The sequence below is a fragment of the Camellia sinensis genome, chromosome 3 (genome assembly GCF_055761805.1).
Source record: "Camellia sinensis isolate YWXY chromosome 3, ASM5576180v1, whole genome shotgun sequence".
Lineage (NCBI taxonomy): Eukaryota > Viridiplantae > Streptophyta > Magnoliopsida > Ericales > Theaceae > Camellia > Camellia sinensis.
In genome coordinates, this window is record NC_138963.1 from 14,905,752 (window position 1) to 14,977,840 (window position 72,089).

Sequence of the window (72,089 nt, forward strand, 5' to 3'; positions counted from 1 at the left end):
AGAAAAAGGGTGTAAATTTTTTTTTTTTTTTTTTTTTTTTTTACAAAAGATGTAAGTTCCAACAAAAGATCTAAATTTTATCGACAAATAATAGTTTAGTCGCTACAGGTTAAAAATTTTATTACCATCGGCCCCGCTCTTCTCTGTTTCCCGCCAATACTTTCTTTGTTCTCTCTCACATGCACACAGAATAGTCACCACCAATCCTGACCCCCACTGACCACCCAAGCGTTGCTGGCCTCCGTTGCTCACCGCCATTTGACATCGCCACCGCCACAGCGACCACTACGGCTACGGCCACCGCCGCTGCTGCATATCAAAGGTTTTTTTTTCTCTCTCTCTATCGATCTTGGTCTCTCTTTGTCGATCTCGACCTCTTCTCTGTCGATGTCGGTCTCTCTCTTTGCCGATCTCTGTCGATCCCTGTCTATCACGGTCTGTCTCCATCAATCTTGGTCTCTCTCTATCGATCTTGGTTTATCTGTGTCGATCTCGGTCTCTTCTCTGTCGATCTCTGTTGACGTCGGTCTTTCTCTCTCTGTGATCACTATCTATCTCGGTCTCTCTGTCTGTCGATCTCGGTCTCTCTCTCTCTCTCTCTCTCTCTCTCTCTCTCTCTCCCTTCCTCTATATTAAAAACTGGTTCTCTTTTACCATGAGATACTTGGTTGGATTCGGGCTTGGACTCGTTATTCCAAGCCCTCCCAAACGCCTTTTCTTTGTCCGGACTTCTAGTGAGAGAAAGACCAAGCCCTCTCAAACGCCTCTTCTCTCACACATTGCCATTATTTGAACAACACAAATACAGTTTGATTGGATTTTAGGAACTTACATATTTTGTGAAAAAACGAACTTACATGTTTTGTGAAGTTAATTACATCTCTTGTGAAAACATTTACACTATTTCTGGAAGGTTACACATTTTGTGAAATAATTTATTTTGTAAAATTTATACCTTTTCGTTGAAATACTTACACTTGTTGTGAAAAGTTACTCCTTTTGTAAACAATTTTATTAAAAAAATTTACACCTTTTATTGGAACTTACACCTTTTCTGAGAACAGAAGTTACACTTTTTGTCAAATAACTCGCATCTTTTGTGAAAAAATTTACACCTTCTATGGAAAATATGTTTTCATAAAGTTTACACATTTTGTTAAAAACGTACACCTTTTCTGAAAGTTTACACCTTTTAGTGGAAATATTTACACATTTTTTGAAAAGTTACTCCGTTTGTGAAACAATTTTTTTCATAAAATTTACACCTTTTGTTAGAACTTACACATTTTGTGACATAACTTGCATCTTTTCTAAAAACATTTACACTTTTTATGGAAAATATGTTTGAATAAAGTTTACACCTCTTGTTAAAAAGTTACACCTTTTGGGGGAAATACTTACACATTTTCTGAAAAGTTACTCATTTTGTGAAATAATTTTTTCCATAAAATTTACACCTTTTATTGAAACTTATACATTTTGTGACATAACTTACATATTTAGTGAAAACATTTACGCGTTTTTTGAAAAGTTACAGCTTCTATGGAAAATATGTTTTTATAAAGTTTACACCATTTGTTAAAAACTTACATCTTTTCAGAAAGCTTACACCTTTTGGTGGACATACTTAAATATTTTTTTGAAAAGTTACTCCATTTGTGAAATAATTTTTTTCACAAAATTTACACATTTTATTGAAACTTACACATTTTCTGAAAACAAAACTTACACCATTTGTGATATAACTTACATCTTTTGTGAAAGCATTTACAACTTTTTTGAAAATTTACACCATTCATGGAAAATATGTTTCCATAAAATTTACACCTTTGTTAAAAACTTATACCTTTTCTGAAAGTTTACACTTTTTTTGTGGAAATACTTACACCTTTTCTGAAAGGTTACTTCTTTTGTGAAATAATTTTTTCCATAAAATGTACACCTTTTATTGGAACTTACATATTTTCTGAAAACAAAACTTACACAATTTTTAAAAATTTACACATTCTATGCAAAATATTTTTTCATCAAGTTTATACATTTTGTTAAAAACTTTCACCTTTTCTGAAAAGTTACTCTTTTTGTGAAACAAAAATTTTCAAAAAATTAAACCTTTTAATGGAACTTACACATTTTCGAAAATTTTTTTTTTACAGTTTTTGTGACATAAGTTACATCTTTTGTGAAGACAATTACACATTTTTTGAAAATTTTCACGTTTAATGAAAAATATGTTTTCATAAAGTTTACACATTTTGTTAAAAACTTATACCTTTTCTGAAAGTTTACACTTTTTGGTGGAAATACTTAAACCTTTTTTGAAAAGTTACTCCTTCTGTGAATTTTTTTTTCCATTAAATATACACCTTTTATTGGAACTTACACCTTTTCTGAAAACAAAACTTACACCTTTTGTAACATAACTTACATATTGAGTGAAAACATTTACACATTTTTTGAAAATTTATACCTTTTATGGAAAATATGTTTTCATAAAGTTTACATCTTTTGTAAAAACTTACACATTTTTTGAAAGTTTACACCTTTTGGTGGAAAAACTTACACATTTTCTAAAAAGTTACTCAATTTGTGAAATATATTTTTCATAAAATTTACACATTTTATTGGAACTTACACCTTTTCTGAAAACAAAACTTATACCTTTTGTGACATAACTTACATATTTTGTGAAAACACTTACACGTTTTTTTTTGAAAATTTACACCTTTTGTTAAAAACTTAAACATTTTCTGAAAGTTTACACATTTTGGTGGAAATACTTACACCTTTTCTGAAAAGTTACTCCATTTGTAAATTAATTTTTTCCATAAAATTTACACCTTTTATTGGAACTTACACATATTCTAAAAACAAATTTTACACCTTTTGTGACATAACTTACATCTTTTATGAAAACATTTACACCTTTTATGAAAAAATTTCTTGCATAAATTTTACACCTTTTGTAAAAAACTTGCACATTTTCTGAAAAGTTATTTTTTTTGTGAAATAATTTTTTTTTCATAAAATTTACATCTTTTATTAGAATTTACACCTTTTCTAAAAACAAAACTTACACGTTTTGTGACATATTTTACATCGTTTATGAAAACATTTACAACTTTTTTGAAAATTTACACCTCTTATGGAAAATATGTTTTCATAAAGTTTACACCTTTTGTTAAAAACTTACACCTTTTTTGAAAGTTTACACCTTTTGGTGGAAATGCTTACATCCTTTCTGAAAAGTTACTATTTTTGTGAAATAATTTTTTTCATAAAATTTAGACCTTTTATTGGAAGTTACACATTTTCTTAAAACGGAACATACACCTTTTCTCAAATAACTTACATCTTTTGTAAAAAAATTTACACCTTTTTTGAAAATTTACAACTTTTTTGGAAAATTTCCATTATTAAAATTTACACCTTTTGTGAAAAACTTACACCTTTGATGAAAGTTTACACCTTATGATGAAAATACTTACACCTTTGGTCAAAAGTTACAGCTTTCTCGAATTTTTTTTCCATCATATTTACACCTTTTCATGGAACTTACACCTTTTGTTCTAATTTTTCAGAAAATGTGTAAATTTTATAAAAGAAATTATTTCACAAAAGGTGTGACTTTTCAGAAATGGTGTGTGTTTTTCCTGAAAATGTGTAAATAACTTCCGAAAAGATGTAAGTTCCAATAATATGTGTAAATGTTATGAAAAAAATTATTTCACAAAAGGAGTAATTTTTCAAAAAAGTTGTAAATATTTCCACGAAAAGATATAAATTTTAGGAAAGGTGTAAATTTCATGAAAGAAAATATTTCACAAACGGTGTAAGTTTTGTTTTTACAAAAGATATAAGTTCCCAAAAAAGGTCTAAATTTTATCGACGAATTATAGTTTAGTCGCTAAAGGTTGAAAATTTTATTACTACCGGTCCTCCTCTTCTCTGTTCCATACCAACACTTTCTTTGTCGTCTTTCACACGCACACAGAATAGTCACCACCAATCCTCACCCTCGCTGACCACCCAACCGTCGCGAGCTACCGTTGCTCATTGCCGTCTGACATTGCCACCGCCAAGGCTGCTGCCGCTGCTGTAAATCAAAGGTTTTTTTCTCTCTTTCTATCGATCTTGGTCTCTCTCTGTCGATCTCGAGCTCTTTTCTGTTGATGGCGGTCTCTCTCTCTCTGCCGATCTCTGTCTCTATCGATCTTGGTTTCTCTCTATCGATCTTGGTATGTCTATATCGATCTCGGTCTGTGTCTCCCTGTCGAACCTTGTCTATCTCGGTCTCTGTGTCTGTCGATCTCGGTCTGTCTCTCCCTGTCGAACCCTGTCTATCTCGGTCTCTCTGTGGGTGTTTAGGAAGTGGGTTTTTTTGTAGGTTTTTTTAGTTGTAGGATATTATTGGACAAATTTTTTTTGTGTTTGGGAAGTTAGTTGGGTTTTTTTGTGGTTGGATGTGATGTTTGTGAGAGAAAAATTAAAATGATTATGGGGTTTGATGTGATATTTTGTTTGGATTTGTTTTTTTTTTTTTTTGGTTTTGTAACCAATTTGTCTTTTAGTGAAAAAAAAAAACAAAAACTTTCCTTCCCAAACAGCGCCTCTGTCTGTCGACCTTGGTCTGTCTCTCTCCCTCTCTTTCTGTATATTAAAAACAGGTTCTCTTTTACATTGAGATACTTGGTTGGATTTGGACTAGCTATTCCAAGCCCTCCAAAACGCCTCTTCACCATTATTTGAACAACACAAATACAGTTTGATTGGATTTTAGGAACTTACACGTTTTGTGAAAAATGAAACTTACACCTTTTGTGAAGTTACTTACATCTTTTGTGAAAACACTTACACTATTTCTGGAATGTTAAACTCTTTGTGAAATAATTTATTTTGTAAGATTTACACATTTTCGTTGAAATACTTACACCTTTTCTGAAAAGTTACTCATTTTGTAAAATAATTTTATTAAAAAAATTTACACATTTTATTAGAACTTACCTTTTGTCAAATAACTTACATCTTCTGTGAAAAAAATTTCATATTTTTTAAAAATTTAAACTTTCTATGGAAAATATGTTTTCATAAAGTTTATATCTTTTCATAAAGACTTACACCTTTTAGTGGAATAATTACACATTTCTAAAAAGTTACCCCTTTTGTGAAATAATTTTTTCCATAAAATTTACACCTTTTATTAGAATTACACATTTTCTGAAAACAAAAGCTACACCTTTTGTGACATGACTTATATCTTTTGTGAAAACAGTTACATCTTTTTTGAAAATTTACACATTTTACGAAAAATATGTTTTCATAAAGTCTACACCTTTTGTTAAAAACTTACACATTTTCTAAAAGTTTACACCTTTTGGTGGAATACTTACACATTTTCTGAAAAATTACTCATTTTGTGAAATAATTTTTTCCATAAAATTAACACATTTTATTAGAACTTACATATTTTCTGAAAACAAAAGTTATACCTTTTGTGACATAACTTACATCTTTTGTGAAAAAAGTTACACGTTTTTTGAAAATTTACACCTTTTATGAAAAATATGTTTTCATAAAGTTTACACATTTTTGTTAAAAACTTACACATTTTCTGAAAATGTACACCTTTTTGGGGAAAATATTTACACATTTTCGGAAAAATTACTCCATTTGTGAAATAATTTTCTCCATAAAATTTACACATTTTATTTAAACTTACACCTTCTCTGAAAACAAAACTTATACCTTTTGTGACATAACTTACATCTTTCATGAAAACATTTATACATTTTTTGAAAATTTACACCTTTTAGGAAAATATGTTTTCATAAAATTTACACATTTTGTAAAAAACTTAAACATTTTTTGAAAGTTTACACCTTTAGGTGGAAATACATATACCTTTTCCGAAAAGTTACTCCATTTGTGAAATATTTTTTTTTTCCGTAAAATTTACACATTTTATCGGAACTTACACCTTTTCTCAAAACAGAAGTTATACCTTTTGTGACATAACTTACATCTTTTGTGAAAACAGTTACACATTTTTTGAAAATTTACCCCTTTTATGGAAAATATGTTTTTCTAAAGTTTACACTTTTTGTTAAGACTTGCACTTTTTTTGAAAGTTTACACCTTTTGGTGGAAATACGTACACCTTTTCTGAAAAGTTACTCAATTTGTGAAAAAAAAATTTCATAAAATTTATACATGTTATTGAAACTTACACCTTTTGTGCCATAACTTACATCTTTTGTGAAACCATTTACAAGTTTTTTTAAGGAAGGCATAACTTTTTCCATAAAAGGTGTTAATGTTTTCACAAAAGATGTAAATTATTTGACAAAAGTTGTAACTTTTGCTTTCAGAGAATGTGTAAGTTTCAAGAAAAAGTGTAAATTTTAAGAAAAAAATTATTTCTGAAAAGGTGTAAATATTTCCACCAAAAGGCGTAAACTTTCTGAAAAGGTTTAACTTTTTAACAATATGTGTAAATTTTCAAAAAATGTGTAAAATTTTTCACAAAAGATGTAAGTTATGGCACAAAAGGTATAACTTTTCTTTTCAAAAAAAGTGTAAGTTCCAATAGAAGGTGTAAATTTTATGAAAAAAATAATTTCACAAAAGGAGTAACTTTTCGGAAATGGTGTAGGTATTTCCACTAAAAGGTGTAAATTTTCAGAAAAGGTGTAAGTTTTTCACAAAAGGTATAAATTTTATGAATGCAAATTTTTCATAAAAGGTGTAAATTTTCAAAAGAGGTGTAAATGTTCTCACAAAATATGTAAGTAATGTCACAAAAGGTGTAACTTTTGATTTCAGAAAATGTGTGAGCTCCAATAAAAGGTATAAATTTTATGAAAAAAAAAATAATTCACAAATAGAGTAACTTTTCATAAAAAGGTGTAAGTATTTCCACCAAAATGTGTAAACTTTTAGAAAATGTGTATGTTTTTAGCAAAAGGTATAAATTTTATGAAAAAAATTATTTCACAAAAGGTGTAAATGAATCAATAATAATTTTGAAAAAATGAATTATTTTTTTGTGCAAAACTGAAAATTTTGTCTATAAAGGAGTAGATGATGGAACATTGATGTGCAAAATTAAAAAAAAAAAAAAAAAAACTGATAATGTTCTCAGTTTTAAAATTAGAAAAAACTGTTAATATTCTTGGTTTTATTAGATAGCTGAATCAAGCCAATAAGTAGAAGGGAAAAAACGTTTAATCTCATGCTCTCTCTTTTTTTTCAGCAGTTACTGAAATAATTATCTAGAACATTACTATGCAAAATTGATAATGTTCTTAGTTTTAAAAATTAAAAAAAAAACGAATAATATTACCAGTTTTACTAAATAGGACTTATTGGTTCAAAAAAATTTAAGTAAGACCTGAGCTACCATAACATTTGTAAATATGACTTTTAGGTAATTAACTATTTAATATATATGAAAATAACAATTAAATGGTATTAAGTGTAAAGGGTATTATTATGGTCATTTGCACAACCAAGTTAACACCGTTTGGCTTAAATTAACAGGATGGAAGAATTTTGACAATGCCAAAAAAAGTAAGAGAAATTTCTGTAATTATTCAAATTACAGGGGAGATCCCTGTAATTGTCAGAAACCTCTGGGGAGGTGAGTGTAATTTATCCTATTATTTTTCATTTTGTGGTTTCAAGGAGTGCAAAGTAGATACTAAAGCTGAAATCTTTGACCCTAATTTGATCAATTTGCCAGTACCCAATGAATTTGTTGATCTGATGACCCAATTTATCAAGGGCATTAGACTACAAGGGAAGTATGAAGGGGCGACAAAGATCCAACATGTTAGTCATGGCCACCCTTTAATTTTTTTCGACGAACAACTTGACAGTGAGTCGTGCTCTACTAGGAGGAAATTGTCCCTCTTGAATGAGGTGATGAAGAATGATGAAAAATGCAATGGGTGTGCACAAACCATTTCTACTCCATTTTTTTATTGTGCTGAATGTAACTTCTTTCTCCATGAGTGGTGTGCAGAGTCACCCATTGAACTGCGACACCCATGTCACCCAGAGCATCCACTTCTCTTGACCCCAAATTTCTATCTGGATGAATGTATATGCGGCAGATCAGATAGCAATACGTTTATTTTCGGCTGCACTACCTGCGACTACTTCATCGATTGTAAGTCTGCATCCCTACCACGCATTATCAGGCACAAAGCTCACAAGCACACCCTCGCTCTAAGGCAAACATGGTCTGCTAGATGCGGTGCCTGCAATGATGTTTATCATCGATTTGCATTTGTATGTGACCCTTGCAATCTGAATATTTGTGTTGGGTGTGCTCTTTTGTCGGGTGCGGTTAGTCACAGATACGATAAACACCCATTCACGCTACCTATTCCCCTCCTCTCAAAGACCCGAACGTGGATGAGGAGTACTATTGTGAGATTTGTGAGGGGGAAAAAAATCCAAAATTATGGTTCTATCATTGTGTCATTTGTGATCAATCTCTTCATACACTCTGCAGCCATCCTATTGATTGGAATCCAAATGTCAAGTATGGGGTGACCATTAAATTCCATCACCATCATCATCCACACCTTCTCAGATGTGCCGAAATCCCCGAGAAGAATAGTGCTATCCAATCACCATGCAGCCAATGTGGCAAATGTTTCTGAAACGATTCGCATATGTACTATGAATGTCCACTTTGTTCTTTTTTCCTCTACCGTTGTTCCTTCTCGAAAAAATAAAATTTGTAGAAACTGAAATTTGATGAAAATCTATTTGGAGATTTTCAAATCCCAATTGTAATAGTTTTGTGGTTCATTGACTGGGTTATTTTCTTAATTTTAATTTTAATTTTAATTTTTGGTTGTTGATGATCCAATTATCAACAGAGGAATGAAATAATGTCCGGTTACAAAATGAAGTGAACTTAGTTCAAATTCAATAATGTAATTTGTAGAGTTGATTGAGATTGCAAAATCAGACACTCAAGTCATCATAATAAGTATAAATTTAGTCCTAGTAAACTATTAAAAATTAATCACTAAAAATAATTTTTTTTTGTGATTGTTTTTTACATATGTCGTTAAAAATTAATGATTAGTGACTTTTTTGTCATAATGTTTATAAATTGTCACTAAAATTTAAAATTACTAACATTTTTTGTAACAAATTTTTTAAACTGTCATTGAAATTTGAAAATTAGTGACATTTTTTGTGACGATTTTTTTAAATTGTCACTAAAACTTGTAATTAAGTGAGGTTTTTGTGACAAATCTCTCAAACTATCGTTGAAAATTAATAATTATTGACATTTTTAATAATGATTAATGAAAAATATCGTTAATAATTATAGGACCAATTAGACAATAAGTAACAAAGGAGAACCACCATCGAAGACATTCAATTGACTGATGAAACATTGGTCACTTTCAATGAAATGAGACTATTGACATCAATACTAGGACAATTGTCATTTGAATCGCCGTACTTTGTGATCCATCAATGTATCAAATTCAAAACCCAGACTTCTAATTCTGTTCTCACTCAACAACCCAAATGAACCACCATGGAACACATTATGCAACTGGAACCATAACGAAAGCTAAACCATCCCCACTCTTCGGAGACATCGAAAACCTCAAACAAGTCCCAAAAGCCACTTTTTTTCTGGGATTTCCTTCGACTAGCTTAAACTCAAAAATCCAGTTAATTTGTTCGGAAGAGTTGGCATCGTCGTAGAGAGCGAGTGTAGACTCAAAGTTAGAGTCTTTATCGAAGTTTTAAGCGAAGTTTGAATTTGGGTCTGACGGTATGAGTTTCAAGATGGAAAAATTATGACAAATTGTAAATTAGTGGGACAGTATAAAAAAATACTATAAATCGTTGTTTCAATTCATTTTTATGTAACATAGACATATAGGAAACACTTGCACCAATGTCATGAAAATAAAAATATCATTTATGAAAAAAAAAAATCATTATAACAGTGATACCAAGTTATCATGCATACGTGGTATTACTAACCAATAATATGTTATCACTATCTATTCATTATGTATAGATTTCAACCCGCTATAATGACATGAAAATTACATAGAAGTCACATTAATGACATGGATGAGTGATTACAATTAATCGGCGGAGTTCACTTAATCATGTGTTATAATTGGTTAGTAACACCACACGTGCATGATGATATGTTACATTCAAATTTTAAATTTTCTATTATGATTATTTTATAATGATGGGCCAGAGTTGATATGGTCTTGGTTAGGTAATATGGTAGCTTCGCTAAAAGTTTAATAAAATTAGATAGCAGACAATTTTTTTATATAATATAGATTTTTATAATTTTTCGACAGATAAATTTGTATGCCATTAAAGTCTAAAGAAATCTGTAATTTATCAACATAGCCATAATTTAATTGTAGGAAAATATTTGGGACCCTCTTTGGGGATGACCCCATACTATTAAAGTGATTCTGACTATCCATGTATGTGCGAGACCCACTCATATATGTGTAGGGTTCACATCTTGAGTGGTTCAAATTTGTGGGGTCTTGTGAGAGGTTGGGGTCTCAATCATTGCTCTTAAGTCATGTTTGTTTGGCTCCATAGGTGGGGGGATTGGACTATCAATCTTGTGTGTTTTACATAGCCCATGTTTGGTTGACAAAAATAGAATGGGACTAATAGTCTCATGAGACTATGAATAACCTCACATAAAGGGGATTAGCTTGGTTGGATTTTGGATAGTATTAGGAAAATAGTGAAGGGATTGAGTCTATTTTATATAATAAAAAAAAATTATTCTTTTTTTTTTATACCAAATGCACCTGTTTGTTTTAATATTTGTTCTAATTTTTTTAATATAGAAATAAATTATTTATTTATTTTATATAAAAATAATTTAACAATCTCATCACTAATCATCTCTTATACTATCATCAAAACAAATATATTTTTACTTAATCTCCTCACTAAAAATTCCTACATTAACAATCTCTTCATTAACAATCATTTCACTAACAATCTCATCTAACCTAATCTGCCAAACAAACGTCGCCTTAATTGTAATCACAAAGATAGAGAGGCAGAGATAGAAAAAAAAAAGGAGACAGTGAAAGAAAGAGATGGAGCTTGAGCACTTCAGCCACGACCATCCACTAATCCTCTATACAGAGTACATGGGTGATGATGATGATGGTGGTGGTGTGAAGATTTCTTGCTACGCGTGTGAGCAACTAATAATCTCAGGTCAATCCTACTACGGTTGCAATTGGTATTGGTTTTTCCTGCACATATCATGTACAGAACTACCCAAGGAAATTACACATCCTTCTCATCTTGAACACCCCCTTTACTCTCCTTTCAAACCAACCACCTAATTACATAGAATTCATTTGTGATGTCTGTAGAGAATTCTGCAACAGATTCGTTTATCATTGTTCCACATGCAAATTCGATGTTGACCTCAAGTGTTCTTTGATAGTGCATAGTATTCAACAGAGGATTGAGCACGAAGTTCATACACAACACCAGTTGATCTGCCTGTTGAAGATTGGCTAAAGATTCACCTTGCCAACTAGCCATGCAAGGCTGGCCATGTGAAGCCAACACATTGCCAACTAGCAATACAGCTTGCCAACCCTTGCCAACCGACAAGTCACAAAGGTGGACGGCCACTTTTGTGAAGGAACAGGCTAGCCATGTGCAAGGCCAGCCAACCTCTTTACCTACTGTTGAGTGTATAAATAGAGAGGCCAAGGGAAGAGTTGTATAGAGAAAAATATAGTGGGTGAGTGAACAACTATCAAAGTGTTGTAATCTTTGTAATTCTTCCATTTCTCTCCATATAGTGAAATCCGTTGCCCGTGGACGTAGGCGACTTGCCGAACCACGTTAAAACTCTTGTGTTATTGCTTGGTTGTGTTTCCTGGTGTGCCCCCGATCCCTAACAATTGGTATCAGAGCCCGGGTGGTGAAAAATCGAATTTTTTTCGAAAGTGCCTAGATTTCGACGTGACTGAAATCCACTTTTGAGCATACCAGGAGGAAGCCCTTGAGAAGAGGAGTCTAGAACAGCAAAGCCCAGCCCCAGAAGAGAGGGCACGCGCTCTCACGCGTCCTCTGAAGAAGGAGAGTGAATCCTACTCTCACCACGCGCTTCACACGCCGTTTCAGCAACCAGTGCGTCACTATACGCACAGCCACGCGCCCTCACACTCAGCGAAAGGAAGAAGGCGAGTTACGCGCACGTGGGAGTGACGTCATCTCCACGTCACGCGCCAACTCAGCGCCAGTTCACTGCGTATGTGGCAGACACGTCAGCCGCTACGTTAGCCGACACGTCATCTGCCACGTCAGCCCGATTGCTATGTGTTTGACCTGTCATTTGCCCCGTCATCTCCACGTCAGCACATGTAGGATTGATCCAGTGCGTCGCGGCTAAGGTGTAGCCTTGCATCTGAACCATCCAAACTGTTTTGGCTTGAACTGAGTCATTCGGAGTCCGTTTCTGACGATCCAATAGTACTTTCCAACTATTTGGAGTATTCCGGACACATCCATATGGTCGGTTTTTTGAATCAGAATTTCAAAAAAAAAAAAAAGTCTAAATGGCAGCATCTACAGAGAGGAGATAAGCCGAGTCTACAAGCAGCCCCGTGACTACAAACAACTCTAGGTATTGGACCCCGGCGTCCTATGCTAAGTTCAAGATAGAAAAGTTTGATGGAAGCTGCAACTTCGGCATGTGGAGATGCGAAATTAAAGATATGCTTGTCCAGATGAACTTGCACTTCACTCTGGGAGACAAACCAGATGACCTGGACGAGATAGAATGGGAGAAAATGAATCTCCTGGCCTGCAGTTCCATTCAACTTTGCCTTACAAAAGATGAGAAGTACGCCTTCATAGAATATGATATTGCAAAGGAGCTTTGGAAGGCGTTGGAAGATAAGTTCATGACAAAGAGCATTGAGAACCGGCTCTACTTAAAGAAGAGGTTGTTTCGTTTCGACTACAAGAAAGGTATTTCGATGAACGAACACCTAAACAATTTCAACAAAATTCTCACCGATTTGAAGAACTTGGATGATCATATTGGTGATGAAGATAAAGCACTGTTATTGTTGAATTCCTTACCTGACTCATATCATCATCTCACTACCACTTTACTGTACGGTAAAGAAAAGATCAAGTATGTTGATGTTGCAAATGCCTTGGTAAATAATGAGTTCAGAAAGAAAGATAAATCTGCAAACAGGGACTCAGCATCCGAGGCATTGACAGTCAGAGGCAGAACAAATAACAGGAGATATACAGGGCGAGGAAAGTCTCGCTCAAAATCCAGAGGGAAATCATCGGATAGAAGACGTCTTGCAAAAGACGAGTGTGCTGCTTGTCGCCAGAAGGGGCATTGGGCAAAAGATTGTCCCAATAAAGACAAGAAAGAAGAAAAGGCGAACGTTGCACGAGATGGAGATAATGGTGAAGGATCAGCCTTCACAGTTTCATCATATGGCCAGTCTGATGAATGGATTATAGATTCCGGATGTTCTTACCACATGTGTCCGAACAAGCAGTGGTTCTCGAGCTTACGAGAGTTCAATGGAAGAGTTGTGCTGATGGGCAACGACCAAGCTTGCCAGACAAAGGGGATTGGAACAATTCGACTGAAGATACATGATGGAACAATTAGAATTCTTGAAGATGTTCGGTATGTACCAGCTTTGACAAAGAATCTCATCTCAGTGGGAGTTTTAGACTCCAAAGGTTATAGAGCAACTATGGAAGGTGGAGTCCTCAAAGTTGTTCGAGAAGCATTTGTTGCAATGAAGGGTACTCGACAGGGAAATTTATATTTCCTAGACAGCTCTACAGTCACAGGGAGAGTAGCTGTCTCCACCAGCTCAGAAGATGATGTATTAGACACTTCCAGACTTTGGCGCATGCGCCTAGGGCATGTCGGTGAGAAGGCTTTACAAGGGTTGGTAAAGCAAGGCTTGTTGAAAGGCGCCAAAACAGGGAAGCTTGAGTTCTGCGAGCATTGTGTACTGAGCAAGCAAACAAGAATCAAGTTTGGTACTGCTATTCATCGTACCAAAAGGATTCTAGACTATGTTCACATCGATGTATGGGGTCCTTCCAAGAATGCTTCATTGGGAGATAAACACTACTTTGTGTCGTTCATTGATGATTTCTCGAGAAGAGTTTGGGTTTACACAATGAAGCATAAAGATGAAGTATTAGAAATCTTTCTTATTTGGAAGAAAATGATTGAGACCCAGATAGGCAGAAAGATCAAGAAGCTCAGATCTGACAATGGCGGGGAATACACATCAGATCCCTTCTTTGAGGTTTGCTAGAATGAAGGGATAGTGAGACATTTCACAGTTCCTGGAACACCGTAGCAAAATGGAGTTGTAGAACGCATGAACCGCACTTTGGTAGAGAAAGTCCGGTGTACGCTGTTACATTTTGGATTGAGCAAGGCATTTTGGAGTAAGGCATTGAACTATGTTCGTCATCTTGTTAACCGACTACCTACTACAGCACTAGACGGCAAGACTCCTATGGAGGTATGGTCAGGAGTGCCAGCTACTGATTATGATCAGCTACGTATCTTCGGATGTCCAGCCTATTTCCATGTTACAGAATCTAAGTTGGATCCTAGAGCCAAGAAAGCTGTCTTCTTAGGCTTTAGTGATGGTGTCAAGGGATACAGACTCTGGTGCCCTGAATCAAAGAAAGTTGTCACAAGAAGAGACGTTACCTTTGATGAGTCTACAATGTTGAAGCAACCAAATCCTCAAGAAAATGATGAAGCATTGAAGAAGTCAGTACAGGTGGAGGTTGAAACTCCAGCAAAGACTAGTCAACCAATCAACCATCCTAAAGAAGTCTCAGTGGATAGCTCTGAAGAGAGTTCAGATGAAAATGAAGATCCAGAGGCCCCACAACAATCAGAACCCATTACAATCAAGAAAGGAAAAAAGGTTACTAAGCAACCCGGTTGGATGACCGATATGGTAGTCTATGCACTTCCAATCATTGAAGACAATGTTCCTTGCACTTTCAAAGAAGCCGTACAGAATGCAGAAAGTGTTAATTGGAAAGAGGCTATGGATGAAGAGATCAGGTCACTTCACAAGAACCAGACTTGGGAGTTAGTGCAACTTCCAAAAGGCAAGAAAGCAATTGGGTGTAAGTGGGTTTACACCAAGAAAGAAGGCATCCCAGGCAAAGACAACATCAGATTCAAAGCTAGATTGGTAGCTAAAGGCTATGCTCAGAAGGAAGGAATAGACTACAATGAGGTATTCTCACCTGTTGTGAAGCACACGTCTATTCGTATCTTGTTAGCTTTGGTTGCACAGTTTGATCTCGAGCTCGCCCAACTCGATGTCAAAACTGCCTTTTTTACATGGAGATCTTGAAGAGGACATATACGTGTCCCAACTAGATGGTTTCAAAGTTGCTGGAAAAGAGAATTGGGCCTGTAAGCTGAACAAATCATTGTATGGATTGAAGCAATCCCCGAGACAGTGGTACAAAAGATTTGATCGGTTCATGATAGAGAAAGAATACACAATAAGTCAATTTGATCATTGTGTATATTTCTGTAAGCTTCCAGATGGGTCCTTCATCTATTTGCTCTTATATGTAGATGATATGTTAATTGCATCAAAGAGCAATGAGGAGATTGACAAACTCAAGGCACAGTTAGCAAGAGAGTTTGAAATGAAGGATTTGGGAGAAGCAAAGAAAATTCTTGGCATGGAGATCAAGAGAGACAGGAAGAAGGGCACGGTTCATCTGACACAAACTCAATACTTGAAAAAGGTGTTAGACAGATTTGGCATAAATGGAAAAACAAAAGCTGTGAGTATACCATTGGCCCCTCATTTCAAGCTTAGTGCTTCGATGTCTCCATGCACAGAAGAAGAACGGAAGCATATGGCACATGTTCCATATGCAAATGTAGTTGGTGCATTAATGTATGCTATGGTTTGTACAAGGCCTGACATCTCACATGCTATGAGTATGGTAAGCAGGTATATGCATGATCCAAGAAAAGATCACTGGCAGGCAGTGAAATGGATCCTAAGGTACATACATGGCATGGTTAATCTGGGATTGAAGTTTGAGAGAGATAACTGACTCAGTCAGAATTTGGTTGGATATGTGGACTCAGATTATTCTGGTGACTTGGACAAACGCTGATCAACAACAGGGTATTTATTTACGCTTGCTAAAGGACCGGTGAGTTGGAGGTCAACACTTCAGTCAACGGTGGCTTTGTCTACTACAGAGGCAGAGTACATGGCAGTGACGGAAGCCTTTGAGGAAGCTATTTGGCTACATGGGTTGATTGAGGACTTGGGTATTGTTCAGAAGCACGTTGAGGTGTACTATGACAGTCAGAGTGCCATTTGTTTGGCAAAGAACCAGGTTCACCATTCCCGCACCAAGCACATTGATGTCCGTTTCCATTTCATCCGGGAAATTGTGAATGAAGGGGATATTCTACTTCAAAAGATTAGTACTGCAGATAATCCGACCGATATGCTCACAAAAGTGGTTTCTGGGATCAAGTTCCAAGATTGTTTGGACTTGGTCAACATCTCTCGGAACTGAGCACCTTCAGGTGCAAGGCAGTGTTGATCGATCACTATGTTGGATAAGAGAATCCTCGCCAAGGTGGAGATTTTTTGAAGATTGGCTAAAGATTCGCCTTGCCAACTAGCCATGCAAGGCTGGCCATGTGAAGCCAACACATTGCCAACTAGCAATACAGCTTGCCAACCCTTGCCAACCGACAAGTCACAAAGGTAGACGGCCACTTTTGTGAAGGAACAGGCTGGCCATGTGCAAGGCCAGCCAACCTTTTTGCCTACTGTTGAGTGTATAAATAGAGAGGCCAAGGAAAGAGTTGTATAGAGAAAAATACAGTGGGTGAGTGAACAACTATCAGAGTGTTGTAATCTTTGTAATTCTTCCATTTCTCTCCATATAGTGAAATCCGCTGCCCATGGACGTAGGCGACTTGCTGAACCACGTTAAAACTCTTGTGTTATTGCTTGGTTGTGTTTCCTAGTGTGCCCCCGATCCCAACACTATTTTCAAAAGCCAGCCATGTTCTTTTGTGATGCTTGTGGTACAAAACATGAAGGCACCTCCTATCTCTGTACCACTTGTGGATTCTGGGTCAACCAGAATTGTGCTAATTCATTACCTGACACCATTAAACTCCTTAATCACCGTCATCCTCATCCTCACCCTCTTACCCTTATCTATTCTATTCCATGTGAATCTTACCGATCTTCGCCCATCTGCGCAATCTGTGATGAGCGAGTGTACAGAAGAAATTTGGTTTATTATTGTTCCAACTCTGAATGCATATATTTTGTCCATGTAAATTGTGCAACATCAGAGACTGAACATTACATGTTGACCTCTTTTTCCTTGTAACTCATTTTCTTCTTAAATGGTTTACTTTGTTTTTGATTTTTTCAATTATGTTTCATCATTGATCATGTGGTTTCAGAGATTGCAAATCAGAGGTTGAACTTAAAGATCTTGATCTTGATCTTAATCTAAACGACCTTAATCTTGTTGATTTGGGGATAACAACATCAAATACCAAACCATCCAGGTTGGCCTTCTTTTTCCCTTGGATTCTTTTTGTTGTCTCATTAGTTCTTTCTTTGTTATTCGATTACATTCTATTATTTTGTGGTTTCAGAGATTACAAAGCAGATACTAAAGCTGGAGTCCTCGTCCCTAATTCTATCACTTTGCCAGCGCCCAATGAATCTATTAATCTGATGGCCCAATTTAGCAAGGGCATAACATTACAAGGAAAGTATAAAGGAGTGACAAAGATCCAACATGTTAGCCATGGCCACCCATTGGTTTTTTTTTACAAGCAAATTGATGGTGAGTTGTGCTCTGGGAGTAAATTGCCCCTTTTGAATGAGGTGATGAGGAATGATGAAAAGTGCAATGGGTATGCACAAACCATTTCTGCTCCATTTTTTTATTATGCTGAATGTCACTTTTTTCTCCATGAGTGGTGTGCAGAGTTTATCCATTGAACTGCGACACTCGTGTCACCCAGAGCATCCACTTCTGTTGATCCCAAATTTCATCTATTTAGATATAGATGCTGCAAATTGGATAGCAGTACGTTTGTCTTCTGTTGTTTTCCTTGCAGATTCTTCCTCAATTGTAAGTGTGCATCCATACCACGCATTATCAGACATGATGCTCATAAGCACACCCTAGCTTTAAGGCAAAGATGGTCTGGTAGTTACGGTGCATGTAATTACGTTGATGATGGTTTTCGATTTGCATTTGTATGTGACCCTTGGGAAAGTCTATAGTACATTTTGTTAAAAAATATATGGTACATAGGAAATCAATGGCTAAGATTAAGCCACATCATTAAAAGTGACTTGCTGCTAAACAAGTCACTTTTTCATAGTTATGAGCCAAAATCATATTTTTTCATAACTATAATGAAATTGATCATAACTTAGTCATAACCACATCTCATAACCAACACTATTTTGTTCATAACAAATATCACATACTTCATAACTACATCTCATAACAAACACCATTTTGTTCATAACTAATATCTCACATATTTCATAACCATAATCACATATCGCATAACTGCATCTCATAACCAACATCACATATCTCATAACCTCTAGTCACATATCTTATAACTAATACTTTTTTTTTTCATAACCAACATTACATATCTCATAACCACTAGTCACATATCTCATAACTAACATCCTTTTGCTCATAACCACACCACTTTGATCATAACCAATATCACATTTTTCATAATTATTGATCACATATCTCATAACTATTCCTCACATGAATTATAACCACATCTCATAAGCAACCCCTTTGAGTCATAACCAACATCACATATCTCATAGCCACTAGTCACATATCTCATAACTAATAACCCTTTTGCTTATAACCACACCACTTTGATCATAACCAACATTACATATCTCATAACCACTAATCACATATCTCATAACCAAACACCATTTGACTTATAACTACACCACTCTGCTCATAACCAAAATCACATATATAATAATCACTAAACATATATCTCATAATCTTTACCCACTTATGTCATAACCACATCTCATAACCAACACCATTTGCCTCATAACTAACATCACATATATCATAACCACTAATCACATATCTCATAACCACTACCCACATATAGGGGTATAAATTTGGCCCACGAGCTCGTGGCACACCCCAGGTCCAGTCGCGCCCTAGGTGGGCCCAACTAGACCTGAGCCTAAGCCAACCTAAGACCCTAGGCTATGTGTTCTAAATCCTGACCCGACTCTAGTGTTATGGAGTGTGACCCATCTCGTGAGCTCGACCCAAAAATTTTTCCCCATCTGGCCCGACCCAACCCCAATGGCTCCATGTCCCCCTGTTAGTGCAACGGTCAAAAATTAAATTTTTTTTTTTAAAATAGTCATATAACTGTTAATTCCACCAACAACCAATTTTATTATTATTTTTTATTATATATAAATTAACCCCTCCCTCCCATGTCCTATAAATACCACCCATCTCTCATTTTATTTCTCACAAACAAATCTGTCTCTCAAACTCTCATTATCTCTGAACTCTCAACTCTCTTAATTAATTTTGAAGTGTCATCCCTAAGTGACAATTGCAATTGATCACCTATCTCTATTTTAGATTTATTTTTAGTCATAGTATCTTCATTAAATATAATAGAAATAGTAATATACAAATGATATTCTTTTTAAAATATCTATATACAAATATAGACATATATATATATATATATATCTATATAATAAGGGAAGAAGGTTTTTGAAAATGTATAAAATATGTGTGAGATACATTTGATATTAACGGTTGAGATGAATCTTAAGTTTATATCCACGGTTCAGATTGGTTAAAATGAATGATGATTGCCGCCTAAATATACCCACGTCTGATCCCATCCTCCCCACCTGCCCTCTCTCTCTCTCTCTCTCTCTCTCTCTGTTCTTCTCTTTTTCGACAGAAACAAAAAAAACCCCACCCTCTTCGCTACCAATGCTCCTCCTTCCTACCCTCTTCGCTACCAACGCTCCTCCTCCTCCTCCTCCTCATTCGTCACGCTCCTCTTCATCGCAAGGTAAGATTCCCTTACAACCCTTTTCGATTTCAGTATAGTTTTGTGGCTTTGATCATATATCCCGAAGAGTTGGGGCTTTGATCATATAACAGATTACTCATTTTGGTTTGTATCTCTTTTTTTTAATCATATAACAGATTACTCATTTTGGTTTGTATCTCTTTTTCTAAACCTTAAATTGATTTGTTAATTAAGGTTTTTTAGGTATTTGGATTGCTCTAAATCAAGTTTGTAAGATTTGGTTTAGTAATATGTGTTTGTTTCCCTTTTTTTTCCCCCTTTATTGGTTTATTTCCTCCTTCTCGATTAAAGCCATTGTTGAGAGCAACTGCCTAATTATTGCAGTTATTGCATTTTTTTGTTGGAACTTTTGAGCTTTTTTCCCCACTTCAGTGTTTTGGTAGGGTTTTCAATTGATCCGATTGAGAACTGCGAAACTGTGCTTCGATTGGCTCACCAAGTTCGCTCCTCTGTTTGCTCCTCTTCTCTCTCCCTCTCTCTCAAACCCTAGATTTACGCTCAGCCACCCAGAAATCATTCTCTGAAAAATACCATTTTGGAAGTCATATAAATAATGAAAAAAATTATACACAATTTTTTTTTTTATATAGAACGAAAAACTACTTCGTGAATAGAATAAATGAATAACTCAACAATTGTGATATTCAATTCGTGATATTCAATGAATACACAATAAATGAATAACCACTTCGTGATATTCAATTCAACTTTATTATGTTCTTAAGTCTTAATTCGTGATTTAATCATAATAAACGAATCTTAATTTTTAAACTTTCCTAATTGTTTTTAATTCTTTCAAACTAATATAATAATGCCTCCTTTTCTGATACAGGCTGCATCTGATAGACGAACTTGCCAACTTCTAGAAAGTGAGAGGGCCTATAAGAGTTGACTGACTTGCTTTATGTTATTCATTTACAATACATGGTAACTTTGTAAGGTTATTTTTAATTTTACTATTATTATTTTTATTTTTATTTTTAAATTTGATGGAGTATGACATACTGTGCTATTCAAGTTCGATTTCTGCATCTCGATTTCTGGTTTGTATCTCTCTAATTAGTATCTATTGGGTTCGATTTCTGTTTCATGCATGGCTGATTTCACCTCATCAGGATAATTTACTTTTGTATATTATTTTGGTCTTTTTAAAAATAATAATAACAATAGAGATTGGCCCTAATTATGCTTTGCCAAATCTTTACAATTTACTCATGATTGTCCATACTGTCCTATGCATCTCTCACTCATGCTTATGTATGCCTTTAAATGTTTAGGTGTTCATGTCTTCTATCATATTTAGGGATTGTTTAGGGTGTCCTAAATAAGTGCACTTTTTGTCTTTTTGGACTAAAAAATTGAGGAAGAAAATATGGATGTTTGGGTTAACTTTTTGACTTTTTATGGGAAAATGTGTAATACAAAATTGTAAAAATTGATTTTTGGGGAAAAATTAGAATTGGGGGTTGTGCAGCCGTAATTGTTGACTTTTGGTGAATAGTGTTAACTTTTTAACTTTTTGAGTAACTTTTTGACTTTTTTACAATATGCCAAACTTGGCCTTACATGCTCTTTTGCAATGCACTTGCAAACTGAATGTATGCATATTTATTTCCAATCAATTTTTTATTTTTGTGTCATTGCTGCAGTCTTTCAATTTAATCTGTAGCACCATGTATGTGCCTATTTATTTGAAATCTGATCTTCCATTGAAACCTTTGGTTTATGTTTGGATTTGGTCATTCCAGATTTTGCCACAATTGCTTTATTACTTTGGTGTGAAAAATGGTGTGGATTCTCTTGATTGGGCAACTATTGTTGTCTATACATGTGAAATGTTATATACATGTATAATCATTACTCATCCTTCAAAAATTCTGAAATGGGTTTCATTTTAAAAAATTATTGATTGATCGTTTTTCCAACTGAAAAACAATGTTATAAAGGAAATTGGAAAAAGCAAAAATAGGCAAAAATGATCTCTCTTTATAAGACCTATGTTATCCTTCCTCTCAAGTGGTGTCTACACCTGCATTTTAGTTGATGGGAAATAGGTATTGAATCGCTAATATGGATTACAAGCTTCCTTAATTTCCTAATAATCATGCAAATTTTGTTTAGGCACGTAATGGCACCTAAATTGTTATCTTGCTCTAAGAACACTAAACATCAGTGGACTAGCTTTAAAGTGTTCCATCGATGGTATAAAATATGTAGATCTGTACATAAATATTTCTGTGCATCAGCATCACTATGTGTGTGCTGTATGCCACATAAAATTTGTTTGCGTCACGTATATATCTACCTTTGCATGTCTATAGTTTATGTTTCAGGTGTGTAAGGTGTTGGACTTGGAACATTTCTAATTTAATAACTAGCCAATTCACATCTTGGAATATCATTCATTGTTATTATTATTTTTTTCCCTCTGATACATTTACCTGTGGCAAATTTACCTCTAAGCTATAATATTATTGATCTGGTTGGTTAATTCAATTCTTTCTTTAAATATAACAGGTATTGTAGGTATGAAAGTGCTAAACCCTTATGGCCCATGTTCAATTCTTTCATAAAACTAATTAGGATACAAGTCTGTAAATATGTATTTACTGTTAAATTCCCTTTAAAAGAATAAAAGCAGAGCTTACTGCTAATACATTGGTGAAGCTGTTCCTTAATTCCCATCAAGAAGGTTGTGATTGGGTGAATGTTTTGATTGGATATCCTTATCTCTATTTTCTTTTTTGTCTTTTTTCTTTTCGTAGTTTTTTTTTTTTTTTTTTTATTTTTGGTGGTGGCAAAATAAGACAAACTCATAGTCAGTGGCACACTTGGCTGAAATTGAAGAACAATTAAGTTATTGTTAACTGTAGGACTTGAATCAATTTCATGGAATGTGGATTGTTGTGGTGTTTAGAGTGTGAACATGATTTGGTGTTATGTGCACTCAAGAAATGGATGGTGGATCATATGCTCATTTCAGTTACTCAGTTGGAGTATAGTAATTAATTTTGAATAAATTTGCCAAATTAATTGGTTTTAAATTTTGGTGATGTTGATGTCGTGTGCTACTGCTGTGTGCTTGCTGTTGTGTGCCTAGATTGCTGCTTATTAAAAAACATCTCATCTGGTGTGTTGGTGGAGAAATTATTGTATGTGATATTCCAATTGAAGATACAACATAGAACTGGAAAATCAGAGTGGAGAAACAGTACAATTGGGATCTGAGACAGATCAGCGGTATGGTGTATAAATGAATCTTTTATATGTTTTATTACTAAAATACTTTTGTAGGTACGTGATCAGTTCTCTTTCTAAAGTCTTTAAACCACATCTCTTTCTAACGGAAACAAATTTTGATGGTAATTTGACAGGGCTGTGATGATGGGTTTAATGCTTCATGCAAATGCTAAACAGTTGATTAGAATGGAAAGGTATAAAGATGCATTGGAAGTGCTTCCCATGGGAGAGGTTAGTATCTGGTGGACTACATGCCAAAACAAAAAGAGTAGGTTTTTGTGATATAATTGTGCGTGGATAAATAGTCAATTTAATTTATGGCCTTCCATTTTTAGCTTGGGTTTTATATACCAAATTCAAGAACTACTCCAAATGATGGCCTAGAGGAGGGGTAACGTAGGGTGTTAGCCTGAGCTGCTTTCTTCATAAATTTTCCTGCAATAAGATGTTGATGGTCATCAATTTTTTTGATGTAGCTCTTCCTTGCTTGAGCACCCTTTGTTCTTCATCTTCCTGGAAATGTATATGTATTAATAATCAAGCTGACAGGAATTGAATTTTGCTGGTTTGCAAAAGATCTCACTGCAGAAGCCCTTTGTAGAAATGAGAATGACACTCAAAAGGCTTTGGATGATTTGACAAATCCATAATCTAATTCTGCCATACAGGTAAGTTATCATTACTTGAATATTTTCTTTGGTTGAGTAATCTCACATTTCTGGGTGTTTTTCCAAAAATGAAAAACATATGACAGAAAATGAAAACATTTGAGTATTCATATGTATATATAACCATAAATATTAAAATGATGGCCATTTTTAGAATTTTTCATTGTCTTTGCTTTTCAAAAAAACTAAAAACAGAAACACAACTAAACGGCTAGGAAAATTATTTGTTCTCTGTCACATATTGGGGTCATATACTATCCCAGAAAAATATATAGCAAAGAAGAAAATATACACATTTTTCCCAGATCTCATGTCGATTTTATCTTTAAATAGTGTTGGGAATAAATTTAAATTTAAATAGTGTTGAGAATAAATTTAAATAGTGTTGGGATTAAAAAATAAATTTAAATAGTGTTGGGATTAAATTTAAATTTAAATAGTGTTGGGGTTAAATTTAAATTTAAATAGTGTTGGGATTAAATCTAAATTTAAATAGTGTTGGGATTAAATTTAAATAGTGTTGGGAATAAATTTAAATTTAAATAGTGTTGGGATTAAATTTAATAGTGTTGGGATTAAAAAATAAATTTAAATAGTGTTGGGATTAAAATTAAATTTAAATAGTGTTGGAATTAAATTTAAATTTAAATAGTGTTGGGATTAAATTTAAATTTAAATAGTGTTGGGGTTAAATTTAAATTTAAATAGTGTTGGGATTAAATTTAATTTTATCAAACTAAAAAATAAATTTAATTAGTGTTGGGATTAAATTTATAATAAATTTAAATAGTATTGGGATTAAAAAATAAATTTAAATAGTGTTGGGATTAAATTTGTAATTTTATCAAATTAAAAAATAAATTTAAATAGTGTTGGGATTACTTGAAGAACCGACCTGATCAGCAGAATACGATGGAGGTGGTTTCGACCACTCAGTTGTGGTTGAGATTGATAAATTTAATTCTTATCTCGGATAGATATTGAATTTAATAAATAAAAAACCATATTATCAACTCAATCAACTTATTCATATGCGTACAACTTGAAACATGCGTGTTTATTTTCTAAATTAATAACTTGAACTCAGCTTTAAACAATTGTCACTAAAGGGCTTTAAACAATTGTCGTAGAGTATAATCTGTTAAATATATTTTTAGAACTGCATTTTAATCTTAATATTATTTACACCGTGCCTTTAGGCACGGACATACGCTAGTATATATATAATTTAACTAAATTTTAATAAAAATTATGTTGAAAAAAATTATCTATGATATGATTTTATTTTGTTCTACTAAATAAATTTTATAGCGACCCCGGTCTTTTCCCATTTGATTATTATATCCGGACTTAGGTTCCGTAGACTCTGTCATTGTATAATTGTTGTTGTTGTCTTTTTTTTTTTCTCCTTTGGAGTTATAGGATGTGTTGGGCAGGTTTGTTTCAGGTTGGTTGGGTTTAGAAATCCAGTGTTGCTACCCAGAATTTTGACTCTTCGCTCGAGCGAGAAGTTCTTCGCTCGAGCGATCTCTTTGTTTTGGTCCTTCGCTCGAGCCAGGGTTGTGTTTTGAGTTAGACCTGAGAGCTGAGGTTTTTGGCTCGAGCGAGCTTTTCTTCGCTCGAGCGAGTTAGTTCGTTCTTCGCTCGAGCGATAGTCCCTTGGCTCGAGCGTAGATTTTCTGTGTCTGGTCGCTCGAGCGACCAAGTCTTCGCTCGAGCGAGCCTGTCCAGCTTATATACGCAGCAGCGGGTTTTGATCAGTCTTTTTCATCTTCTTTTTGATCCCAAACCCTAGGTCCGACTTCTCTCTCTCCATACTCACCTTCTCTCTTAGATTTGATCCACTTAGGGTGTGTTTCTACCATAGATCCTTCATTAAAAAGATAGACTGAGTCGAGGGCTTCCATTTAATCTGAACATTTGGCGATTTGGAGCACTTTGGTTTTTGGGTATTCATCTCTGTCTTCTCCATTTGGGTTGTTCTCTTCGAGGTAGGGATTTCCTACTCCATTTTATAAGTTTTGATCTAAGTTCTGGTATTTTGATATGTTGGGGATACTTTGGTAATTTTGGGAAAAACCCTAGTTGTATTATTAAATTAATTTGTATAATTAATTCATGGAATTGGGAAAAGATGGTTAAATTCATGGAATTGGGGAAATTCATTGATTAAATGGCATAATTGGTTAATTTGAATCATTTGTCTATTGAATTGTTGACATAGTTATTTTCGGTTTAGAAATAACTGTTTTGGGCTATCGGTGGAGGATAGTCGTGATTGTTGTAGACATTGCATGTGGATTAGGAATAACTGAAACTAATCACATTGGTTAAGTCATTAATTTTGATTATTGCATTGATACAGAAAATACGTGTATTGATTGAGCATTGCATTTGCATATATTGTTTTGTGTGGGAGGAGATAGGGGATGTACTCCACGGTTTAGGGGAAGATAGGGGATGGACCTCTAAACCGGATTTTGTTTGGGAGGAGATAGGGGATGGACTCCATTAGCATCACTTTTAAGTGTGCTTATTTATATAGAAGTGTTTTTATTGATACAGCACTAAAATGTGTATCAAACTGGAAGTATGAAGTGTTTTGATTTGAGCTTGAGTCTCATTTGTTTGTTGATATTGGAGGAATGTGAATCTGATATACATAATTCATTGTGGTAAGTTTGGCCAGGTTCTGAGCCATGTTGATAAAGTTGGAAAGTAAAACGTGTCTTAGACAATAGTGTCATGAGACTGTAAAACGGAGTAATTGATTATCTTGGTTAACCATCTGTTGAATGCTATTGCTTTATTCATTGCTTATATGTGGTTTAGTATATTTCTACTGGGCTGTGGCTCACCCTAGATGGGAACATCATTTTCAGGTTCAGGTGATAAGTTACCTTGAAGGACTTAGCTTGGAAGGGACTTGGATTTTGAAGACTATCTTTAGTTAATTGTCTTTATTTATTAGTACATGTAAACATCCAAACCTAGGGCTTTTCTTGTATTGAGTTAGAACTCATCTTTTTGTATCCAAGTGTTGGCTTGGAAAGATGTAATCCTGTAGGGCATTTTATTCGATGTTACATGTAAAGCTTTTATTTAGTAATACTCTGATGAATGAATTAATAAATTGTTTTCTTTAAATAATGCATGTCAATGATATATATATATATATATATATATAATGGGTTGATTTTGAGGGCGTGACAACTTGGTATCAGAGCGTACCGGGTTTGAATACTTTGGGTACGTGGGAAGTGATTAGTATCACATTGGGTTCGTCTCGTTTGATAGAGACTTAGTGTAATGTTATATGCTTATGTGATAACATGTTTATGTGATTATGTGGGTATGGAATGTAGTTTCTAGGATGTTGATTGGACCCTTGAGTTTCTAGTAGTCTTGTTGGAAAGGCACTTGATCACTGCTGCTTCCAACCGGAACTATAGTAACGCATTGGGACTATCATTATCCGGGAATGAAATTCGTAGGTGCTTATGTGATTATGTGCTTACGTGGAATGTATTATTGTTTTCCATTGCATTAGGACGCGAGTGTTTAGCTTCGGCACATTTATTAATGTGCTAATGTCTTTGTTTCCTTTATTAGGATGTCAGGACGAGGACGAGGACGCGGTAGGCGTGGTAGGCCGGGTAGGCAGGAGGTGCCTGTGCTAGAGGAGATTCCGGCAGTTCAGGAGGGAATTGGCCAGGCTAATGTGGCCGAGCCAGTAGGCCAGCAGGCTATGGGCGCTTTAGCTCGAGAGATAGCAGGGGCATTCAGGGAGTCAGTAGGCATCATCAGAGCTGAGAATCAAGCTCGGGATGTTGCTGCTGATGCAGGACCTTCCTTTCTGAAGAGGGAGTTCTTCCGGTCTAATCCGGATGAATTTGTGGGTGATCCTAAAGAGCCGCTTAAGGCAGATGAATGGCTCGAACAGACAACGAAGACGTTTGAGATGCTTGGCATCGAAGACGAGGGGTTGAAAGTGACCTTGGCATCTTTCCAGTTGAAGGGGGATGCAGGTCAGTGGTGGAAGTTTACTAAGGGGCGTATAGGAGGTACGTGGGAGGCTTTTGTGAATGCTTTCCAGGAGAAGTTCTTATCTCCAGCAGTCAGGGAGAAGCTGCGAGACCAGTTTTGTCAGCTTAAGCAGGCGAGTTCTTCAGTGGCCGAATTTGAGGCTGCATTCACTAGTTTGTCCAGGTTTGCACCTGAGTTGGTGGCGTCTGAGGAACGCCGTTGTATTGAGTTTGAGAAGAAGTTGAGGCGTGGCCTCAAGCTGAAAGTTGGGGGAACTATGATTCGGGATTATGGGCGTATGGTTGATGCTGTAGCCCACATGGAAATCATGATGCAGGAGGAGGAGGAAGGACAGAAGGGCTCCAAGAGGAGTCAGGATGGTCAGAATGATGGTAGGAGACAGAAGGGTTTTAATCCCCAGCAGTCTCAAGGTAGCTTTTCTAGATCGACTTTTCCTGTACCGAGTGCTAGTTCGGGGAAAGGCAGTCAGGGAGACATTACCTGTTTCAAGTGTGGCCAGCTGGGCCACAAGTCTCCAGTTTGTCCTCAGAGGGGAGGAGTTCAAAGAGCAGCATCTTCTTCGGCTCGATCTCAGAGCCAGAGTCAGGGTAAAGGTCAGCCACTCTCGTGTTATCAGTGTGGTCAGCCAGGGCATATGAAGAGGTATTGCCCGCAGTTGGGTGTCACATCTGGTGCATCTGGTTTGAGGCCGATTCAGGGTCAGCAGCCAGCTCAGTCAGGTCAGGCCTCGAGGGCCAATCAGAGGGCTTCATCGTCTCAGTCGGTGCAGCAATCTTATGCTCCTAGGGTTGAGCAAGTTGATCAGAGGTCGTCTGGGCGCGTGTATGCTGTTACCGCGCAGGATCTTGTGCCAGCACCATCAGTTGTGAGAGGTACCTTCTTGTTTTGCAACTCGGTTGCTAATGTTTTGATTGATACGGGTGCATCTCATTCCTTTGTGTCTGCTGCATTTGCATCTGTTTTGGAGTTGGAGTTAGCACAGCTAGCATCTCCTATTTGTGTAGTGTCACCTCTTGGGGGTGAATTGATTTTGAAACAAGGCGTTAGGGGTTGTGATATAGAGGTTGATTATCATAGAATCCCATTTTCCTTTGTAGTTATGCCTATGGGGGGTTTCGATGTTATTTTGGGTATGGACTGGTTATCGTCATACCGGGCAGTTATTGATTGCTACCGCCAGAGGGTCACTTGTTGTACCGTGAGCGGAGAGTATTTTCATTTTCTGGGGGACCGGGTTGGTGATGTGTTGCCACCGGGGTATGTTCCGCGAGGACGGAGTGAGCTTAGTGGGCTACTTGCTAACCTTTCGATTAGTGAGGATAATGAGACTCAGATTGTGTTGCCAAGGGTGGTTTGTGAGTACTCGGATGTCTTTCCCGAGGATCTTGTTGGTTTGCCACCGCATCGGGAGATTGAGTTCTCTATTGACCTAGTGCCCGGCACGGCGCCGATTGCCATGGCACCTTATCGTTTTGCCCCAGCCGACTTAGTTGAGTTGAAGATCCAACTCCAGGAGTTGCTAGATAAGGGCTTTATACGTCCTAGTGTTTTGCCGTGGGGAGCACCGGCCCTCTTTGTTAAAAAGAAATGTGGTGCTTTGAGACTTTGTATAGATTACCGGAAGTTGAATCGGGCTACGGTCAAGAATAAGTACCCTATGCCCCGTATAGATGACCTGTTTGACCAGTTGAAGGGTTCCCGTTGTTTCTCTAAGATAGACTTGAGATCGGGTTACCACCAGTTGAGGGTCAGGGAAGAGGATATTTCGAAGATGGCATTCCGTATGCGGTATGGCCATTATGAGTTTCTGGTGATGCCATTCGGACTCACCAATGCACCGGCAGTCTTTATGGACTTAATGAACCGGATCTTCCGGGAATTCTTGGATTGGTTTGTAGTCGTTTTTGTGGACGACATCCTTATCTATTCGCCTTCTGAGGAGGAGCACGAGGCACACTTGAGGGTGGTGCTTGAGTTACTTAGAGCCCATAGGCTGTATGCCAAGTTTGGGAAGTGTGAGTTCTGGCTGAGAGAAGTCAAATTCTTAGGCCATGTGGTATCCGGTGAAGGAGTGTCTGTTGATACATCCAAGGTAGAGGCAGTGCAGGATTGGGCACAGCCTAAGAGTGTATTTGAGATCCGCAGTTTTCTGGGATTAGCTGGGTATTACCGTCGGTTTGTGAAAGATTTCTCCAGGTTAGCATCACTGTTGACTAGACTGACTCGGAAGGGAGTCAAATTTGTATGGAGTGAGACTTGTGAAAAGTCGTTTCAGGAGTTGAAAGTTAGACTGACTACCGCTCCAGTATTGATTATTCCAGAGAGAGGGTTGGGTTATACAGTCTATTGTGACGCCTCACGAGAGGGTCTGGGTTGTGTGTTAATGCAAGAGGGGAAAGTAGTTGCCTATGGCTCACGTCAGTTGAAAATTCACGAGCAGAATTACCCTACGCATGATCTAGAGTTAGCAGCTGTGATATTTGCCTTGAAGATTGAGAGGCATTATCTTTATGGTGAGAGGTTCGAGGTGTTCTCGGATCATAAGAGTCTGAAGTATTTGTTTACACAGAAAGACTTGAACTTGAGGCAGAGGAGGTGGATGGAATTTATAGAGGATTATGACTTTGAGTTGCATTATCATCCGGGAAAGGCCAATGTGGTGGCCGATGCCCTTAGCAGGAAACCTGTTGGTGACATAGCTAGTATAGCCATCCGAGAATGGGAGATGTTGGGTGCACTTGGGGAGTTTGATTTACTTCTAGGCGAATCCGTTGAGGCTGCGGCCTTGTTTTCTGTTATTGCACAGCCTTCACTTGTGACTCGAGTGTTAGAGGCTCAGAGAGGTGACTTTGAGGTAGAATATCTCCGTGAGAAGATTTCCGGTGGGAAGGTTGAGAAGGGTTTGACGGTGTATTCCAACCTGAGTGTGAGATACCGAGACCGTCTGTTTGTGCCGGAGTCTTGCCGAGAGGAGGTACTCCGAGAGTTTCATCATTCACGCCTTGCGGTGCATCCGGGAGGCACTAAGATGTATCGGGATTTGGGTCGCCAGTTTTGGTGGCGGGGTATGAAGAGAGATGTGGCAGCTTTCGTATCTAAGTGCCTTACTTGCCAGCAAGTGAAGGCCGAGCATCAGAGGCCAGCGGGTTTGTTGCAACCCTTGCCTATTGCCGAGTGGAAGTGGGAGCATGTCACTATGGACTTCGTTGTAGGTCTTCCGAGGACTCAGCGGGGTAGTGATGCTATTTGGGTGGTTGTAGACCGGTTGACTAAGTCGGCGCACTTTATTCCTATGCGCGTGAGAGATTCGGTAGATCATCTTGCCGACTTGTATATTCGGGACATAGTGAGATTGCACGGGGTCCCAGTGACGATCGTCTCAGATAGAGATCCTCGTTTTACTGCCAGGTTGTGGCAGAGTTTGCAGAGTGCCTTAGGCACTAAGTTGACCTTTAGCACGGCTTATCATCCTCAGACTGACGGACAGTCCGAGCGTACTATTCAGATACTTGAGGATATGCTTCGGGGTTGTGTTCTAGACTTTAATGGGTCGTGGGAGAGGCACTTGCCGTTGGTGGAGTTTGCCTACAACAACAGTTTCCAGTCTAGTATCGGTATGGCACCATTTGAGGCCTTGTATGGCCGACCGTGTAGATCTCCTGTGTGTTGGGCCGAGGTGGGTGATGCACCTCTGTTGGGTCCAGAGTTGGTGAGGGAAACGATGGAGAAAGTTGAGCTTATCCGTAAGAGGCTTGTTACAGCACAGAGTCGTCAGAAATCGTATGCCGACCGTAGGAGGAGACCTTTGGTGTTTGAGGTGGGTGATCATGTCTTTCTGAAGATATCACCTAGACGGGGTTTGATGAGGTTTGGGAAGAGTGGGAAGTTGTCCCCTCAGTTCATTGGTCCGTTTGAGATCCTTGAGAGGATTGGCGAGGCTGCTTATCGTTTAGCTTTGCCGCCGCAGTTGTCCGGAGTACATGACGTGTTTCATGTGAGTATGCTTCGGAGGTATGAGCCGGATCCATCACATGTGTTGGATTGGACCGATTTAGTGGTTGATGAGGATGTCTCGTATGAGGAGAGACCGGTTCGGGTATTAGATAGGCGGAATCAAGTTTTGCGAGGCAAGACCATCCCTTTGGTAAAAGTTTTGTGGAAACATCATGGAGTGGAGGAAGCCACTTGGGAGCGTGAATTGGAAGTCCGCGAAAAAATACCCGGACATGTTTATTAATTTGTAATCTTGTATTTAGATTTTGTAATATTGTTGAACTTAAGAGCTTTACATATGTCTTAAGTTGTAAAACGTTGAGTATGTTTTGGTAAATGGGTGTATCTTGAAACTTGCTTCATTATAGAAGTTTAGTATAGCATTGCATATGTTGATTACATTTCTGAGTGTGTTATATATATCATGCAATTGAATATGACATGGGGATTGCTAACATTGGAAGGAATAATGCATAATATTGATACAGGTTGAAATATATGTTGTTTTATATATATGTTGTGAGATGCCTCTTGATAAAGAGATGAAGTGACCAGTATTGGGTCAAGCTGTTTATTATTGTTATATAATATCTTTGGGAATTGAGAAAAACTTGTTTTTATAAACTTATGCTTAATTTCGGGGACGAAATTCTTTTAAGGGGGGGAGGTTATAGCGACCCCGGTCTTTTCCCATTTGATTATTATATCCGGACTTAGGTTCCGTAGACTCTGTCATTGTATAATTGTTGTTGTTGTCTTTTTTTTTCTCATTTGGAGTTATAGGATGTGTTGGGCAGGTTTGTTTCAGGTTGGTTGGGTTTAGAAATCCAGTGTTGCTGCCCAGAATTTTGACTCTTCGCTCGAGCGAGAAGTTCTTCGCTCGAGCGATCTCTTTGTTTTGGTCCTTCGCTCGAGCCAGGGTAGCTTCGATCGAGCGAGGGTTGCGTTTTGAGTTAGACCTGAGAGCTGAGGTTTTTGGCTCGAGCGAGCTTTTCTTCGCTCGAGCGAGTTAGTTCGTTCTTCGCTCGAGCGATAGTCCCTTGGCTCGAGCGTAGATTTTCTGTGTCTGGTCGCTCGAGCGACCAAGTCTTCGCTCGAGCGAGCCTGTCCAGCTTATATACGCAGCAGCGGGTTTTGATCAGTCTTTTTCATCTTCTTTTTGATCCCAAACCCTAGGTCCGACTTCTCTCTCTCCATACTCACCTTCTCTCTTAGATTTGATCCACTTAGGGTGTGTTTCTACCATAGATCCTTCATTAAAAAGATAGACTGAGTCGAGGGCTTCCATTTAATCTGAACATTTGGCGATTTGGAGCACTTTGGTTTTTGGGTATTCATCTCTGTCTTCTCCATTTGGGTTGTTCTCTTCGAGGTAGGGATTTCCTACTCCATTTTATAAGTTTTGATCTAAGTTTTGGTATTTTGATATGTTGGGGATACTTTGGTAATTTTGGGAAAAACCCTAGTTGTATTATTAAATTAATTTGTATAATTAATTCATGGAATTGGGAAAAGATGGTTAAATTCATGGAATTGGGGAAATTCATTGATTAAATGGCGTAATTGGTTAATTTGAATCATTTGTCTATTGAATTGTTGACATAGTTATTTTCGGTTTAGAAATAACTGTTTTGGGCTATCGGTGGAGGATAGTCGTGATTGTTGTAGACATTGCATGTGGATTAGGAATAACTGAAACTAATCACATTGGTTAAGTCATTAATTTTGATTATTGCATTGATACAGAAAATACGTGTATTGATTGAGCATTGCATTTGCATATATTGTTTTGTGTGGGAGGAGATAGGGGATGTACTCCACGGTTTAGGGGAAGATAGGGGATGGACCTCTAAACCGGATTTTGTTTGGGAGGAGATAGGGGATGGACTCCATTAGCATCACTTTTAAGTGTGCTTATTTATATAGAAGTGTTTTTATTGATACAGCACTAAAATGTGTATCAAACTAGAAGTATGAAGTGTTTTGATTTGAGCTTGAGTCTCATTTGTTTGTTGATATTGGAGGAATGTGAATCTGATATACATAATTCATTGTGGTAAGTTTGGCCAGGTTCTGAGCCATGTTGATAAAGTTGGAAAGTAAAACGTGTCTTAGACAATAGTGTCATGAGACTGTAAAACGGAGTAATTGATTATCTTGGTTAACCATCTGTTGAATGCTATTGCTTTATTCATTGCTTATATGTGGTTTAGTATATTTCTACTGGGCTGTGGCTCACCCTAGATGGGAACATCATTTTCAGGTTCAGGTGATAAGTTACCTCGAAGGATTTAGCTTGGAAGGGACTTGGATTTTGAAGACTATCTTTAGTTAATTGTCTTTATTTATTAGTACATGTAAACATCCAAACCTAGGGCTTTTCTTGTATTGAGTTAGAACTCATCTTTTTGTATCCAAGTGTTGGCTTGGAAAGATGTAAGCCTGTAGGGCATTTTATTCGATGTTACATGTAAAGCTTTTATTTAGTAATACTCTGATGAATGAATTAATAAATTGTTTTCTTTAAATAATGCATGTCAATGATATATATATATATAATGGGTTGATTTTGAGGGCGTGACAAATTTTCTCCAAAATTTTTTCCCCCAACTTTTCTTCGTTTTTTTCTCTACTCTATTTTCTTTCTCTTGATTTGTCCTAGTTGTGTCTTTGCTCTCTTTATTTCTTACTCAGACTTCTTTATTTCGCTCAAATTATCGAACAACCATTGTTGATAGTTCTTCCTCACTAGATTCTTCCTCTCTCTACTCCTGTGTCTCTGCAATAGATCCTTGAACTCGTCACTACTCTCTTTGTCTATTTCAACACTATTCATTCTAGTGATATTTCTCTATCTAGTAAATGCATCTATCTTGAAACTCTAGCTCTTTCACATTAATGTGTCATACATACACAAACCTTTGGCCGTAGTTATGATTTGAAAAGTTTTGTTATCATCAATTTGTACATGTGTTATAGAACTGCTGAAAAATGAATATTACATATTTTGTTGTATTGTTCTACTATCTTAGTCCTCTTCATTCCTCAAGCATCTCTCTCATTCTTTACTGTCATTGTAAATATCTCTGATGTTCCTTATCGGAAACGACAGCACCTTTGACGTCATTTTCACAAGTAATAAGTCCGTTCAGTCTCTCTTTCTCATATTCTCTTTCCTCTTACTCTACTAGCTAATCTTCTCTAACTCTCATTTTCTATTCCATGACTTTAAGTTGTTGATTAAATTATTTAATGATTGTCATCACATTTTGTTTTCTCTGTATTATGAGAGATCCCGATTGGTAATTCTAAGATTTTTAGTGATTTGTTTAGTCATTTTATGATAATTGTTATGAAACTTTGTTGCTTGATTACAATATTTGTAGTTTATAAAAAAAATGAATATTTTTGCTACATCAATTAGTTGTTTTGTTACACATTTTGTGATTGATATTATGAAATTTTTTGGGTTGGTTATGACATTTGTGATTTGTAAAAATTTTGATTATTTTTATTATGGCAATTAGTGGTGCAGTTATGCATTTTGTAGTTGATGTTATTAAATTTTGTGAGTTGGTTATGACATTTGTGGTTTTTAAAATTTTTAGATGTTTTTGTTACACCAATTAATGGATAGCTACATAATTTTTGGTTAATGTTATGAAATTTTGGGTATTAGTTATGACATTTGTGATTTTTTATAATTTTAAACAATTTTGTTTTAATTAGTAATGGCGTTATGTATTTTGTGTTTTATATTACAAAACTTTGTGACTTGATTATGATATTTGTGGTTTCTAAAATTTTAAATATTTTTATTACTCCAATTAATGGTGTGATTATACATTTTGTAGTTGATGAGTAAAATAGTCTCTTTTTTTTTTAATTCATTTTACTTAATAAAAATAGATGAAGGATTTATATGAAAAATAAATAATAAAAAAATTAGTATAAATTGACAAAATTATAAATTAATAGTTTATTTCATTATAAGACTCTATTCATAAATGTTTTAATTTTTTTTTATAATGATTATTACATAATTTCGGCCCCGTTTTCTCCAAAAATTTGGAACTAACATCCAAATTTTATCAAAATCAAAATTCCCTTATTAATTGTTTTTGATAAATCCCTAGACTCTTTCTTTAGCCCAAATGAGAGAGAGAGAGAGAGAGAGAGAGAGAGAGAGAGTAATTTCTAGACTTGGGGTGTGCCGCAAGCTCATGGGCCAAATTTACGCCCCTATATGTGAGTAATGGTTATGAGATATGTGATTAGTAGTTATGATATATGTGATGTTGGTAATGAGGCAAATGGTGTTGCTTATGAGATATGGCTATGACATAAGTGGGTAAAGGTTATGAGATATATGATTAGTGATTATTAGATATGTGATTTTGGTTATGAGTAGAGTGATATAGTTATAAGTCAAAGGGTGTTTAATTATAAGATATGTGATTAGTGGTTATGAGATATGTAATATTGGTTATGAGCAAAGTGGTGTGGTTATGAGATATGCGATTAGTAGTTATAATATATGTGATGTTGATTACGAGATATGTGGGTAATGGTTATGAGATATTCGATTAGTGATTATAAGATATGTGATTTTGGTTATGAGCAAGTGGTATCAAAGGGTGTTTGGTTGTGTTAGTGGTTATGAGATATGAGATATTGGTTATGATCAAAGTGGTGTGGTTATGAGCAAAATGGTTGGTAATTATGAGATATATGACTAGTGGTTATGAGATATGTGATGTTGGTTATTACTCAAAAGGGTTGGTTATAAGATGTGGTTATGATTCATGTGGGTAATAATTATGAGATGTGTGATCAATGGTTATGAGATGTGATATTGGTTATGAATAAAGTGGTGTGGTTATGAACAAAATGGTGTTAATTATGAGATATGTGACTGGGGGTTGTGAGATATGTGATATTGGTTATGAAAAAAAAGGCGTTGGTTATGAGATATGTGACTAGCAGTTATGAGATATGTAATGTTGGTTATGAGATGTGTGACTAGTGGTTATGAGATATATGATGTTGGGACCCCTAGACTCGTCTGATTTCCTTTGCCCTCTTTTTGGTAACCAGTTACACCGGTTGCCAATTCAAAACTAAATTATTAAACTAATTTAGTTATGTGGTAGAGTTAATGTGATAATGGTTATGATCTATATGATATTAGTTATAATATAAAATCACATATCATCATAACTAATGTACCATAGCATCACCCGTCACGGATGAAGAGTACATTTGTGAGATTTGTGAGGAATAAATAAATCCAAAATTATGGTTCTATCATTGTGACATTTGTGATCAATCTCTTCATACACTATGCATCCGTTCTATTGATTGGGATTAAAAAATGAAGTATGGGGTGACCATTAAATTAGTTGACTATCACCCACACCTTCTTACGTCTGTCCAAAGACCCAAGGAGGTTAGCGTTACTGAATCACCATGTGGCCGATGTTTACTAAGCAATCCGTTTGTATACTACTATGAAAGTGCACCTTGCAATTTTTGGACGCACTTTTACTATGTAGAAAGAATTGTAGGAATTGAAACTTGATGAAGATGTACTTGGATCTTTTCAATCCAAATTGTGATAGTTTTGCGGTTCATTGATTGGTTTTTTTTGTTTTTGTTTTTGTTTTTTTTAGAAGTCCTATTTTTGGTAAAAAATTGGCGGACCACAGCAGAGCTTTTTATATGGCTTTGCCCAGGGCCGGCCCTAAGTTAAGGCCAGTGAGGCCTGCACCTAGGGTCTTTAAATTTTGGCTCAAAATAAGGTCTCAAATTTTAAAAATCCTTTATAACATAAAATTTTAAAAAAGGTCCACTTATTGTTAGAGACCCTCCAATACAAAAAAGGCCCACTAAAAAAAGGTCTAAACACAAACATGTTATAGGCCAACATTAAAAACAAATAAAAAAAGTTAGCCAAATTGAAAAATAAAAAATAAAAAATTTTCAAATCAAGTAGGTCATCTGCAGCCTACTTCACTTTTTTCTTTCTTATTATAATATTTCTGTACCACACTCAGTATCTGTTCTCTATTATATGTATAGATCAAACTCTTTCTTCACTTAAGAGTAGGTTTGAACAATTTCAAATATATGAGGAAATTTTTGAATTTTTGTTTGATTTGAAGAAGTTAAGTTCTACCGATGATGAATGTTTGAACACTTATTGCGCTAGTCTTGAAGATTTTTTGAAACATGGTGAGTTTTTGGATGTTGATGGGAGAGATCTGTTTTAAAGGTTGAAAGTCTCGAAAGAAATTTTACTAGAAGAAACCAAAAGGCTAATTGAAGTGGTAAATTATTTGAAGGTAATGAATGGCTGCTTCCCAAATGCATGGATTGCTTATAGAATTTTGTTGACCATACTAGTTACTGTTGCCTCGGGAGAAAGAAGCTTTTCGAAGTTGAAATTAATTAAATATTACCTTCAATCAACCATGTCTCAAGAAAGATTGAATGGATTAGCTCTATTATCCATTGAAAAGGATATAGTGGATAAATTAGATTATACAAGCTTAATTAGTAATTTTGTAGCTAAAAATGCTAGAAGCGTAATGTTTAAGTGATACTTTATTGTAGTTGGTTCAATTTTTATTTGGTATTGTAGCTTTACATTTTTTCCTTATTACCATTTTGAATTCTTGTAATGATTTCTTCCTATCTTAAACCATATAAGTAAATTTTTGTATTGTTACTCGCAAATAATAACTTGCGCATTTTTGCTATTTATTATACTACTCAAAATTTTTGTTTGATAAATATGTATAAGGGCCCCTCTTAAACCTCCGCCTAGGGCCCTATAGAATTTAGGGCCGACCATGAGCCTGTTGCTCCCAGGACCGGGCCTGGAATTCATGTGAATGCTCTGGATAGATTTAGAGTTTAGACATTCCAAATAAAATATTTTTGATCTGCAAAAGAAAATTATATTGATGAGAAAGAAAGTGAATACACGATTAAAAGAAAAAAAAAAAAACGGCCATGGGTATTTTGAGGTCCCTATTTTTGGTCCAAAATTGGGGGTCCTAGGCAGCACTGCATCTCTCTCATGCTCCCATGGCCAGGCCTAGAATTTATGTGAATGCTCTCGTAAATTTATACCCAATCCTTTTCTTTTCTAGAAGAAAGCACTAGGGTTTAGTCAAAAAGTTCAACAACTATGGTTTGATTAGTTTGGTTTGATTTTCTTAATTCTAATTTTTTTAATATAATAAAAGTTAAATCGTGAGTTTAAGCGAGTCTAGATCTGCTATCAAAAAAGATTTTTAAGACAACTTATTCTTCAACAAACTGTTTTTTGGATAGTTCAAGTCAATTAAATTGATTATTTCTATAATCATTTTTTTATTATAGCAGACATTGTTGATAACAGTCCTGCCCTTGGGCTCCATTTCACTGCCCCCTTCTTTTATATGTAGATGGGAAATTCTTATTCTATGTTGTTTTAGGTCATATTTGTTTTAGCTTACAAGACTTTGGTATTAAATTGATAATTTGGAAAAAAATCATAATTCAATGTTAGACTAAGAAAATTAGGGTTTAGAATAATAGTTTATCACGACATTATGTGAGTGTTTGTTTGTTTTTTTAAGTTTCTTTTTGTTGGCATACGACATTATGTGAGTAACAATTTTAACCCAAGAAGAGGAGGCCAAACCTAGGCTGAGGGGGCAGGCCGAGCCAGGCTAGATAGTCAAACTCGGCGACAATATCAATTGACACGTCACTATCATCATACGATTTTATTTATTTATTTATTTATTTATTTATTTTGAACGCAACCATACGATTTTCCAAACAAATAAAAACCTCAAAATTTTATTCCGATGTACCGCAAAAAAAAAAAAAAAAAAAAAAAAAAAAAAAAAAAAAACCCTCAAAAACGACAAAATAAGGCTTGGGAAATTGGTAGTAGACTATTTTAATTTTTGACTATTTGAAAAGATAGGTTGAATTTTTTGTAATTGAATGTGATGTTTATAAAAAAAACAAAGACGAATTGATTATGAATTTAATATGATATTTTATTTTATTAACTATTTTAATCTATTTTATCGTTTTATGATTTTTATGACTTTTAGCCAAAACAATCCCCCAAACCCAACTTGCCAAACACCGCCTAAATGATACAACCATGATGAGTATTTTGCTTTGAAAAAAAAAAAAAATCAAATACAAAAAAATTATTCTAAGAACTCTTTGAAAAATTAAAATTATAAAGAAAATAATTTACAAATAGAATTTTAATAATAAGGGTCCAATGGAAGGGTTTTAGCTAAATTTCCCCAATATACTCAAATACACAAATACACAAAAAAAAAAGTCTCAAATACAAAAAAAATATATATATATATATTTTAAGAACTCTTTGAAAGATTAAAATAATAAAGAAAATAATTTACAAACAGAATTTTAATACATAAAATTTATACTGAATGACACAATACAACCATGATGAGTATTTTTCTTTGAAATAAAAGAGTCAGGCAAGACCACATTATTTTGTATAATTTTTTTTTTTTTTTTTGATATGAAAATTATGTTTACACAGCATTAGTCAAAACCATAATTGTCTGAACATTGTATGCCATGAAAGTCCAAAGAAATCTGTAAATCTATGAACACAACCATAAATCAATTGTTGTCAGGAAGATAGAGAGGCAAGAGGCAGAGAGAGGATGGAGCTTGAACACTTCAGCCATGACCATCAGCTAATCCTCAAAACAGAGCACATGTATGATGATGATGGTGTTGTGAAAATTTCTTGCTACGCGTGTGAGCAACTAATAATCTTCGGTCAATCCTACTACGGTTGCAATCGTTGTTGGTTTTTCCTGCACAAATCATGTACAGAACTACCCAAGAAAATTACACATCCTTCTCATCTTGAACACCCCCTTACTCTCTTTTTAAACCCAGCTTATAATTACTCAAGAAGCATTTGTGATGTCTGTAGAGTTACCTGCAACAGATTCATTTACCGTTGTTCCCCATGCGACTTCGATGTTGACTTGAAGTGTGCTTCCGTGGTGTATAGTATTCAACAGAGGATTGAGCACAAAAGTCATACACAACACCAGTTGATCTCTCTTCAAAAGCCAGCCATGTTCTTTTGTGATGCTTGCGGTACAAAACATGAAGGCACCTCCTATCTTTGCACCACCTGTGGGTTCTGGGTCAACCAGAATTGTGCTGATTCATTGCCTAGCACCATTAAACACAATAATAACCCTCACCCTCACCCTCTCACCCTCATCTATTCTATTCCATTTGAATATTACAAAACTTGGCCGATCTGTGCAATCTGTAACAAGCGAGTGTACAGAAGAAATTGGGTTTATTATTGTTCCGACTCTGAATGTTCCGACTCTGAATCCAAATATTTTGTCCATGTAAATTGTGCAACGTCAGAGACAGAACGTTACATGTTGACCCTTTTTCCTTGCCTCTCATTTTCTTTCATAATCCTCTTAAATGGTTCTTCTTTTTTTATTTTATTTTTTATAATTATGTTTCATCCTTGATTATGTGGTTTCAGAGAATGCAAATCAGAGTTTAATCTTGTTGATTCGCAGATAACAGCACCAAATACCAAACTATCCAGGTTGACCTTCTTTTTCCCCTGGAACTTTTCTTTTTATTGTCTCATCAGTTCTTTCCTTATTATTTGATTACATTCAATTATTTTGGATAAATTACACTCACCTCCCATGAGGTTTCTGACAATTACAGGAACATCTCCTATAGTTTTAACAATTACAGAAACCATCCTTATTTTTTAACCTATTGTTAAGATTCCTCCACCATTAATCTTCTGTTAATTTATTTAACAGAATATGATGACGTCATGCTGATGTCATTTACTATGAGTAAAACATTTTAAGATTGCCCTTATATATATTCAAATAGTACATTTCACTCACCTCCCTTGAGGTTTTACAAAAAATTAATAAAGACTCATACATTATTTTAATAATATTAAACAAAATTATTAAATTATGTACAATATTTTAAAAAATTCTAAATTGTCAAGACAAGCATATATATAGTAGAATAACCAAACATTACCTTATCTTAAAAAAATAAAAATAAAAATACAAGAGCTAATAAATTGATCACCATTAAACCTTATACTAGATTAAATACAATCATTTATTTGAAAATTATGAAGCAAAGTATAAAAGATGTTTTATTTTTTAAAAAGACCACCAATTTTATAATAATTATTTTGAGAAATTAGAGTTTGAATAAAAAATTTAATACATATATATATATATAGGTATTTGATTTTTTTTTCGTATGAAAAATATATATTTGGAGAAATTATTCCTCTCTTTCCATTTTCTTTATTTTATTTTTTTCATTTTTCTTTCGATTTATTTTCTCATTCATTTTTTCATAGTATCACTGCAGCAAATAGCAACACCATATAATTTATTATTATAATTATTATTATTATTATTTGTTCTCTTCTCTATGTTTTTTTCTCAATTTTTTTTCATTATTTTTTTTTTCTCTTTCATCAATGTTAGCTAACAGCACCTAATACCATAGCAGCTTACGAAATATAATTTTTTCTTTTGTTTTGTAAACATATTTGTGTATTAATTTTTTAAAAGAAAAATAAACATAATAACATTTCATATTTATAATAAAAAATTGATTTATAAAAATTACCAAATGTTGCCTCATAAATATATATATATATATATATATAAATTATCATTTTATCTTTTCACAATCTTATATTATTCTGAAATTTTAATTATCATTAAAAAAAAGTAACTACTTCTCACCTTAATAATAAAATTTTTAAAAATAAATATAAAAGTGAAACAATATCTAATCACGTAACAATAAATTAAAATTAGATGATAGGAATTGAAAGATAAATAAATTATTTGAGAATAATAAACCACTTAAATTTGTCATTTCTTACATCTAATTAAAATAGAATTTTACTTGAAGAAATAAATTATTTGAAAATAATAAAATTCTCAAATAATTCGTTATTTATTACATCTAAAATCTATATCTCCATCTTTGGTTCTTTCATTTAAATTATTTTTATTAAATTAAATCTCAAAATTAATTCAAATAAGAAACATGGATATTCTTTCTTAATTTCATTAATGGTTGATTTTATTTTTTTTAAATTTTTTTTAAGTTATAAAAGTTCAAAACTGTTATTTTTAAAGTTATAAAAAAAAATACAAAGTCCAGGAAATACAAAAAAAAAAAAAAAAAAATTGTAAGAAGTAAAATGATAATTTAATCAATCATGATTTAGAGCTCCACTGACGTGACAGGAAGCAAAAATTAAAAAGGATACATGCATTACATCATCAGTGGGCCTCACACACTGCCATCTCATTAGAGCTATGATTCGAGCTCTCTAATTAGAGCTCTAGAACATTTTCCTAATTTAATATAGGGACATTTACACATAAGTCTTAATTTATGAACTTATACTCCATGGAGTCTTAACTAAGATTTTTTAGACCTTTAAGTCCCATTAAAATTTTAGTAGTTGGAATTACCCTTCAAACAATGATTATTCATCATTTATAATTATCTATAGAGGAACATGATAATTTGATATTTATTTTGATTTTCAAAATTTTAAAATATCAACTTTTAAATTGAAAAAATTAAAAAAGAAATTATGTGCCAAAATAAATTATGGTTTTTTTTGAAAAAATTGAATTATTTTTTTGTGCAAAACTGAAAATTTTGCCTATAAAGGAGCATGATGATAGAACATTGATGTGCAAAACTCAAAAAAAAAATGATAATGTTCTCAGTTTTAAAATTGGAGAAACACTGTAATATTCTTGATTTTATTGGATAGCTGAATCAAATCAAGCCAATAAGTAGAAGGGAAAAAACGTTTAATCTATTGCTCTCTTTTTTTTTCATCAGTTAGTGAAAAAATTATCTATACAAAATTGATAATGTTCTTTAGTTTTAAATTTTAAAAAAAAAAAAATTTACTAAATAGGACTTATTGGTTCAAAATTTTTTAAATAAAACCTAAACAATCATAATATTTGTAAATAGGACTTTTAAGTAATTAACTATTTAATATATATGTAAATTACAATTAAACGGTATTAAGTGTAAAGGGTATTATTATGGTCATTTGCACAACCAAGTTAACACCGTTTGGCTTAAATTAACAGGAGGGAAGAATTTTGATAATGTCAAAAAAGTAAGAGAAATTTCTGTAATTATTGAAATTACAGGGGAGTCCCTGTAATTGTCAAAAACCTCTGGGGAGGTGAGTGTAATTTACCCTATTATTTTTCATTTTGTGGTTTCAGGGAGTGCAAAGCAGATACTAAAGCTGAAATCTTTGACCCTAATTTGATCAATTTGCCAGTGCCCAATGAATTTGTTGATCTGATGACCCAATTTATCAAGGGCATTAGACTACAAGGGAAGTATGAAGGGGCGACAAAGATCCAACATGTTAGTCATGGCCACCCTTTAAACTTTTTCGACAAACAACTTGACAGTGAGTCGTGCTCTACTGGGAGGAAATTGTCCCTCTTGAATGAGGTGATGAAGAATGATGAAAAATGCAATGGGTGTGCACAAACCATTTCTGCTCCATTTTTTTATTGTGCTGAATGTAACTTCTTTCTCCATGAGTGGTGTGCAGAGTTACCCATTGAACTGCGACACCCTTGTCACCCAGAGCATCCACTTCTCTTGACCCCAAATTTCTATCTAGATGAATGTATATGCTGCAGATCAGATAGCAAAACGTTTATTTTCGGCTGTACTACCTGCGACTTCTTCATCGATTGTAAGTGTGCATCCCTACCACGCATTATCAGACACAAAGCACACAAGCACACCCTCGCTATAAGGCGAACATGGTCTGCTAGATGCGGTGGCTGCAATGATGTTTATCATCGATTTGCATTTGTATGTGACCCTTGCAATCTGAATATTTGTGTTGGGTGTGCTCTTTTGCCGGGTACGGTTAGTCACAGGTACGATAAACACCCATTCACCCTGACCTATTCCCCTCCTCCTCTCAAAGACCCGATCGTGGATGAGGAGTACTATTGTGAGATTTGTGAGGGGGAAATAAATCCAAAATTATGGTTCTATCATTGTGTCATTTGTGATCAATCTCTTCATACACTCTGCAGCCGTCCTATTGATTGGAATCCAAATGTCAAGTATGGGGTGACCATTAAATTCCATCACCATCATCACCCACACCTTCTCAGATGTGCCGAAATCCCCGAGAAGAATAGTGCTATCCAATCACCATGCAGCCAATGTGGCAAATGTTTCCGAAACGATTCGCATATGTACTACGAATGTCCACTTTGTTCTTTTTTCCTCTACCGTTGTTCCTTCTCGAAAAAATAAAATTTGTAGAAACTGAAATTTGATGAAAATCTGTTTGGAGATTTTCAAATCCGAATTGTAATAGTTTTGTGGTTCATTGGCTGGGTTATTTTCTTAATTTTAATTTTAATTTTAATTTTTGGTTGTTGATGATCCAATTATCAAGAGAGGAATGAAATAATGTCCGGTTACAAAATGAAGTGAATTTAGTTCAAATTCAATAATGTAATTTTTAGAGTTGATTGAGATTGCAAAATCACACACTCAAGTCATCACAGTAAGGATAAATTTAGTCTTAGTAAACTATTAAAAGTTAATCAATAAATATATTTTTTTTGTGACTGTTTTCTACATATATCGTTAAAATTAACAATTAGTGACTTTTTTGTCACGATGTTTATAAATTATTACTAAAATTTAAAATTACTAACATTTTTTGTAACAAATTTTTTAAACTGTCGTTGAAATTTGAAAATTAATGACATTTTTTGTGACGATTTTTTTAAATTGTCACTAAAACTTGTAATTAAGTGAGGTTTTTGTGACAAATCTCTCAAACTATAGTTGAAAATTAATAATTATTGACATTTTTAATAATGATTAATGAAAAATATCGTTAATAATTATAGAACCAATTAGACAATAAGTAACAAAGGAGAACCACCATGGAAGACATTCAACTGACTGATGAAACATTGGTCACTTTCAATGAAACGAGACTATTGACATCAATACTAGGACAATTGTCATTTGAATCGCCGTACTTTGTGATCCATCAATGTATCAAATTCAAAACCTAGACTTCTAATTCTGTTCTCACTCAACAACCCAAATGAACCACCGTCGAACACATTATGCAGCTGAACCATAATGAAAGCTAAACCATCCCCACTCTCCGGAGACATCGAAAACCTTAAACAAGTCCAAAAAGACACCTTTTTCCGGGATTTCCTTCGACTAGCTTAATGACTCGCCCGGAGCTTAAACTAAAAAATCCAGTTAACTTGTTCGGACGAGTTGGCATCGTCGTAGAGAGCGAGTGTAGACTCAAAGTTCAGTCTTTATCGAAGTTTTAAGTGAAGTTTGAATTTGGGTCCGATGGTATGAGTTTGAAGATGGAAAAATTATGACAAATTGTAAATTAGTGGGACAGTATAAAAAAAATACTATAAATCATTGTTTTAATTTATGAAAAAATATAGGAAACACTTGCACCAATGATATAAAAACAAAAATATCATTTATGAAAAAAAAAATATCATTATAACTGTGATACCAAGTTATTATGCATACCTGGTATTATTAACCAATAATATGTTATCATCATCTATTCACTATGTATAGATTTCAACCTGCTATAATGACATGAAGGGTGTGTTTGTTTTGAAGGATTAGGGTGTGGATTGGACTATTAGTCCCACCGGATTAATAGTTCATTATTTGTTTTAATTTTTTTGCTCCGGACTATTAGTCTCATATTTATAGGACTATCCTATCCCATGGGGGATGAGATTATTTTCATGAGATTGGTATCCCATGAGATTAGGTTCTAAAATGTCCATTTTATCCCCATGCTATTACTTAGCAAACAATTAGAAAAGGTTAAAATAGTCTTTTGAACATTTATAAATTATTTTTTTAGTGTTGTTAATTTAAAATTATATATTAAATAAAAAATTTAAATTATAAATTTAATTTAATTAAAAATAATAAATAATAAATTATGGCCTTATAAATTAAATTTTTTTAGTGTTGTTAAAAAATTAAATTTACATATTAAATAAAATTATTTTTTTATTGTCGTTAATTTAAAATTATATATTAAATAAAAATATAAATTATAAATTATAAACTTAATTTAACTGAAAATAATAAATTAAACATTATGGCCTTATAAATTAATTTTTTTTAGTGTTGTTAAATTATAAATTATAAATTATAGATTACAAATTTAAAAGTATATATTAAATAAAAATTATAAATTACAAGGGTAAAATAGTCTTTTGAACATTTATCCTTATCTAGTCCGTCTAACCAAACATTGGATTCGCTAAAAATAGGCAAATCCAGACATCTAATCTCATGACTAAACAAACATAGGATACAAATCCACTACAAGAAAAAACACTTTTGGCGACCATCTATTTTTTTTGGTCGCAAATAGTCCACTTTCTGCAACTAAAATTTAACTTTAGGTGACCACAATTTTTTGGTCGCGGAAAATCACCTTTTGGGGACCAAAAAAAAAAGTTGGTCGCGGAAAGTGTATTATTGGCGACCAAAAGCTTTTTTAGTCGCGGAAGATCACCTTTTGGCGACCAAAAAAAAAATTGGTCATGGAAAGTATACCCTTTGGCGACCAAAAAAAAAAGTTAGTCGCGGAAAGTATACTATTGGCGACCAAAGGCTTTTTTGGTCGCGGAAGATTACCCTTTGGCGACCAAAAAAAAAGTTGGTCGCGGAAAGTATGCTATTGGCGACCAAAGGCTTTTTTGGTCGTGGAAAATCACCTTTTGGCGACCAAAAAAAAAAATTGGTCGCAGAAAGTATACTATTGGCGACCAGAGTTTTTTTTGTCGTGGAAGATTACCCTTTGGCGACCAAAAAAAAAGTTGGTCGCGGAAAGTTATGGCGAGATAAATTTTTAAAAAAAATGATACTACAGTAATTACATGCTATTTTTCTATTTAGGCATTAAAAGTTTTATAAAATAATATATAACCCAATTTTTATGGGTTATATATTTTTTTTGCCAAATATGAACAAGAAGTATGTTATTGGCAGAGTGGTAGAGTGGATTGGGTGCATGGTGACTCCTTGGTCAGGAGTTCAAGTCCCAAGGAGCACAAAAGAATCAATTTTTTTTGGGTCAAGGCGCTGACTTTTGGTGACCAACTTATCTTTGGTTGCTAAAAGTTTACGTTTGGCTAATATGAATTGGACTTTCCGTGACCAAAAAAATTGGTCGCGAATGGTCACTTTTAGCGACCAAAGGCTTTTTTGGTCGCAGAAAACTATCTGTGACGAGACTTTAGCGACTAACTCACGACCAACATATTTTGGTCGCGAAAAGGTTTTAGCGACCAAATATGGTACTTTTTGCGACCAAAATGTTGGTCACGGAAAGTGTTTTTTCTTGTAGTGATCTAATCCAACCAAATAGTCTGGGGACCATGTATCCCGGGACTAACAATCCGATGGATTACAATCCCCCCTTATCCAATCCGTCAAAACAAACACACTCGAAAATTACATAGAAGTTACAATAATGACATCGATGAGTGATTACAATTAATCGGCAGAGTTCAGTTAATTATGTGTTATAATTGGTTAGTAATACCACGCGTGCATGATGATATGTTAGATTCAAATTTTAAATTTTCTATTATGATTATTTTATAATGATGGGCCAGAGTTGATATGGTCTTGGTTAGGTAATATAGTAACTTCACCCAAAGATTAATATAATTAGATAGGAGACAATTTTGTTTATATAATATAGATTTTTATAATTTTTTGAGAGATAAATTTGTATGCTATTAAAGTCTAAAGAAATCTGTAATTTATCAACATAGCCATAATTTAATTGTAGGAAAATATTTGGGACCCTTTTTGGAGATGACTCCTACACTCCCAAAGTGATTCTGGCTCTCCATGTATGTGTGAGACCGACTCATATATGTGTGGGGTCCACATCTTGAGTGGTCCAGATATGTAGAGTCTTGTAAGAGGGTGGGGTCTCAATCATTGCTTTTAAGTCATGTTTGTTTGGCTCCATAGGTGGAGGGATTGGACTATCAATCTTATGGGTTCTACATAGCCCATGTTTGGTTAACAAAAATATAAGGGAACTAATAATCTCATAGGACTATGAATACCCTCACATAGGGGAATAAACTTGGTTAGATTTTTGGTGGTATTAAAAAAATAGTGAGGGGATTAAGTCTATTTTATATAAAAAAAAAAAAAAAATTTAAACCAAATGCACCTGTTTGTTTTAATATTTGTTCTAATTTTTTTAATATAGAAATAATTTATTTATTTATTTTATATAAAAATAATTTAACAATCCTGTGCGGGGAGCAAATATTCAGGCAAGCCCGCACTCCTTTCTTCCAAGCTCCTATCTGTCCGATCGACCTGCGAGCACAACGGCGGTGAGCTACCCGGCGGTGTGTGGTCGAAAAACCCCTCCGATGATCAAGTTAGACACACACATAGGGATAGAGAGAAAGAGTGGGCTGAGTTGTGTTTAGTGTTTATCTCACCAAAACATCATCTGTCTAGTATGGGGGGCGCAGACTCGTTTATATACCTTTTGTGCCCCAAATCTACTCCCATTAGTCTCTCAACACGTGGTGCTACTATCCCATCTGTCAGCACAAATCTTGCTGAACATCACCTAATCCAACTGCCAGCCCACTCTATTGGGAGCTCGGTAGCCGGATTGCAGCATCTCGGCTGCCAACGGCCATGCTGCACTTCAAGCCCAAGTGTTCCAATAACCAAGCTCATTGAGGACCGAGCTCGATTGCATCCCGACATAGCCGAGCTTGGGACAATTCATACTAGCTTGCCATTGGCCTTCCGGCCGAGCTAACTCATGAACCGTGGAACCTCCACGCCTTGCCTGGCCCCGGTTATCCCACTTGACTGGCTTCTACACCATGGAGCCACGTAGCTTGGTCCGACCACGCCTGGCCTGGCGCCGGACATCTCGCTTGACCGGCTTCTATACCATGAAGCCAGATAGCTCGGTCGGACCACGCCTTGCCTTAACCGAGCAAAACCTTTCAGGATAGGCCCGTTTCACCGCGGCCCAAACTTGTTTGGCCCAGATCTGCCCGGCCATTTCCACGGTCCAAACCAGACCATAAATCTCCCTATCAATTGCCCCTTAATTCCGTCCGCCAAAGCGTGACTGGGATTACCTGTTATGATAGGGGTAAACACTTCCTCGGTTCTTAGTTTTGCAAGAAGTCGACCAGGCTAATTTCTGTGCATGGTTCCTTGTCTTGCTCGGTCGACGCCTCGTCTGATCTTCCTGTATCTTGACTTGTTCGGTCGACGCCTCGTCTGACCTTCCTGTCTCCTCAGCTCTGACGCTGCCATTAATGGGGACACGTGTCGTGCGCTGATTGGCCTCAAGCCGCCAACAATCACGTCCCTTCAATTCAAATTTTGGGCGGCCTTTCCACCCCTATAAACATGCCCCATCTCATTTCCTTCCATTCTTACTGTCTCACCTCAAACCTTCAACGTTCCAGAGCTCAAGCATCCCCAGCAAGCTTCACTCCTGCCCTTTCTTGCACTCATGCTCGAAGAAGTAGTCCCTGCCCTCAACTGGTAAGTCCTTCAACTCTTCTTATTGTTATTTCATTTGATATTACTCCTTTCAGAGCACTAAATCCGTAGGTTTTAGGACATAACCCTCCCAAAACCCACATTCGCCCCTATTCTCTTCGTTATTCTTCAATCTTAGTGATGAACACATGAATACACGAAGAACTGGGACGGACCGGGCTCCAGGTCGCCTTTTGATCCCAAAATACAATAAGACCAAGCAATTTACTAGTTTACCAAAACCTTTAGCAGAAACCGGGGTAGGCAGGGAACTTGGCCGCTCGACCGGGCTAACATCTGGTCCGCTTGAGCGACCGAGCTCCTTGGTTCACCTTCACGACCGAGGTGGTTGGCACTCTTCATGACCGAGCTAAAGTCAAGCTCGTTTTACGCGACCGCGCTCACACTTACAACTGCCATCCTTTTCCTGCAGAGTCCAAGGGAACCACTGACCAAATATTGAGGCTCTCAAAGACCGAGCAGCCATCAAGACACCAGTCTGTGCCAAACCACCTCAGCCGAACTAATCTAGCCGGCTACACATGGGGCGCTTCTGCTTCCTAGTTGACACTCCGGCTGCCTTGGCCACATTCCGAGAAGACTACGGTATCCCGGCAGACGTTCACCTAGAGTTCGCCGAAATTAAGACAACCCCTTGGGGCAGATTAGACTAGTGCCCTTTTACCGTGCTTTCCATCATTGAAGGAGGTCTCTGCTTCCCGGTCAACCCTCTGCTGACCGAATTCCTGTGCTGTACCGGGCTAGCACCCACACAAGTATCAACCAACGCCTACCGAATAATCAACGGCATCCATGAGCTAAATAACCAGCTAGGGACCAACTTAGGTTTAGCCGAGATACTGCGACAGTACACCCTTGGGCACACCGGCGACGGCCTCGCCTATTACTTAAAGATTAGGCCAGGAAAAGAAAAAATAGTGACCGGTACCCCAGAAAAAGACTTACACGACGACAACTTCTTTTGTGTGTCTGGCAATTATGAAACGACCGACATACCGGGCTGGTTCATTAGCAAGAATTTCGGCGAGACATGTAAGCCGTGCTAACTGGCTCAGTTAATTGCTTTTGTTCCATATTCTGTATTTTAACATTTTTCTTCTTTCCTTTGCAGTGATCCAAGCCTTACAAGCCAATTACCACTACCCCAACGAAGAAGCCATCCGAACCGTGCTCCGCTGCCGCCACCGGGATTGTAACGAGCTACTCGGTTATGTCCCAACATATAGATACTCAGCTCCATGCCGGAGTAAGGTCACTGACTTCCTCCGTGCTCCGTTACCTCCTCCAGACCCAACACTATCGGACGTGCCCCTAATCCAATTAACCGAAGAAGAAGAGATGGCAAAACGAAGCCATATCAAGAACGTCCTCACAGTAACTTCCACCGAGATACCGAGCGTTATCACCCGCTCTCCAGTTGCCAGTCAATCCAGCGGGGCCGTGGTGGCGCTAGCGTCTCCTGCTGCCGAGCAAACCAGCCAAGACAACCGTCGGGCTAGGAAACGGCCTCGCGCAAACCCCTCTGCCGAGCTAATTAAAGAGCTGACTACCGAGCAACCCGTCATCACCGTCGACCCAACACCGGCATGGTGACCGCAGCTCAAACACCGAGGTAAGGAGATCCTGACAATAGCTTCCGTGAAGGGCGACAAAGAACATTTTCTCGCCTTTGACCTCTCCAAGGCCCTTCTCCTACCGAGCGACGTAGTCGGCAGCGACCATGTTCCAGACACTCGGTTGGTGAAGTCGGCCGTGAAGTCCATGACCAGGGTAAGAGTCTCAAACTTCCACTCAAATTTTCACAAGTGTTTGCACGGTTTCCTCTTTGATCAATCTTTCTTCTTGCAAGCCATCCAGAAGCAACACTTGGTCATGAAGCGCATTCATCGACTGCGGCAGAAGGCGAATGACACAGCCAGCCAAGTTCAAAGCCTTCAAACTGAGCTCGGCCGAGCAAAGTCTTCGCTGCAGATAGTGAACGCGGACAACTCTCGGTTGCTCAGCCAACTTGGTGACGCCGAGAAAGAGAGAGATGCGCTCTAGGCCGAGCTGGATGCACTGAAGAAGTCCATGGAGAAGAAGCTGGAGGACGCAAATAATGCCGGCTTCAAGGAGGCCGAGGACAGCTACAAAAAACAAGTCTTTGCCACCTAAGATATATACTTCAAAGCGGGTTGGAAGTCTGCTTGCGATCAGCTCGGCCAAGGGCCTGGAACCGACGTGTTTGCCTCTCCGCCGGCTGTCTTCCTACCGACCTATCTCGTGCCGTATGCCAACGACGTCTTCAGCGCGTTGCAGGCTGAGGTTGAGGAAGGACTCGAAGGAGAAACTGAGGCAAATGCTGAAGAGCAGGACCGCCAAATGGAGGAGCAGCCCGGCCAAACTGAGACCGGTATCCAAGGCCAATCACCAACGGTCAACTTGGAGGTAACCGAGGATGAATTCACCAACCTTTCCCCCTTAGCTTAGTTTTTTTTTTCTTACTTTTGTCTGAACATGTAACCGGGCTAAGTTCCCCACTTTTTGTACTTATTTTCATATTAATGAAAAAGATTTAATTTCATCAAGTGTTTGCACGGTCTTAAAGCTGAGTAACTTCAAGCAGACAAAATACTTCGGCAACACTAACCATCTTGCATAACTTAATTAACCGAAAAAAACATCTCGGTTGTGAGCATATAATTGAATAAATCATCAACTGTTTCAACCGGAACAAAATATCTTGGTTTGAATAAATAATTAGCATAGTCAACCGGAGTAAATCATCTCGGTTGCAATCTCAGAGTTGAACAAAATGTCAACTCATTCAACCAGAATAAACCATCTCGGTTGAGAATCTTTAAAGTTGAGCAAATCATCAACTCGTTCAACCGGAGTAAATCATCTCGGTTGCAATCTCAGAGTTGAGCAAATCATCGACTAGTTCAACCGGAGTAAATCATCTCGGTTGCGATCTCAGAGTTGAGCAAATCATCAACTCGTTCAACCAGAGTAAATCATCTCGGTTGAGAATCTCAGTTGAGCAAATCATCAACTCGTTCAACTGGAGTAAATCATCTCGGTTGAGAATCTCAGAGTTGAGCAAATCATCAACTCGTTTAACCGGAGTAAATCATCTTGGTTGAAAATCTCAGTTAGAAAGCAACAATCAGAATGCTAAGGCAAAGATGAGACACTTCTATATATTGACAAAAATAATATTACATTCTGAAGTGTAAGGCAAAAAATTTCTTTGCGTGAAAAGAAAACAAAAGCTAGAAATAATACAGTTTGAGGTTGGCCGCATTCCATGGCCGGGGTATTCCTCTACCATCCAAGTCCTCCAAGTGGTATGCCCCATTGCCCGCTAGACCGGTTATCTTGTAGGGTCCTTCCCAATTTGCCCCTAGTTTGCGTTCACCTGGCACCAGGGTATTGCCCATGACTTTCCTTAAGACCCAGTCACCTACTTTGAACGGTCTGGGGTGCTGTAACAACCCTCATACTGTTTACTGATTAGGGACTGATTGATTACCGATAATCACCGATTACTGCTAAACGGAACTGATAATGACTGATAACTGACTGATAATTGAACTGATTAAAGTACTGAACTAACTGACTGAAATTGGAAACCGAATTGATTGAGTATATGTTAGTTAAATTGCATTCTATCTGTTGACAGTATGATTATCTGTTCATGCTTATATGTTTAAACTGCTAATTGAAGGCCTTATCGGCGGCCAAATTAGAAATTGATCGGTGTTTTATGATCAACATAATTTATGTAATTTTATGGAATATTTATCTGAAAACTGATTAGGTATGATTAAATTAGATTAAAATGAGTTAATCGCATGAATTGGACTTATTTACCAAACTAGCCTTGTAGTGGGCCACTACCTCAAACCTTTTGAGGCTTATTACACTTAATGCATCTGATTAAAAATCAACATTTCATCAGCTCTTGTGTTGCCTCTAACCGACCTAGAAGAGAGTTAGAGAGAGAGAGAATTGTTCTTGTTGTTTTAGCTTGAGAATCTTGAAGAATTGAAGGAGTTTTTGTACATTTGAGCTTCCCTATCCTAAATACAAGACTAAAGGTAGCTCCATTGTCTTCTTGTTCATGTTTTGAGTTGATTCTTGCATGGTTCATGTTAATTTGTAGAGCTAAGTCATGATTTGGTTCATTAATGGTGGATTGAAGCTCAATCTTTGCATGCATGTTAGTATTGTTGGATTTTGAGTTGAGTTCATAGCAAAATGTTACATGCATGTTCATGTCTTGAGTGTAGTCCATGATTTCATCATGTTTTGAAAAGAATTGGCTCTTTAGAGCATCAAATCGAAGCTTTGAAATGGTTTGAATTCATGCATGTTTGCATGTTCATCTTGTGCTTGGAAAAAATGGTTTAAATTGAGTTTGAATTAAACACCCTTGGGCTTTGATTTCTAAAAATTGAGCTTTGAAACATGATATTCTATGCGTTTATAAATGTTTTCCAGAAAATGGGCCCAAGAGGATTGGTTTTGATGCTTTTGAGCTTGGTTTTGAACCTGGAGCTCGAATCTGGGATTTCCAGATTTCAGTCGTCCGCTCGAGCGGGGGAAGTGCCGCTCGAGCGGGAAAATCGAGCTTCCAGCATCTTGCACTGTTTTACAGTCCGCTCGAGCGGAGGATTGGGAGCTCGAGCGGAGTCATGTCTCAAGCTCGAGCGGGCGTCGAGCGGGGATTTCACCCATCCAGTACTTTTACAGTACGCTCGAGCGGGAAAGTTTACGCTCGAGCGTGTACCTTCGTTTGCCTGTACGCTCGAGCAGGGAAACCTACGCTCGAGCGGGACTCTGTTTCTCTGAAAATCCTGAAAATGCTTTTAAATGTGCATTTTTGCATCCTCATCCCATCCTAGGCATTCTTAGGCCTAGTTTAAGACATTTAGATGAGGATATCGTTGTAGAACACACCAAGGCAAATTAGGGATTAAGTTATGATATTTCCCAACTGTGTAGCTTAGTGTGTTCAATCTGTTAACTGTGTAGGGTTGGCAACTGGGGAGACACGCTCTAGCCTACTGTAGCCCAAACTCTGTGAGTAACGATTGTGTAAAGATATGTTCACAAATGATTATTTTCTGAACAACTGAACTGTACTGTTTTCTGAACTGATTACTGTTAACTGAATGAATGTATGTCCTTTATTTCTGAACTGTACTGTGGCATCCTTAGCACCTACTGTTTACTGTTACTGTTACTGTTACAGAGATCTCTGTCGGTTCCCTCGTGGAACCACTACTGTTTGCTGACTGATGGCCATCATTACTGTTCGGTCTTTCAAGACCTACTGTTACTGTTATGCTAATGGATGTACCACATATGACTGTTTACTGTACTGAATGACCAAAATACTAATTGAATTGGACTGTTTTTATTACTGTAAGGACATTCATTCTAAACCCCTTTACGCTTTATGTTATTCACTGGGCTTTAGCTCACTGTTCATATATATATGTAGGTGTACAGGCACCAGACCGCAGCTAGAGGTGACAGGGTTACTCCAGTTTTGTCAAGCCAGCCTTTGTGCCTCACTGCGAGGTCCCGAGTTGCCATGCTATGGCTTGGGGGTGTTTTGTCTGTTTTCCCCCTTCTGTACTGTTTTACTGTTTTGTATAGACCGTACTGTTTTGTACAGACGGAATGTTTTCTGTACTGTTCTGTAGGGTTGAGTCCCTAGTTGAATGGATGTGAATATTGTACATACTGTTCTGTACTGTTTATGTGTGAATGTATGAAAAGCCTTTTTGCATGCAGACTGTCACAGCTCAATGGACACTATTTATTTACTGTATTGGCTTCCGCCAGGCCCTGTACTCTGTTTTACTGTATTACTGTTCAGCAGGCCTTCGGTAATCTCGGATTACTGGCCGGTTACGGTGCTAAACCCATAGGGCCGGGTTTGGGTCGTGACAGGTGCACCGTTTTGTTGTATTTCCTTGAGAGCTCTTGTTGGTAGGCGGCCACATAGATGAGAGCCTTTGTCGGCGTTCGTCCACGAGGTCCAATTCCAGGGCAATGGCTTCGGCGTTCAGCTCAGGCTCAAAACTTTCACTTCTGAGGGTGGGCATTCCAACTTCCAAAGGTATGACCGCCTCCATGCCATATGCCAAAGCAAAAGGAGTTTCCCCGGTAGATCGCCGCGGGGTTGTTCGGTATGCCCAAAGGACGCTGGGGAGTTCCTCAGCCCACTTTCCCTTTGCTTTCTCCAGTCTTTTCTTCAACCCATCAAGGATGGTCTTATTTGACGTCTCGGCTTGACCATTAGACTGCGGGTAAGCCGGGGTGGAGTTGTAGAATTCTATCTTCAAGTCTTCACAAAATCCTCTGAAAAGGCGTCCGTCAAATTGGGTGTCATTGTCAGAGATTAGAATTTTGGGGACGCCAAACCGCGTTACCACGTTCTGTCAGACAAACCGCTTGAAGTCTTTATCCTTGATTGTTGCCAAAGGCTCTGCTTCAACCCATTTGGTGAAGTAGTCTGTGGCCACGATGAAGAACTTCTGGTTGCCTGGTGTGGTTGGGAGTGGCCCCACTATGTCTAGCCCCCACATTGCAAAGAGCCAAGGGTTGGTGAGAGGAAGAAGTTCCCTGGCCAGCTGGTGGATCTGGTGGGCAAACTTCTGGCACTTCTCACACTTGCGAACATACTTCTGCGCGTCGGCTTGCATGCACGGCCACCAGTAGCCCTGCGAAATAGCTCGGTAGGCCAAAGATCTGCCCCCTATGTGACTGCCACAGATGCCTTCGTAAATTTCGCACAGGAAGGCTTCCACGCTGCTCGGGTGCACACACTTCAGGTAGGGACCGGTGAAAGACTTCTTGTATAAAGCGCCAGATAGAGAGAGCCAAAACCGCTCTAACTTCACCTGCACTTTATGTGCTCCCTTCTTGTCGGCTGGAAGGGTCTGGTCTTTGAGAAAAAGGATGATTGGGTCCATCCAAGAAGGACCTAGCTCGGCGCAGAGTAGTTCTATCTGTCCGGTTTCCTCAATGCTGGGCCTCGGAAGGAATTCAATCAAAAGAGGGTTGGGAGATGAGCTGTCGACCATAGAAGCAAGGCCGGCTAACTCATCTACTTAGGCATTTTCTTCTCAGCCGATCTGTTGGACCCTGATTGCCTGAAATCACTTGATGTGGTCCCTGACCAGAGCTTGGTATTTCATCATTCGGCCATCATTTGCTTCGTAAACCCCAGAAACTTGGTTAACCACAAGCTGGGAATCACTGTAAACCATTAGCTCGGATGCTTGCATCTAAAGCGCGCTCTTGAGCCCGGCCAATAGCACTTCGCACTCGGCCTCATTGTTGGATGCTGGGAAGCCAAGGGTGATAGAGTGTTCAATAGTCAGTCCGTCTGGTGAAATCAGAACTATACCCAGCCTGGCACCGTGACGGTTCGAGGCTCCATCAACAAAAAGTTTCCACATTTCGCCAACAAAGAGCTTCCAACACTCTGAGGGGTCCTGAGAAGCTTGAAGGTTGATGGGATCACGGTTGCTCGGCTGTTCGGCTTCCAGTTCCGTGCTGATTGGTTCCACTTCAGCCCCCCTTGGTGATTCGGCGCCGGACTCAACAAGTTGATCCATAATGCCTAAGTCCGTAGGTGACTCGCCAGGTTACGGTATTATGCCGGCCGCAGGCTCTGTGCTGAGTGGTTCCATTTCTTCCCCCCTTGATGAAGTGGTACCGGATAGAGCAGGTTGGTCGGTGATACCCAACTCCGTCATCGCATCGCCGGGCTGTAGTATCGTATTAACTGAAGGTGCCTCGGTGGGGCGCGCAAGTTCCGCGTCGCCAACACCACCAAGCTATGGTATTTCGGTCAGGCTTGCATTCACCTCTTCATCTGCCACGACAATATCAACAGGGCAGACCGGATGAGTTTCGGGTGAGAATTCAGCAACGAAGTCGGCCAAAGTCTAGGCTTTCATGGCAGTGCGCGGCTGGAACTTGACGTCAAACTGTCCCAACTCGACCGCCCACTTAAGAATTCAACCGGAGAAGTCTGTCCTCTCGAATAAAGCTTTGAGGGAGAACTCGGTCAGAACAATTATTGTATGCGCATGGAAATAGTGCGCCAACTTCCTCGAGGCCATCATTAATGCCAACGCAAGTTTTTCCAGCGGCAAGTATCTCAACTTTGCTAGTAACAAGGTTTTGCTGACGTAGAAGATAGGAAGGTGCTTGATTCCTTCCAATCGGACAAGCACTGCACTGACTGCATGCTGTGATACGGCCAAATAAAGCTAAAGTTCTTCGTCAGGCTTCGGTGTTACCAACAGTGGCGCCGAAGACAGATACTCCTAGAGCTCGGCCAAAGCCTGGTCACACTCTTCATCCCACGAGAACTTTGACTTCAATGCTTGAAAGAAAGGACGGCAGCAATCTGATGATCGGCTTATAAATCGATTAAGCGTGTCGGCCATTCCGGCCAGATGCTGCACGTCCTTAGCCGAGCTAGGCTGCTTCAATTCTTGTACGGCTCTAATCTGTGAGGGGTCTGCTTCAATGCCTTGGTTCGTGACTAGAAAGCCTAAGAATTTTCCGGATCCCATGCCAAAGGCACATTTAGACGCATTCAGGCGTAGCTTGTGTTTTTTGAGAATGGCGAACATCTCGGCTAAGTTAGACAAGTGGTCTGCTTGATTCCGGCTTTTAACCACCATATCATCAATGTAAGCCTCCATTGTCCAGCCCAGCAAAGGAGCAAACATCTTCGTCACCATTCTTTGGAAAGTCGCCCCGGCGTTCTTCAAACCAAAAGGCATGACCCGATAGCAGAAGAGTCCCCTTGGTGTAGTGAATGAGGTGATCTCTCGGTCCGGGCTATGCATGGCAATCTGATGGTAGCCGCGGTAGGCATCCAAGAAACTAAGCCTGTTATGTCCAGCCGTTAAATCCACAAGCTGGTCAATTCTGGGCAGAGGGAAGCTGTCTTTCGGGCAGGCTCAGTTGACGGTCTTGTAATCCACACAGACTCGCCACTTCTCATTTTCCTTGGGCACCACGACCGTATTTGAAATCCACCGAGGGTAGTGCACTTCCTGAATTACGCGTGCCTCAAGCAAGTTCTTCACTTCCTCTGCAACTACCTCAACGTGATGCAGCGCCGATCTCCTTGTTCGCTGAATGACTGGCTTGGCTCCGGGGAAGATGTTGAGGTGATGGCAAATAAAACTCGGATCGAGGCCGGGCATGTCGTAAGGCGACCATGCGAAGACTTCAATATTAGCCATCAAAAACTCAACCATCTCGGTTCTTTCTTGGGTGGTAAGGCTTGAGCCGAGCAAGAAGAACTTGTCCGTATTCTCTGTATCAATTCGCACTTCCACCAATTCCTCAACGGCTTTGTCCTCGGTCTTAGTACCCACATCATCAAGGACTTCCCGGTCTTCCGGTCCCTCACTCATTTGGACGAAGCCCTTGGCAGCCCGGCTCCCGTTCACTGTCACGAAGCATTGCTTCGACATAACTTGATCGCCCCAAATCTCCTTAATTGGCCCCATAGCCGAGGGAAATCTCATTACCTAGTGGTAGGTTGACGCCATGGCTTGCATAGCGTAAAGCCATCCTCTTCCAAGGATCAGGTTATAAGTAGATGGCACCTGCAACACCCAGAACTCCACCTGCTTAACCACGGATCCCGCTTTGACCGGAAGGATAATCTTTCCCAAAGGCCACTCCGGCTGTGAGTTGAAACCAACCAGTGGCGAAGTTGCTGGAGCCAAATCTGTATCCCGGAGCTTGAGCTGTTTGAATGCGTCGTAATACATGATCTCAACCGAGCTTCCCTGATCGATCAAGATTCGTTTGACATCAAATTCTTTGACCCGGAGTGTAACCACTAGGGCATCGTTGTGCGGCGTCTGAATGTGCTCTAGGTCCCTTGAGGAGAAACTGATCACATCTTTCTCTTCGGTCTTCCCCCTCTTGATTGCAGGCTGAACCGACAAAACTTCCCTAATGTGTTCTGCCTTCTTGATCATACCGCGGAGCTCGCATACACGCGTCGGTTCCACTATGCCGTGGATGACATTAAAAACCCCTTGTGGAGGCGCAACCCGGTCATCCGGTCCCCACGGATCAGCCGGAGCTTGATTTGCCTTCACGCCCCCATCAATGTAAAGGTCCAGGTATCCGGCTATGACTAGCTCTTCCAAGTGTTGCCTCAAAGGCAAACAGTCCTTTGTCCGGTGGCCGCGCTCCCGGTGAAACGTGCAACGGTACCGCGGATTGAAGCCTTTCTGTCCGTCGCCCAACTTAGCAGGAAACCGGACATACTTCTCGTCACAGATTTCACTAAGTATGCGATAGATTGGAATCTTAAAAACCGTGGTGATACCTGTCCTGGCCTTCAATCTTCTGTTTGTATCAGCTACGTCATCCCGGGGGTAGTCATCCTGGTCATTCCGACGTCTCCTATCCCAATTTTTGCGATTTGAGCCATGGTCCGATTCCTCAGCGCGATCATTTAAACGGCTGGACTCTTGTCTGACCACGTGTACTTTGCCAGCCGACCTCTTGTCCGCTGCTACCGGAGTTGCCTTCGCGGTAGATGCTAATGCGTCATCCTCCACTCGGATGTGCTCATTGATGCGCTGCATTAGCTGGCCCATGGATGTCGGCTGGTGCATGGTAAGCGAGTCCCACAGTCTATGTCCGACCGGGAGACCACGCTTGTATTGTGTGATTGCAAGGTTGACCGGGCAATCTAGGATCTCGTTGAAGGTCTCCCAATATTTGGAGTTGTATGCCTTCAATGTGTCGCTCGGTTCCATCTTGACACTCAGTAGGTGGTCAACTTCCTTCGGTGTTTTGGTGTTTGTTTTGAAGCGCGTCACAAAGGCTTCGGCCAACTGCTACCATCTTTCAATGCTCCCCTCCGACAGCCTCTCGAACCATTTCAAACCCAGCTCGCCCAAACTCAATGGGAAGATCAAGCACATAAGAGCGTCATTCCGTCTATGTCCGGCCATGACCTGTCGGAAATGACTTACATGCATATACGGGTCAGTTTTTCCGTCGTAGAGCGTGAACTTTGGCTGGTGGAAGCCCGCCGGAAGCGGTGCTGTCTCTATATCCACAGAGAATGGAGTGGCACTCAGCCTTGCCAAGTCTGTGTCTACAAGGAGAGGCGTGGCTGGATGGGGTGGAGGCATTTCGACCTCCTCGCTGGCGTGAATCCCATAGGATAGCCGCTGGAACGCCGGCACCCTCTGAGCCTCTCGCCGGCGAGCCCGTTTCTTTAAAACTGCCCGTAAATCCTCCGAACGAGTGAAATAGGAGTACCTCGACGTCGTAACCGGACGTGAGGGCTGGTAAGTGTTATCTTGCACGTTGGATTTCTCTTCATGCACGTCGGAATCTCCAACCTTGCAACTTCTGGTGATAGAAATGGAAGGAGTGTGCCGCTAACTCTGACTGCCTGAACGGCAGGGTTGGGTGCGCTCACCGTGGTCTCCCTCTCCAGCTACACCCTTCCCTTTGACATGCCGCTTCAGCTCCTCCATCTCCGCCGCCATTCACCGGATGACGGCGTCCTGGTCCCTTAGCTTGTGTTCCAGACGTCTGGGGTGCGATTCTCTTCACCGCCGATGACCGTCTAGACTCCGTGAATGTCCATAACTTCTTCCGCGCTTATCCCGCGCGTCTCTTGAGTGTCCTCCTGGAGAAGTCTCCAGGTCCGCCATCGGAGGAATGATGGTGGGATATCCTTCTCTCCGTCTGCCTGACTCCGGGGTAACTCCGTCGACGGCAGACAGCGGAATCTCTTCATTGTTCGCCATGGACGGCGATCAGATGAGCCTGGAAGACAAGGTTTTGTCTGCAAAATTCCCACAGACGGCGCCAATTGTGCGGGGAGCAAATATTTAGGCAAGCCCGCACTCCTTTCTTCCAAGCTCCTGTCTGTCCGATCGACCTGTGAGCACAACGGCGGTGAGCTACCTGGCGATGTGTGGCCGGAAAACCCCTTCGACGATCAAGTTAGACACACACACACAGGGATAGAGAGAGAGAGTGGATTGAGTTGTGTTTAGTGCTTATCTCACCAAAATGCCATATGCCTAGTATGGGGGGCGTAGACTCGCTTATATACCTTCTGCGCCCCAAATCTACTCCCATTAGTCTCTCGACACGTGGTGCTGCTATCTCATCTGTCAGCACAAATCTTGCTAAACATCACCTAACCCAACTGCCAGCCCACTCTACTGGGAGCTCGGCAGCCGGATTGCAGCATCTTGGCTGCCAACGGCCATGCTGCACTTCAAGCCCAAGCGATCCAATAACCAAGCTCATTGAGGACCGAGCTTGATTTCATCCCGGCATAGCCGAGCTTGGGACAACTCACACTAGTTTGCCACTGGCCTTCCTGCCGAGCTAACTCATGAACCGTGGAACCTTGCCACTGGCCTTCCTGCCGAGCTAACTCATGAACCGTGGAACCTCTACGCTTTGTTTGGCGCCGGTCATCCCACTTGATTGGCTTCTACACCATGGAGCCACGTAGCTCGGTCTGACCATGCTTGGCCTGGTGCCGGACATCTCGCTTGACCGGCTTTTATACCATGAAGCCAGATAGCTCGGTCCGACCACGTCTTGCCTTAACCGAGCAAAACCTTTCAGGATAGGCTCGTTTCACCGCGGCCCAAACTTGTTCGGCCCACATCTGCTCGGCCATTTCCACGGCCCAAACCAGACCATAAATCTCCTTCTCAAATCCCATCACTAATCATTTCACATACTATCATCAAAACAAATATTTTTTTACTTAATTTTCTCACTAACAATCCTTACACTAACAATGCCATCTAACCTAATCTGCCAAACGAACGTGACCTTAACTGTAATCACGAAGATAGAGAGGCAGAGACAGAAGAAGAGAAAAAGAAAAAAAAAATGAGACAGTGAAAGAAAGAGAGAGATGGAGCTTGAGCACTTCAAACATGACCATCCACTAATCCTCTATACAGAGTACATGGGTGATGATGATGATGATGATGGTGCTGTGAAGATTTCTTGCTACGTGTGTGAGCAACTAATAATCTCAGGTCAATCCTACTACGGTTGCAATTGGTGTTGGTTTTTCCTGTACATATCATGTGCAGAACTACCCAAGGAAATTACACATCCTTCTCATCTTGAACACCCCCTTACTCTCCTTTCAAATCTACCACCTAATTACATAGAATGCATTTGTGATGTCTGTAGAGAAATCTGCAACAGATTCGTTTATCATTGTTCCACATGCAAATTCGATGTTGACCTCAAGTGTTCTTTGATAGTGCATAGTATTCAACAGAGTGTTAGGTTTTTATTCTTGGCAACCCCGTTTGACAAAACTCTTTTCAGTTGTAATTTTATTCGCTCTTGTATTTCAGTGAGGATATGAGTTTTAGATGCGAATCCAACCCGAATTGTGCCTTGCAGAGAAGTTTGTGATGTTAATACTTTCAAGATTGCCATTTCGCTGATTATAACGGGAATCAAGCTACCCGGTCAGCTCGCGGGGGTCTAGGGGGTAGCGCCCCTTGGCGGGTCCGAGGCAGCGCCATGGCGGGGTCGAGGGGCAGCGCCCCCAAAGCAAAATGCAAAATTGCATTCAAAGTTGACTGTTCGCCCTTGCTCACTCGAGCGAAGGATTGCGTCTATACAAAAACCTGAAAGAGCTCATTGGTCGCTCGAGCGAAGGGTTCGTGGCTCGAGTGAAGGCACTAGTGGAAATCACGTGAGTTAAGGTTCTCGCTCGAGCGAAAGAAGCTTCGCTCAAGCGAGCTTCAAAATCCGGATTTCTATAAGGAATTGGTTTTCTTCCAAAACTAGGATTACTTTGGATTTCTATGAGTAGTTGGTTTTCTCTCAAAACTTTACCAACTACTCCAGATCTTCTTTTTAGATTCTAAGGTTTATATCTGGGGATATTTTGCTAGTTTTCTTTGATGTTTTGATTGAGTATTCAAACTCATGGTTGAAAGAGTATACATCAAAGGATTATTTGTTTGTTCTATACAAAAGAGAGAGTTGTTCTTCGGTAGATTTTGAAGAATTCGAGCCTGAAGCTTTGGTAGATTCCGGAGTGGCTCATTGTCAAGACAATTCCGAGGTGAAGACGGGGTTGGAAGAGACACATAGAGGTTGGTTCAATTCAGGCATGGATTCGCTAGGTAATTGAGAGTATACCTGTGTAATTCATTTATATCTTCTTAGTGGATTGTTTTGTGGCTGTTGCTCGTGATTTTTTTTATCACAATTGGAGGTGTCCAATTGTGGTTTTTTCACATTAAAATCGTTGTGTCAATTTGTCTTGATTGTTTGATTGGGATTGTTTTATTGCTTAAAATTGATACATAATCACAAATCAACATCTAGAGGATTTCTAGATTTTTCACAGAGGATTGAGCACAAAAGTCATACACACCACCAATTAATCTCTCTTCAAAAGCCAGCCATGTTCTTTTGTGATGCTTGTGGTACAAAACATGAAGGCACCTCCTATTTTTGTATCACCTGTGGGTACTGGGTTAACCAGAATTGTGCTAATTCATTACCTAACACCATTAAACTCACTAATCACTCTCATCCTCACCCTCATCTATTCTATTCCATTTGAATCTTTCCGATCTTCACCTATCTGCGCAATCTGTGACGAGCAAGTGTACAGAAGAAAATGGGTTTATTATTGTTCCAACTCTGAATGCATATATTTTTTCCGTGTAAATTGTGCAACATCAGAGACTGAACATTACATGTTGACTCCTTTTCCTTGCAACTCATTTTCTTCTTAAATGGTTTACTTTGTTTTTGATTTTTTCAATTATGTTTCATCCTTGATCATGTGGTTTCAAAGATTGCAAATCAGAGGCTGAACTTAAAGATCTTGATCTTAATCTAAACAACCTTAATCTTGTTGATTCGGGGATAACAACATCAAATACCAAACTATCCAAGTTGACCTTCTTTCTCCTTTGGAACTCTTCTTTTTATTGTCTCAGCAGCTCTTTCCTTGTTATTCGATTACATTATGTTATTCCATTATTTGGTGGTTTCAGAGATTACAAAGCAGATACTAAAGTTGGAGTCCTCATCCCTAATTTTATCACTTTGCCAGCGCCCAATGAATCTATTGATTTGATGGCCCAATTTATCAAGGGCATGACATTACAAGGAAAGTATAAGGGAGTGACAGAGATCCAACATGTTAGTCATGGCCACCCATTATTTTTTTTTTTTGACAAGCAAATTGACGGTGAGTTGTGCTCTAAGAGAAAATTGCCCCTCTTGAATGAGGTGACGAAGAATGATGAAAAGTGCAATGGGTGTGCACAAACCATTTCTGCTCTAATTTTTTATTGTGCTGAATGTCACTTTTTTCTCCATGAGTGGTGTGCAGAGTTACCATTGAACTGCAACACTCGTGTCACCCAGAGCATCCACTTCTCTTGATCGCAAATATTCATCTATTTAGATGTAGATGCTGCAAATTGAATAGCAATATGTTTATTTCTGCTGTTTTGTCTCCGGATTCTTCCTCGATTGTAAGTGTGCATCCATACCACGCATTATCAGACATGAAGCTCATAAGCACACCCTCGCTCTACGGCGAAGGTGGTCTGGTAGTTACGGTGCATGTAATTACGTTGATGATGGTTTTCGATTTGCATTTGTATGTGACCTTTGCAATCTGAATATTTGTGTTAGGTGTGCTCTTTTGCCGGGTATGGTTAGTCACAGATATAATGAACACCCATTCACCCTAACATATTCCCCTCTTCCTCTCAAAGGTCAAGTCATCGATGAAGAGTACAATTGTGAGATTTGTGAGGAATAAATAAATCCAAAATTATGGTTCTATTATTGTGACATTTGTGATGAATCTCTTCATACACTATGCATCCATCCTATTGATCGGAATTCAAATATAAAGTATGGGGTGACAATTAAATTAGTTGACTATCACCCACACCTTCTCACGTTTGTCCAAAGACCCAAGGATGTTAGTGTTACTAAATCACGGTACGGCCGATGTGGCCAATGTTTCCTAAGCAATCCGTTTGTACACTACTATGAATGTGCACCTTGCAATTTTTGAACGCACTTTTACTGTGTAGGAAGAATTGTAGGAATTGAAACTTGATGAAGATGTACTTGGATCTTTTCAATCCAAATTGTGATAGTTTTGTTGTTCATTGATTGGTTTTTTTGTTTTTTTTTTTTGTTTTTAAGAAGTCCTATTTTTGGTGACCATGACAGAGCTTTTTATATGGCCTGCTGCTCCCAAGGCTGGGCTTGGAATTCATAGGAATGCTCTGGATAGATTTAGAGTTTAAACATTCCAAATACTCCTTCCATCTCAAAATATTAGTTTCTTATTCCATTTTTCATTGTCCCAAAATATTAATACCTTTTCAAAAATTAAGTACAAAAATAATATAAATTTCTTATTTTGTCATTCTTTTAAATTCATTAACAACATAAAAAGTACAATTATGACATTGATATTCTCCAAAAAATGTATTATCAAAGGGTAATTTTGAAAAATCAATTTTTTTTAAAGTGCAATAATTGTACTATAAAAAAAAGTTAGATTTCCCAAAAGGAGCCATTATTTGGGATGGAGGGAGTAAAATATTTTTGATCTGCAAAAGAAAATTATATTAATGAGAAAGAAGTGCATACGCGATTAAAAAAAAAAAAAAAACCTTCGGTATTTTGAGGTCCCTATTTTAGGTCGAAAATTGGGAGGCCTAGGCAGCGTTGCCTCTCTCGCTTGCTCCCATGGCCAAGTGTCACACATCGACAATGCGGAAGCCTTGACAAAGATATGCAAGTGTGTGTGGCGCTAATTAACTCTTTTTACTAGCCCGCCAATAATGCTCAAAAGGTTTACAAAGACAAGCAAACACAATATTAGTTAAGTTGATAAGCCACAAGATTGGAGACAAGCCACAAAATAGCAATCAACAAACTAAAATTGAAGTAAACAACAATTAAAAGGCTTTGCACAATTTAAAGGCGAAATAAACTTTTCATTGATCCAAAGAAGGCATTACAATAGTTGAACAATGCACTAAAAGTGCTACAAAAGTTGCCTTATCATAAGCTACGTTGGGGTACATTAAAGGCACAAGTGGTCTGATTCAACACTTGGGTACCTCCTTCTTAATATAGCTTGTTAAGCATTTTCCTAGCTGGCAGGAGGAAACATCCACTATGTTTGAGGAGTCATAATGGATTTTAAAAATTCTACAAAAAGAGAAAAATTACAACTCTTGGTTCCAAAACACCTATAATACTAAGGTATTTACATAAAAATTTACAAGGAAAAAAGATTACATTTGACCCTCTAAAAGTTGGCCTAAAGTTGCTACTTGGTGGCTAGGTTGTTTCATGGCATGTCTTGGACTATCTTGCACTATGGCTTCAGCCTTTGCTTGCACTTGCACCAACAACTTCTTAGGCATGTCTTTGGCTCTCCAAAGAGCACAAATGTGTGTAGCATCAAGGTGTTGACCCTTGGATGGGCGCACCTTGACAGTCTCCCCCACTTGAACGGTCGACACCCTCGACGACTTGGCCCAATAAGAATCAATCTCATCTTGAAAAGCCGACAAGTCTGCCTTCCATTCCCAGCTGATTTCTTCATCTCCAAGGCCTTTCCATTTCACCAAGTATTGCTTTTGTTTCTTCTTGGAAAACATTTTCACCCGATCAGCCAAGATAGATTCAATAGACCTTTTTCCTGCTTTGGCTGTGATGGTTTGGTGTTTCAGCTCATTTCGGGTTTGATCTTCCTTGTCTGGATAATAAGGCTTCAAATAATTCACATGGAAAACCGAGTGCACTTTCAGCCAAGATGGAGCATCTATCTTGTAAGCACATTTGCCAATTCTCTTCAGAATGGTTTACGGTCCCTCATACTTTCTCACTAGCCTTTTGTCTCTTCCCCTCATGAACTTGCGTTGCTCGAGGTTGAGTTTGACAAGAACTTGATCCCCAGCTCTAAACTCAAATGGCCTCCTCTTTTTAGCAGCCCATTTCTTCATTTTACTTGCTGCTTTTTCAAGATAGGCACGAGTAATCATGGTTTCTCTTCCATTCCTTAACAAATTGGTAAACCCTGGGAGACTTTCCTTCATAAGGTCCATCCATTGTGTGGGGCAACAGTGGCTGCTGGGCATTCATTATCTCAAAAGCACTCTTGTCCGTAAAGCTACTCTTTTGAGAGTTGAGGCATAACTGTGCTACATCAAGAAGTTGCACCCAATTTCGTTGATTAGCACTGACAAAGTGGCGCAAATACACCTCCAGCATACAGTTGAAGCGTTCAGTTTGCCCATCCGTCTCTGGATGGTAGCTTGATGAATTATTAAGTTGTGACCCAAGAAGCTTGAATAACTCTGTCCAGAAGTTGTCAACAAAGCGCGTATCTCGGTCACTAACAGTACTTTTAGGCACACCCCAATACTTAACAATGTGCTTGAAGAAGAGTTGGGCAGTCTCCTCCGCTAAAACATACTTTGGGGTAGCAACAAAGGTGGCATACTTGGAGAACCGGTCCACAATAGTCAAGATAGTCTTGATATCTCCCACTTTGGGCAATCCAGTGATGAAGTCAAGTGATACACTTTCCCACAGACGTTTAGGTATGGGCAAAGGTTCAAGCAAACCTGCTTTCTTCTTATGCTCAACCTTGTCTTGCTGGTAAGTGAGACAAGTGTGGACATATTCTTCCACATCATCACGCATTTGGGGCCAATAATATCCTTATTTCACCAAGGCCAATGTTCGCTCCCAACCCGGGTGTCCTACCCAAAGTGTATCATGGCACTCCCTAACAAGCGTGTTCCTTAAATCACCAACCCTGGGTACAAATATGCTGTTGCCTGTTGTCATTAGAAGTCCATATTGCACCCAAAATTGGCAAGTCTTGCCCATTTTGACAAGGTTCATAAGATTCTCTGCCATAGTATCCTTGTCTAGATGAGCCTTGACTTTCTCCTTGATGCTGGTTGAAATGGAAGTAAGTGAACATACATGATGGCACACGGCAAGCTTCGTCTTCCTACTTAGTGCATCAGCAACATGGTTGGTGGCACCGGCCTTGTATTCTAAGGCAAAATCAAACTCTGCCAACTTCTCTTGCCACCGTGTTTGTCGTGTGCTTAGCTTGGGATGTGTTAAAGAATGGCTAACCGCCGTGTTGTCAGTCTTTACAACAAACCGTGAGCCCAAGATGTAGTGCCTCTGAGTCCTCAGACAATGCACTACTGCAAGCAACTCTTTCTCATGAGCTGGATATCTCCTTTCAGCATCATTGAGCTTCCTACTCTCATAGGCAATTGGGTGACCATCCTACAAAAGAACACCACCCAAAGCAAAATCAGATGCATCAGTTTGTATCTCAAAAGCTTTACCTGAGTCTGGTAGAGCAAGAACAGGATCTTTTGACATAGCTTCTTTCAAGGCTTGAAAGGCTTGTTGGCACTTCTCTACCCAAACATATGGCTTGCCCTTCTTTAGCAACTCTGTCAATGGGGAAGCTAGTCTTGAGTAGCCTTCAACAAACTTGCGATAATATTTAGCCAACCCAAGGAATGACCGCAACTCACAGACATTAGTGGGTGGCTGCCACTCTTGAATAGCCTTGACCTTCTCTTGATCCATTTTGATGCATCCATGCTCAACAATGTGCCCTAGGAACTTAATCCTCTCTTGGGCAAAAGAACACTTCTTTAGCTTGACATAAAGCTTGTGCTCCCTCAACTAGGTTAGGGCCTTCTGAAGATACTCCACGTGCTCTTCTAAAGTGGAGCTATAAATTACAATGTCATCCAAATATACACCACGAATTGATCCAAATACTCTTGAAAAACTTCATTCATCATGGTGCAAAATGTTGCTGGGCCATTGGTCAAGCCAAATGGCATGACAAGAAACTTATAAGAGCCATAACGAGTAACACAAGTAGTTTAAGGCTCGTCTCCCTCGGCAATTCTTACTTGATAGTACCCCGATCGAAGATCCAGCTTTGTGAAATACCTCGCTTTGCGCAATTGATCAAATGAATCTGCAATGAGAGGAAGGGGATACTTGTTCTTGATGGTCAGCTTGTTGAGTGCCCGATAATCCACACATAAGCAAAGATACCATCGTGCTTCTTTTGGAACAAGACAGGTGCACCAAATAGGGCCTTGGATGGCCTAATGAAGCCTATTTCCAATAACTTTGTAAGCTGCTTCCTTAATTCATTCAACTCAGGAATAGCCATTCTATACGGTGCACGAGCTGGTGGCTTTGCCCCTAACACCAACTCAATAGCATGACCCACACCTCGTCGTGGAGGCAAGTCCTTAGGCAACTGTTCAAGCATAACATCTGCAAATTGCCTTAAGACCTTCTTGATTGCGGCTGGGACAGGAGTAGATTCAAGAGTTTCATTCAACTTCAATGAGGCAAGGCAAGTTTGCTCACCATGTCTAACACTCCTCTTGAGTTGCATAGCTGAGACAAACCGATCACTATTGTTGGTGGCCATAGCAGGAATGAGACATGGCTTATCCCCCATGACACACATACTATGAGAATAAGGCATGACTGTCGTCTTTGTGCTTCTAAAGAAATCCAACCCAAGGATGGCTTCGAAGTCATCCATGGGTACTGCGGTAAAATCTGCCCTTCCTTCCCAAGTGCTGACCTTCAAATGAACAGATTTTGCAACCCCATAGATAGGCTGCGTTGCCGAGTTAACTGCCTTGATGCGGCTGCCATCTTTCTCTAAAGATAGCCCAAGTCTTTCAACTTCAATCCCAGCAACAAAGTTGTGGGTGGCTCTGATGTCAATCAAAGCACGGAGGGGCTTCCCATTGAGTTTTACATCCACAAACATCAAACCTTTGTTGGATGACTTGCTCTTGTTCAACTTGCCTGATGATTCCCCACTATACATGGGTTTCTTCCCTTTGCTTTCATCTTTAGACTCCACAAGTTGTTTAGGATCTAAATGTTTGCCCACTTTGCCACTCTTGACATTCTTCTTTGGCCTCCCTGTAGAAGCCTTCTTCTTCATGGCATTCATCATATGAAAGGCTCCCACTCTAGAACCA

The 72,089-nt window shown here is 38.2% G+C and overlaps 1 protein-coding gene across 1 annotated transcript; it reads left to right on the forward strand.

Moving 5' to 3' along the window:
* The first annotated feature begins 17,173 nt into the window (after positions 1-17,173).
* LOC114278915 (uncharacterized) lies at positions 17,174-45,612 on the forward strand. Its single transcript, XM_028221071.2, has 9 exons — positions 17,174-17,421; positions 17,555-17,662; positions 17,753-17,900; positions 18,091-18,237; positions 21,988-22,076; positions 23,414-23,479; positions 23,614-23,710; positions 23,815-23,870; positions 44,469-45,612. Exons 1-9 carry the CDS (start codon positions 17,174-17,176, stop codon positions 45,610-45,612), a joined length of 2,103 nt encoding a protein of 700 aa, XP_028076872.2.
* The last annotated feature ends 26,477 nt before the right edge of the window (positions 45,613-72,089 follow it).

Coding starts and splice junctions, on each gene's coding strand:
- LOC114278915 (XM_028221071.2), top strand. CDS start 17,174: ATGAAGGCACCTCCTATCTCTGTACCACTTGTGGATTCTGGGTCAACC. Junction 22,077..23,413: donor GTTGTCTATACATGTGAAAT/GTTATATACATG, acceptor TTCCAATTGAAG/ATACAACATAGAACTGGAAA. Junction 23,711..23,814: donor AAGTGCTTCCCATGGGAGAG/GTTAGTATCTGG, acceptor TTCCATTTTTAG/CTTGGGTTTTATATACCAAA.